The sequence below is a fragment of the Lycium ferocissimum genome, chromosome 8, assembly GCF_029784015.1.
Source record: "Lycium ferocissimum isolate CSIRO_LF1 chromosome 8, AGI_CSIRO_Lferr_CH_V1, whole genome shotgun sequence".
NCBI lineage: Eukaryota > Viridiplantae > Streptophyta > Magnoliopsida > Solanales > Solanaceae > Lycium > Lycium ferocissimum.
Genome location: NC_081349.1, coordinates 13,261,308 through 13,333,396, shown reverse-complemented (window position 1 = coordinate 13,333,396; position 72,089 = coordinate 13,261,308). Strand labels below are relative to the sequence as shown.

The 72,089-nt window shown below is 34.1% G+C and overlaps 5 protein-coding genes, 3 non-coding genes and 1 pseudogene across 11 annotated transcripts in view; 1 reads left to right on the top strand and 8 right to left on the bottom strand.

Moving 5' to 3' along the window:
• Positions 1-3,919, bottom strand: part of LOC132067283 (mitochondrial import receptor subunit TOM20-like) — a 5,639-nt gene extending 1,720 nt beyond the window's left edge. For both annotated transcript variants that reach the window (XM_059460480.1, XM_059460481.1), the window contains exons 1-4: positions 3,603-3,919; positions 2,316-2,394; positions 1,655-1,824; positions 1,490-1,537 (exon numbers count right to left, since the gene is read on the bottom strand). In XM_059460480.1, the coding sequence (XP_059316463.1) occupies positions 1,490-1,537; positions 1,655-1,824; positions 2,316-2,394; positions 3,603-3,713 (408 nt within the window). In that variant the 5' untranslated portion in view covers positions 3,714-3,919. The remainder of the gene's footprint in view (positions 1-1,489; positions 1,538-1,654; positions 1,825-2,315; positions 2,395-3,602) is intronic.
• Positions 3,920-16,868: 12,949 nt separating this feature from the next.
• LOC132067282 (uncharacterized) lies at positions 16,869-17,538 on the top strand. The gene has a single exon (XM_059460479.1). It carries the CDS (start codon positions 16,919-16,921, stop codon positions 17,336-17,338), a length of 420 nt encoding a protein of 139 aa, XP_059316462.1. The 5' UTR covers positions 16,869-16,918; the 3' UTR covers positions 17,339-17,538.
• Positions 17,539-18,340: 802 nt separating this feature from the next.
• LOC132067281 (65-kDa microtubule-associated protein 8) lies at positions 18,341-24,764 on the bottom strand. Of its 3 annotated transcripts, none has more exons than XM_059460477.1 (11): positions 24,388-24,756; positions 23,743-23,946; positions 22,512-22,769; positions 22,199-22,411; positions 21,360-21,515; positions 21,109-21,268; positions 20,870-21,021; positions 20,699-20,786; positions 20,380-20,453; positions 19,343-19,417; positions 18,341-19,117 (listed from the first exon to the last, which is right to left on the bottom strand). In XM_059460477.1, the coding sequence occupies exons 2-11, from the start codon at positions 23,944-23,946 to the stop codon at positions 18,794-18,796; spliced, it is 1,704 nt and encodes a 567-aa protein (XP_059316460.1). In that variant the 5' UTR covers positions 24,388-24,756; the 3' UTR covers positions 18,341-18,793. The 3 variants fall into 3 exon arrangements, with proteins under 3 accessions (XP_059316460.1, XP_059316459.1, XP_059316461.1); XM_059460476.1 differs by having other exon boundaries at positions 24,392-24,756; XM_059460478.1 differs by lacking the exon at positions 18,341-19,117 and having other exon boundaries at positions 19,343-19,555; positions 24,392-24,764.
• A 2,502-nt stretch (positions 24,765-27,266) lies between these two features.
• Positions 27,267-31,200, bottom strand: LOC132067280 (large ribosomal subunit protein uL22y). Its single transcript, XM_059460475.1, has 6 exons — positions 31,081-31,200; positions 30,950-30,986; positions 30,313-30,353; positions 27,718-28,051; positions 27,558-27,625; positions 27,267-27,472 (listed from the first exon to the last, which is right to left on the bottom strand). Exons 1-6 carry the CDS (start codon positions 31,081-31,083, stop codon positions 27,431-27,433), a joined length of 525 nt encoding a protein of 174 aa, XP_059316458.1. The 5' UTR covers positions 31,084-31,200; the 3' UTR covers positions 27,267-27,430.
• On the bottom strand, positions 28,584-28,730 carry LOC132069104 (small nucleolar RNA snoR135). The gene has a single exon (XR_009417671.1). It is a non-coding gene; the product is annotated as a small nucleolar RNA snoR135 (small nucleolar RNA).
• On the bottom strand, positions 29,278-29,406 carry LOC132069098 (small nucleolar RNA snoR74). Its single transcript, XR_009417665.1, has one exon. It is a non-coding gene; the product is annotated as a small nucleolar RNA snoR74 (small nucleolar RNA).
• Positions 29,711-29,839, bottom strand: LOC132069097 (small nucleolar RNA snoR74). The gene has a single exon (XR_009417664.1). It is a non-coding gene; the product is annotated as a small nucleolar RNA snoR74 (small nucleolar RNA).
• Positions 31,201-65,489: 34,289 nt separating the features above from the next.
• Positions 65,490-68,585, bottom strand: LOC132066047 (alpha-amylase 3, chloroplastic-like; annotated as a pseudogene).
• Positions 68,586-69,820: 1,235 nt separating this feature from the next.
• LOC132066625 (subtilisin-like protease SBT3.9) overlaps positions 69,821-72,089 on the bottom strand; it is a 4,591-nt gene continuing 2,322 nt past the window's right edge. The window contains exons 5-9 of the mRNA XM_059459893.1: positions 71,796-72,089; positions 71,259-71,597; positions 70,762-70,829; positions 70,383-70,640; positions 69,821-69,968 (exon numbers count right to left, since the gene is read on the bottom strand). The exon at positions 71,796-72,089 is cut by the window's right edge and continues 50 nt beyond it. Coding sequence (XP_059315876.1) covers positions 69,836-69,968; positions 70,383-70,640; positions 70,762-70,829; positions 71,259-71,597; positions 71,796-72,089 — 1,092 coding nt within the window. The 3' untranslated portion in view covers positions 69,821-69,835. The remainder of the gene's footprint in view (positions 69,969-70,382; positions 70,641-70,761; positions 70,830-71,258; positions 71,598-71,795) is intronic.

The window sequence follows — 72,089 nt, the reverse complement described above, 5'->3', positions numbered from 1 at the left end:
CAATAATTTAAAACCAATGGAATCCATCTAATCATTATCCTACATTCTCCCCTCCAGGTTAAAGAAAAGGAGTTCCGCCAATTGGTTAAGTAAAAGAAGAAAGAATTAATAATCTATAAGCTCCTTACATCATATTTTTATGGGTAAAAAATTGATCGCATCATTCATTAAAATTGATAAAAAAAAAAAATTATTTAGTAAATAGGCATCCTTCCCAATTTACATTTGCGATCCTCCAATTATGTTTACATAAAATACCTCTCTCCAACAAGTGTACAGACACCATCAAAAATTTGAAAAAAGTCAGGAAGATAAAGGCTATTCTGGATCAAACATAGAGCATTAGCCAATTCTCTCATCTAAAATTTGCTGTTGGTTTTACAGTTTCAGATGTAGAAATAAAACTGAAGCCCCAATGCTCCGGCGATGCTTAATTGTATATACCTATCAATTCCCGTTTTACATGCCAAACAGATGCATGTACACATGACGGGCATTAGCAGGTAACAGAATTTTCCAATCAAATAAATCATTATGTTTATATCTCAAGTTAGCATCCTTAACAAACATGTGCACAGTGAACCCCTAGAGAAATTAAAGGAACAGAATGAACCAATGATGGTTTTCATTTTGTTTCAATGAATGTTATCATATGAAGACAGAACTTCTCTTCTTACTTAATGTGTCCTTGCCTTGCCAATAAAAACTATGCAGTTGCATTTTCGTAATGTATTCAAGCAAGACCAAATGATCACATCCGGTAGAGCGTGCAAGTAGCACACATAGTGGATAAAACATGATGATGATTGAAGCTGTTAAAACACGATGAGGTTTACCTAATATTACGAGTAAAGTTATTAAAAAAAACTATAATCTCTCAGAATATATTTGGACTTAGCTAAGAATAGAATACAATACGAGCAAAGGAGCCGTATAGATGGTACCAACTAGTTGAAAAAGGTTGACATGTAGTTATGCTTATATTAGATCCAGCATTTGCTAAAAGTTCTTTCAGTTTAGTTAGAAACTTGTATGTTTGCGTAGGCACAAGTGTGAGATCTAGAGAACCTCTAGTTTTATAGAATCCGCAATCTACCACTTTTAAAAATAAAAAAAAAATGAAAATCCGTAATTAATGGTCAAAGACAAGCTATTTAATCTTGGAAAGACATCAGCACGAATAGAGCAGCATAATCACAGCAGATTCATAATAACCGACTCCACTAGTATAAGATTAAGGAATGACTAATTTGATTTGATAATCAGACTGAGACAAACAATGTTTAAAAGCATGAGCGCTAACACTTCGAAAAAGCACAGCATACAATTGTGCACTTGATCAAACAAAGCATCCGAATTGTTGCCTGCCTGTACAGTTAAACTGGTCTCCACAATCCATTAGTTGTATGTCAAGATAAGGAGAAGAATGACAATCTAATATGCTTTTTCTTTTCTGATAATCGAGGACAAGCTAATTGACATTATATACCTGAGTGTTGGCCTCCAAGGATTTGTGGTACATCTCATTCTCAGGATCCTGAAGATAAAATGACACCATCAAAGATTATTGTCATTTCCCTTCAAACATTTTTTGGGGTGGCAAGGGGAGAGGAATCTACCTCGGGTAATACTTTCTCAAAATAAAAAAGTTTACCTCATCTAATGCTTTTTGAAAATACAGGTCTGCCTTCTCAAAGTTACTCTGTGCCTCAATGGGGTCAGACGCCAAAAATGCTTCAGCACTGTGTGCTTTTCCAAGATGCCATAATGCTTCGTGTTTTTGTGAATCAATCTTTGCAGCCTCCTCTAGCTTTGAAATAGCCTCTTTAAGATGGAAAACAGTTAAGTTTGTTGTACTTCATAATCATTTATCAATGAATCATGTAATGAACTTCAAGCTCTCAGTGCTCATGAGAGAAAATTTGAAGGTTCTGCACGACATCCATGCTCACATGATTAACATTTAAACATCACATCTCTATCAAGACACACTAACAAAATTTTCACGATCACATCAACCTGAAAAATTAGAATCATGTATAAATTACAGCTATTGTGCTACCGCATCCATATAACAAGTTTCTTAGCTAATATGGAAAGAGAAAAGTGGCTAAAGGAAGCTGCATTGTTTTCATAGTGTTACGCATGTAAGGCTTCAGTTTCTTAGCACTCAAAGGAAGGATGAGCCATTCAATATTTACTTATATGATTTCGACATTTACTTTTGGGGTTGTGATTCTTGAACATAATTGACCAAGCAGCTTTAATCGGTACAACTTTGGGGAAATAATATCATGGAAAATGGCTAATGTTACCTTTAACCATTTTCTTTGAGTCCTGGAGGGTTCCATATTGTGATAGCTGGAGCAATGCCATACCCCATTGTGTTAAATTCTGCAAATTTCAGCAGAAATCAAGTTGGACAAGTCAGTAATATAAATTGACGAACGGATGAAATTAGAAACTAAAAAATCCCAAAAAAGGCTTCTCATTTCCTCCTTCCACATTAAAGGCACATAAACCCATAGCAGACCAACTAAGATAAAACATAAAGATTTTTAAAGCAATCTTTAGTCCTCTTAGATAGTAATTTTTAGATTGTAATGAAAGAAAGAACACTTGCAGATTATAGACAAAATATATTACCTCCACCTGGTATACGCACCAACTTTAATTACTCTTAACTACGACAACAACATACACAGTGTAATCCCACAAGTGGGGTCTGTGGAGGATGTACGCAGACCTTACCCCTACCTTTTGAGGGGTAGAGAGGCTGTTTCCAAATTACTCTTAACTCAAGAAACAATTAAGAAATTTATACTTATATGTATCGTAAAGTAATGATCCACCATTTCATTGTCGCGAATTGTGTTTTAACGTTTCCTTGGTCTTTTCTTTTATTTTTGTTTCCTCGATTCGTAAAAGGTAAATTTAAAGTTATGATTCATCATTCTGTTTTAGCAAATTATGTTTTAACATTCACTTGGTCTTTCCTTTAAATTTTTCTTTCCTCTTGTTATGAATCCTTGCTAACAATTTTAAAGATATTCATTCTATACGATTTAACCCCCTTTTTCTTTTTTACATTTTTATCGAATCTAAGGGTGTGTTTGGTATGAAGGAAAACATTTTTTGGAAAATATCTTGCAATTTTCTCATGTTTGGTTGGTCAAAATTTTTTAAAAAATAGTTTTTCTATGAAAACAAGTAACTTAAAAATGAGGAAAATGACTTAATAGAATAAACAAGTTCCATAAGTGACCCACCACGACCCTCCCACACCCACTACCCACACCCCCACCCCACCACGCTATAGCATTTGTCTTGATTATACACAAATGCTTTTAAGATAGTAATATTTTTTGCTTACGTACTAAACACAAGAAAATAAGTAAAAGAAACCCACTTATTTTTCTGAAAAACATTTTCCAAACACACCCCTAATCATGGATAACTAATAAAAAGTGTATTTATGTTGTAATTAATAAACTCAGAATAGGAGCTATAGTAATACTTGGTAACTATGTTTGTGAGCTATAACAAACTGTTATTGGACAGTCAATATAAGCTATAATTGAGAAAGACAGACGGAGACAAACCTGAGCGTCATTGGGATTAGCGGAGTAGTTTGTTTCAGCATTCAATCGAGTTTGTTCTGTTTGAAAGATAAGTTCCATGTTTATTTCCGAATTCTCCACACTCATATCCATTTCTTTGTTAGGAGTATTGAGTACTTCTCTGCCTGTCCGATAAGGGTTTATCACAAACGTTCTATGATGACCCAAATGTCTTCCTTCCAAAATGGCTTCAATTTGTCTTTATCCACTATTGGATTTCAATTTCAATGGCCCTGCCCTTAATTTTTTATTTTTTATTTTAACTACTATAGGTTTGGGCATCCCATCGTCTCAATCCAATCTTCTCGTCGAAAAATAGAAGAGTGGGTTTGGGCATGGGATCGCATCAACCCACTTTCTATAATAAGAAAAAAGAAAAATAAGATGAATTCACGTAAAAAAAATAGGAGATAATTGTAAAAAAAGAAGAATATTTAAATAATAATAATAACTTTAGAAAATGGTAAAGGTACGCTTAGAGAAAATTTGAAGAAGAGAAATTTAGAAAAAAAGAAATAATGATTTAAATTGAACATAAAAACCCCTAAAGAAGTCATAAAATCAAATACCTTTGGGTAAGGATAAAAATGCACTAATTTTAGATACATACATCTCACATAAATAATAAGGAATAATATCAAGAAGACGAAATATAAAGGTCAACAAATGTATATACATATTTTTTTTAAATGATGAAGTTAAAAATTTAAGACTACAACATCTGCTAAAACATGAAAGCGCTTTTCAGAATTGTTGAATAGAAAGAGATGATTGCATGAAACTCGATAGGAGAAGGTGTATTTCAAATCTTTCAATTGGAGAATCAAACCAGGAAAGTCATATATGAGAGAAGCAGACTAAGTAAAATAATTTATTAATATTTTCAATTAATTGAATTATAATACTTTCTAATATAAAAATTACATAATTATATTACTAAAAGGTACTCTCTCTGTCCTAATTTATGTGACATAGTTTGACTAGATACGAAGTTTAAAAAAGAAAGGAAAGATCTTTGAAACTTGTGGTCTAAAACAAGTCATAGATATTTGTGTAGATTTAAATCATTTCATTAAAGATAAAAGAGGAAGTTTCAAGTTAAATGATTTCTAAACATAAAAATATATCATTCTTTTTTAGACAAACTAAAAAGAAAAGTGCGGTACTATTTTTTGTGTTGCACGGCATCTAGTTTTAGTTAAAAGGACCTGTTTGACCATGACAATTTTTCATTTTTTAACGGTTAGATCATGAAAATTCTAAATACAACTTGAATTTAGGTTTTAGGTTTTGGAAATACCTAAAATTTTGTCATCACTTTTTTCACTTTCAGTATATTCAAACAATTAAATATTCTTTGCAAAAATTATAACCAAACATCACCCCATCTTCAACTCCAACTTCAGAACTCCAAATTAATTAGTGCTATCTATTTAATTAAAACAATATATACCATCTCATAAATATCCCGACTCGTTCAAATAACCAAAAACAACTAAAAATTATTTGTTCGTAAGTAGTTTCTTTGATGTTCAAGTATGTGACTGAAGGGATTTAAAAGCAACACTGCTTTCTTCATTTGAAGCTATAATTTTTTGTTTCAAAGCTGATGCAAACAAGCTCCAATCGATTCTTCATCGTTCAGCCCACCTTTTTCGTCCTAACAATGGAATTCTTAAAATTAACAATTCCGAGCAAATATATGTCGACTTATTCATAAGTTGAGTCTAATATCTATGTGGACAAATAAATCAGTACTATCTTATAATTTCTTTAAAGAAGGAGCATTTTTAATTGTAAAGGGTAATTGAGGTCCAATATATGAAAGGAGGAACATTTTTAATTCAAAAGTAACGTTAATGGGATTCAATAGGTGAAAGAGGGTACATTGATATCATTTCTAGTATGTTAAAGGTCATTTTTTACTCTTTTTCGAGGAAAAAAAAACTTTTTTTTTGCCTGTTTTACATTTTCACCACAACCATTCAACCACCCTTGATCCAAGCAAATTAGGATAGGCAATATAAACTGCTTATAGTGAAATTGAATTGTATCCTCCACAAAAAAAAAAAAAATAAAAAATAAATAAATTTGCATCTGCTCTTAATTATTTTATCTTCTTTCATTTTGCAATTATTAACATCAGATACATATTGTAATCATAGAAATTTTATTGAATTTAAACTCATAAAATATTTAGATTATATTTTAAATATAAAACATATTAGTCCACTAAATATTGTGAGCTAATATAATTGAATTAATTATTTTATTTCAACACAGAGATTTAAACTAAGCCTAATTTTAGTTGGGTTAGTCCATTTAGTTGGATTCCAAAAGATGAGCCTATTGCCCAGTCACATGCCACGTGTCAAATGATATGACAACACAAATCAAATAAATGAGCCAATAAAATCATGTCATGTGTCAAATGTGCGGCAATCATGTTACATCTCATATTTTCACGCTAGTATCCGTCGTAAGTAAAGTAATGAAATCCGGAAAGGTTGGGAACCCTTATATGGACATCAATGGTTTTAAAACAAGTGTTAAGTAAGTCTCTTAAGAATTCGGGGCTAAACGAATCAAGGAAATTAAGTTCGTCGAAACTCGGGGAAAGTTAGGCAGAATTCTGGACAGGATTTTGGCCCAACTATCTGGGGCTATATCTTCTAGTAAATAAGTAGTTATGGGATGCATAACCTATCTAAATTCAAGTTCATCGAATCTAATTCCCAACACAACAAACTGTTTTGTCAATCAGAGTTCCGTACAAAAGTTTATGTACGTTTTAAGAAAATGTTGTGAAGCAGCTCCCTTAGGACCCACTAAGGCGGTGGAACTTTCCACCAAGTGAATAAATTGGTGGGAGCTTCATTTTAAGTCGTTTTCACTTCCTACAGACCCTATACACTCCTAAAAACCTCTCCAACAGTTCCCACAAGATCCAAGAGCTAAATCAAAGGTTAACCACGTAAATCAAATGTCGGGAATCCCGTGGTGCTAGTAGAACTTAGCTTCCTCTTGTTGTGTTGAAGATGGAAGTTCCTTCAAGTTGAAGTAAGCTTGAGAATAGGCTTGCTCTTGCTGGTTGAGGTAATATTTCTCATCTCTCATATGTATTTGAGTAAATCAAAGGATAGATTACGTAAATCTTACATCGAAAACCCTGTGGTGCTTGTAGAACTTGAGTTCTCTTGTTGTAGTTGATTCAGGGTTTCTTCAACGTGAAGTAAAATTGGATTTGGGTTGTCCATGCTGTTTTAAGGTAAGATTTTACCTCTTCCTCCTATGTTTGAGCTTCTATAAGTCTTAGCTAAGTTGTGAAAGTTAGAACTTGTGAGATATTGATTGAAAAATCATGTTTGAGTTATGGTGACTTGCTGGACTGTTTTGAAGGTGTATTTACAGCACTTTATGGTTGAAATTGATGAGAGAACTTGAGTATGTTGTTGTTAATGTTGTGGACTTGTATAAGAAAGAAGTAAGGGTTTGAAAGTATAGCTTTATTAGTCGTAAAACCGAGCTTGCTGCTCGTTTGTTGTTGTTGTTGTTGCGCCATTGTTGAGCTGTTGTGAGCTTATTTCTAAGTTGAATTCGTGGCTGGTTTACACGAGGAAGAGCTTATTTATGTATTGTTGGTTGTGTTTCTCAGTTTGAAAGAAAAGAGAAGTTGCAAACGTGTTTTTAGTAATCTGAAAATTGAGCTTGTCGCTCATTATTTTGTTATTAAATTGTTGGCTTGTAGCAACCCCTAGGGAGGATCGATGCTACTTAATGAAATTAATCCATACTCACTAATTTAAATATTCGCCCCCAAACTATTTTGCAAAATAGACTAATAACTAAATTTAAGGATAAAATTTATTTGACAACATGTTCACGAATAGAACAAAATATTAGCATCATGACCCAAATTTCATTCAAATATATATATAATTCAAGTCACGTACCCCCAAAATTTAGAAAATGAAATGGTTAAAATGTGATCTTGATCTAAGCTTCCAAATATTCTACTTCAAATGGCCAACCTCAAGTCTCTCTCGGAACACCACCTATGATAGTAACAAACTATCGTTAAGCATAAAGTAGGATTTAAAAAAACTAACATTTCATATCAAAAAATGCTATGTAAATATCAAAATAAATTCTAGAAATGGACATATCAAAATCATCATCAAGTAATTAACGAAGGTGCAATTATTTCAAGAGAATCAACTATCGAATAATAAAATAGTTCGATATATCAATATTCAAAATCTCAAATGTCAAGAAGCTTTCCAAAGCTAATTCAAAAGGTCCACCAATTAGTTAATTTAATAGTGAACTACGTGTCAAAAATGAGTCCAAGAACTAAATTCAAGGAATAGACTTATCAAAGTAAGCTATATACGATATTCAAGAGAATCAAATATCAACCCAAGTAGTAGTTCCAAATAATAATATTCATATCTCTAAACCAAGAAAGCTTCCCAAGCTAATTCGAGAAAGTCATTCAATTAGTTAATTTTGCCCAACACATAAGTCATGCCAGCACATCAAGCATAATCAAATAACAAGAAGGACCGCCTAAATCAAGAAGGGTCGTCGCCTAATAATCAAGAGAATCATGATCCATGTTGAAAGTGGCTTTCCACTCATTATCGAAAATGGACAAAAGTCCATCGTCAAGATGAAATGTAAATCCAAAGCCAAGATGGGCAAGATCCGAACAATACCATGAGGTATGTCACTATAAGTGACAAGGTCACTATCACAAGAAGGACAATGTCTCGAGAAGAATGCAATAATGCTCAAGCAATCCGTATATGTGGGCGAATGAAGTCGTCTTACAAAAATACTTCACATAACACCAATGTAATTTTAACATATCATAACTCAATTAAAAAATTATACCAAATGATAACGTTATCATATTGAATGTCTCAAGATATTCTTTCTCAACCAAAAAGGTAAACTATTAAAGTAGCAACAAAATCAATATAACAACAAATTAAAGTCGATCGATTTATCAAATTCAAAATCTCACAATATCTCAAACAAAATAATTGAAAGAAAAGTTCAAGTTTAGGGTGCAAACCTTGGAGCTTTAATTTAAAGCTCAAACAAACATCAAAAATAAATCCCTAAAGCAACGATCAAGTAAATATGTCGACTTCCTAGCCAATTTCCTCAAAGTAAGAAAGTATATATATATTCAAGTATGGAGAGACTCCAATGGATGTTTAGAAGTTCCAGGAACAATAGAGATATTTTGGGAGAAAAGGGCTGCCATGAGTATTGTTTATGATGGAAGGACTTTCAACATATATAATAGGCCAAAGTCATAGATAGACCCTCAAACTTGTCCATATTTTTCATTTGGATCAACTATAAGCAAGAAGGACCATAATCCTTCAAGACAACGTTTACCGTGCCATATAGACACATAATCAAGATATTCATGCCAGTCATTCAAATGCTATTAATTTGGATCTCATTATGTCAACAAACTCTTTCTCTCTCTCTTCATCTTCTCCAACGGAAATATCCAATTTCTCCATTAATGGACCAAAAAAAATCAATAGTCCTTTGAAATAAACACACAAAAAAAACCCTTCATCCAAACACATACTTATTTTCAGACATCTATCTATTCTATACTCACAATTAATCAAATCACATTTCTAAATTCCTCACAATTCTCGAGACATCTATCTATTCTATACTCACAATTAATCAAATCACATTTCTAAATTCCTTTTTTTTCTAGTGTTCTTTTTCGAAATACTTCACAGAAATTGAGCAAGCTTTAATTTTTGTAGAACCTCAATAATCATTAGCTTAATTATATTATTGCATTTCATTTGTTGAATGTTCATCATGTTGAATGTCTCAAAATGTTGGATTTTGCTGAAGGGGCACATTGGTTTGGGAAGCAAGAGGCGGGATGTGTCTATTAGCTGAATTTGTGCCCGTTTCTCATAGAGAAATCAAGAAAGGTTGGTGCAAATGAAACAATGATCATGATTTCACCTACAAGGCGGGTGAACCGCAAGGTGGTGATCACATTTGACAACCAAAATAAAAAAGAAGAAACTTGTTTAGGTGTCCAAGAACAAGGTCTCGGAGCTTTAGTGCTTATTTTGTTCTTGCAAAGATTTTTCTTTTGGTTCTATGGTTGATATGAATTATTATTTTGGGGTTTTGGGAAATTTATTTAATATCTTCTTGGGAAATTTATTTAAAATCATGTTCTTGCATAGAATTTTTCTTTTGGTTCTATGGTCCATTTTACTCTTGAAGAAGATGACTATTTATTTTTTTTTTTTTTTGTAAAACCCTTTTTTTTTTTTTAAGCTAAAATCCAGTGACTCTATCTTATTTGTTATTTTTAGTGTGAATTACACGCACCATTTGTGTGTTGTTGCATATTTATTTTGTGTTTAAATGGCACGAAAACGTTGTCTTGGAGGTAAGTATTGTTTATGATGGAAGGGCTTATGAACAAGTTTATCTATCTATGACTTTGGAATCTTATCTATAAAGTGTAGAGGATAACTATAAGATTGTTAAATAATATACCAACCTCCATACAAGACATTTTGTTAGTCATTCTCAATTTTGCCCTTACCAAACTCTCTCTATCTCACTAAGGTTAGAATAATTTTTCACAAGTTACTAAACTAAGAAAATTTCCAAAGTCTAAGAACTAACTACAAATATACTTGTGAATTAAATAAGGGAACATTAATACTTTAAATAAAACATCTTTTAAATAACACAAGAACACAAATACAAAGAAAGGGTAAGAATGTTTAACAACATATACTTTACATAATTAGTCAAATAACTTATATAATATTTCATAAAAAATTTGGGGTGTTACATGGCTGGTTATAGCCATTATTATGCCTATTGTAGGCATGAGGAAAGTAGTAAAATAAGGGGAGATACTGCTCATTTTAATATAAAATAAGCTTATCGTTCGTTGTACGATCGTAGCTTAACGATAGCATCATTATCGTTGTAGATTAAGATGTGATGAGTTGAGTTCAACGTGATTATTGGACAGATTATTATAAGGTTGAAGAGCTATTCAAGTCGAGTACATTGTCATAGGCGAGCACTTGACTAGAGGTATGTAATAGCTATACCCTTGTCCTTGTTTGGCATGTTTTCATAATCGAAATACTTTCGGAAGAAGCGTTCAAAGAATTGACTATAGAGTTCCTCGCCATGATTATCATGTCTCAGTTATATTATAGTTATCCCTTGTCGGGAGTTCTCATTCAGTATATACTGCGCCATACGGCTAAAAGAGTAAGAACATAGTTATAAACAGATATGCTATTGAGTTCGACAACAGAAGGTCATATAAACAGAAGGTAACGAGTACAAAGTCTCCATCACTGTATTCTACTCTGTTATATTATATTCCTCCCTTATTGGGAACCGTTATTTATTTTATGTTTTGTTATAAGTCAGTAGAAAGAGTAGAACAGATAAGGTTACAAGTTACATAGCACCACCATTGTACATATACAGATATGCCCGGCCTATGAGTCGGAGAGATACGCCCACCATATTAGCCGGAGAGTTATGCCCGACTTATGAGTCAGAGAGATACGCCCAACATATTAGCTGGAGAGTTATGCTCAGCCTATGAGTCAGAGAGATATACCCAGCATATTAGCTGGAGAGTTATGCCCGACCTATGAGTCGGAGAGATAAAGACATACCCAGCATATTGGCTAGAGAGTTATGCCCGACCTATGAATCGAAGAGATATACCCAGCATATTAGCTGAAGAGTTATGCCCGGCCTATGAGTCGGAGAGATATGCCCGACTTATTAGTCAGAGAGATACACCGAGCCCTATGTGTGCCGGCTAGCTACATTACTATATTATGTAAAAGATGAGTCAGAGCATGTAAGTTTACCTTCAGAGGATCCTTGGTTTCAGTTTATTTCGTTTGTCAGTTTTAGTTTCAGTTCTAGTTATTCAGTTGCTTTACATACTTGGTACATTATTTCGTACTGACATCCCTTTTGCCAGTAACGATGTGTTCATACCTACAGGTCCTGACAGGTAGCCGGAGACACCACTTCAGTAGCGAGCATCAGAGTTCAGCCGATTGGTAAGCTCCCATCATTTGGAGTTACCAGGTCCAGAGTTAGAGTTCTTTTGTAGATATGCAGACAAAGATGGGTAGGCTGGGGCCCTGTCCCAACCACAGCATAATTACATTCTCTTTAGAGGCTTGAAGACATGTCCCATAGGTACAGAATGTCACTATAGAGGCCTTGTCGGCCCTTGTATACAGATAGTTTGAGTTTTGCTGCTTGCAGGTATACAAAGTGGCCTTGCCGGCCTTTGTTGCTTATTGGGTGTCATTCAGAGTTACAAGCAGTATGCTTGGTCAAGTGAGGCACCGGGTGCCAGCTACACCTCTCCAGATTTGGGGCGTGACAAATTCAAGTCAAATAAATAAGCCGATGAAATTATGCTAAGTGTGTAGATGACATGTTTTGTCCAATCAAATTGTAGCTTGTCACCGATGAATGTGATTGGTCAGGTCAAACCGATCAATTAAATCAAACATCTACACACTCCTTCCAATTATAAACAAGGGTCCTAATAACTCATAAAAAGGACCATAATTGAGAACACGAAGCAAAAAGAGAGCTCGTGCATCAAAGGCCGCAGATTTCTCTACAAGCTACAAGTTCAAGCAATCAAGTTTAGGACCAAATTACTTGTTCGTGGAATATATATTCGTTATTCATAAAAAACCATACAAATATTCATGGCGAATAATTCAAATTCAAGTTCAAGAAGAAGCCTCAAGACCAAGTTATTCAAGCCCTTAAATCTAAATTAAATTTAGGTTCAACCTCGTTTATATTATTGTTAGAAGAATCAGAGGATTATCATAGAGACTATAGTACTCATTATACCTGCAACCAAATACTACTTTTGTTTCTTAATCTTATTGTCTCGACGTGAAATTTATTGTTTCCACTTGTATAAGCTCATATAAAAAACTAATTGCATAATGAATTCTTATTAATATCACTAACTTGTGTACACTAACAGTGTTAATGGCATGTAAATTAATCTGACTGGTGCTAGCTAGCTTGACAATTTGTTTCAATGATCATGTCAAATTATGTTCAATTTCGATTTTGGGATTTTTATACGGGTGACTATTATGGGAGCTTAATTACAATTCTTATCGGTATTTGTACTTAATTACCTAACATTTCAAGATTTTTTAAAATATAGCATCTCCTTGATTTTTCATGATAAAGATATTTTTGGATTGACTTTGTTACTTTTTTTTTTCTTTTTCTTGGTAATGTTGTTGTTTATTGTTCCTTTGCACTAAAGCATTGCAAAGCTATCAGTTGTACAAGTATGCAAGAAATCTGTACAAATAAAATAGTGAATATCATATGGATTTTATTTTTGTATATGCAATGAATCATAGGACATACAATGACATATACACGACATACAAAGTTACAAACAATAACATAATTGTATATCTTTTATATGCCAATTGTAGATGTTTTATCCGATTACTGTTTTTACCAAATTGTATATATCTTGTAAATAATTGTTGTTATTTTTGTAAAACAAATTTTTCGTTAAATCGGGTATTAGGCCCCCTAATACTTTCTTTTGCTAAAAGTTTTTTTTTTTTTTTTAGTTTCCAATAAGGGATATTGACATCTATATACAACCCTAAGAATTCGTTGGCATATTTTTGGCCAAAGATTACGCTTAGCAATTGAAGCCCAAAAAATTTGGCTTTGTATAATTATCTCCAATTATAATTGAGGATTTAATAGGAAACTCAATTTTCTCTGCAAATTTCAACCTCCTTCTCCTTTTGGATTGAGCGGGTGTGAGTGGATATTGTTGGAATTGGTTGAAAAGCATATGGAAGAGGTTATATACACAATTTGAGGAAGACTAAAAGTGATATGGACTTGCTTCAAAAATCGGACCTAGAAAAAGCTCTGCCATAGGTGTATATCACATTGTATATTCTATATATCACACACAAATATTTATGGACGCAACTGTGATATGTGTATATCACATTATATATCATGTATATAAGTATATATTACACAAAATTTCATGGATGTACATATATATGGTGTGTATTCATTGATATACGTGGAGGTATACACATGATACTATACGAATATAAAAATGATGTCATTTTCAACCTCAAGTTTTTAATATGATATTCAGCTCATATTCACCTCCAATCGTCTCCAAACACATCCAACATTGATATACAAGCTCCTTAAGATGTTCACAACAAAACCCAATTCCCAGTCAAGACAAATCACAGATACGAATCGAGAAAATTCAAATCAAATTTCAATGGTTTTCAATGGTGTTTTTAGATCCTGATCGGCAAAAAATCAATGGAGAACTTGAAAATGATAGAATATTCTAATCCAACAACAAAATTGTGTGGCACTGCAATACCAACACAAACTCAATGAAGAATTCTTAGCTAAAAAAAGTGGTAGAGAGATTTGGTAGAAAATATTGTAAGATTTTTGGTGAAAGTCAGGAGATCTTAGCCGAAAAAGGGAATAGAGAGACTTGATAGAAAATATTCAAAAGACCGGTGAAAATATTAGGGAAAACAGAGGACACTCAATATGTTTTCCTATTGTTAAGGAGAAAGATTTTGGTAATTAAGTGCCAAATCTTGTACATAAATATTAAATTAGTGCTATCAAATAACATATGCTAAAGAATGGATTCTTTATCGTCAATCTATATATAATATAAAGCTAGGCATAAACAAGTTGATGTGGCACCTCTCTATGACTAAAGATTCATATTTATCTTTTTTCTCATTTTTGGCTTTTCTATATATTTTTTGTTTTGTTTTTCCTACTAAACTTTATGTATTTTTGTAACAACATTAAATGACTAAATAATTAATACTCCACTTTTCCTTCTCTTAAATTCTCACTGATGACATTTACTAGCCCACTACACTATCGGTTAAGGAAATTAATATTCAATTTTATTTTCTAATTAAACTGAAGAATTAATGCATGTTAAGGTCTATGCCGTTTTATCTTCTTTTATATTCGTTATCTGAGCTCCCCTCATTTTTCCTAATTCATGTGCTATTGTGATGCTTTAGTTTGCAATTCTCCTCTCATGCCCGAAAGTTGGAGAGTATTAGACCTTCTAATTTGGTGATTTTTCATTTGCACCCTGTATGTATATATTTTTTGTTAGGTATGCGTAGTTCTTTAAATAGACTACTAAGTTGTTTTCAATACTTATTTTATGTTACATTAGTATTGGATTATGGCTTATATAAAGGATGTGATATGTTTTGAAGCCTTGCCGTCGATTTATTCTCAGAAGGGAGGCCGAAGGAATAATCCTGGTGAGCAAGATTGGAGTTAAATTGTAGTTAGAATGCATTTAGTCATTATAAATCTACAAAATGGCATGCTATATTCTTATGTGAGACGCCAAAGGACAAGGGTTTATATATATCAAATAATTATTGATACTTCTCACTTTTCATTGATACTTCATATTTCACATACTCTATTGGTACTTGCTAAAGAAAAATGTATCTGAATTCATAGAACTTCTAACTGAGTTTGCAAGAAGAGAAAGGGATACAATGATTTATGTTTATGATGGTATCAATATTTAGTTGACTTTTCATTCTGCCGATGGTAACATCTTAATCTATTTGTTTATGAAGTTGTTTTCTCTTTGTGATGTTACATTGGTTGATATTTTATTATTCTTGTGCTAAATTTCTGATAGGCTTTTATGTAAGTGATCATCATAGGCATCTTCATAATGGTTTATAATTTAATCACTCATTTGATCTCTATAATGTTAATTTGATATATTTGTGTTTGCACTTATGTAATTACTAACGTGATAGTGATACTTTTTTCTTGAAATCAATTTGAGAGGTAGTCCAGAGAGATATAAAGGTAATGATAATAAGTAAAACTTTGTTGGAAAGAGAGATATGAAGATGGGTAGTGAAAATGTTTTATATAGTCTTTTAAAACGTTTGTAATAAGCATAGTTGTATAAGAGTTGTTGGGAAGTGAAGGATGAAGATGCTGATATGATAGTGAAAATGTTTTATATAGTCTTTTAAAAACGTTTGTAATACGCATAGAGTAGAGAAGCGGTATAAATGATGATGAAATGGGTTGATATACATCATTACATTTTAAATAGAAGAAGATAACTCTGTCAAGATCTCTTTCGTATTATTTTGTGTTTTTCTTTACCTTATCTTTAATCTTTTATATTTAACAACAATAATAATTGTTTGAATCCGTAATAAATTACAATTGATTATATGAATTCTCAATGTCCATGTCTCTCTATTTAAACTTATCTCGGTTATATAAATAAAACAACGAAAAAAATTATGAATACACTAAATTTAAAATCCCTAATGAAAGGAAAAGATATGTTAGATATCTACGTGTATGTCATATGTACCATGGAAAAATCATGTAAAATTTGCTAAACACATGCACATAAAAAAATTAGGTATTTGGAATTCATTACTTTCTTTAAATATTTATTTTTGAGTAAATTTAAACTACAAAATAAAGTTTCATTTGTGTAACAAGTGATGAAAAATAAGACTTAGTTAATAATAAAACAGGTTGAAACTAAAAAATTAATCTGCTTTGGATGTCAAAATAATTTTTAAGATATCTATTATATTCAGATATTAAAAAGGATTCTTTTGTAAACTTAATCTGCGCAAAGTGCGGACAAATACACTTGTTAGACATAATTGTCATACCGTGCCAATTACTAACATTACTTGAGCAACTAACTCTAAAAAGATTTACAAGAAAGCAATAGAGACTAATCAAAATTTAAGGGGTCATTGACACTTATACTCCAATCTTGTGTTGGTCTTTAATTTTTGCCCGTCATAACAAACAATTTTTTTACGGGGCATAAATTTATATTTTCGTATCATAACATCTCATAAATTATGCCTCGCATGAATAAATAGCCCCGAAACATAAATTTGATTGCTAAAGGGCCATTTGAAGGGTAAAAGTGCAATTTTCTCAAATTTAAGCCCCAAATGGCCCAAACGGAATTCACTCGTTTCCCCAATAACCCTCGAAATAGCAGGAAAAAAAAATAATAATAATTGGCGGCAAGTCAAAAACTCATTTCCCGCCAAATTCACAACCCTTAAAACCCAAATTTCCACTTCAATTCTCTTCATCAACAACTAGCATAATTCACCACAACAATGGCCGAAGAAAATCAACAAGAAAACCCCACCACCACCACCTTAGGGACTCACCAACTCCAAATTCCGATAAGCCGAGTCAAGAAAATCATGAAACTCGACAGAGAAATCAACAAAGTAAACTCAGAAGCCTTACATCTCATCGCTAGCTCTACCGAACTTTTCATCGAACACTTAGCTGAGAAATCTGCACAAGTCGCGTTAGAGAAGAAGAGAAAGACTGTAAAACTCGAGCATTTAAGAGTTGCTGTGAAAAGACATCAACCTACGAGTGATTTCCTTCTCGATTCGCTTCCCTTGCCTTCTTCACAACCGTCTGATCCATCTTCGAAGGTTCAGAATCGTACTCGATCATCGACGGATAAGACAGTTCCTACTGGAACACGAAGAATCGAGGCATTCTTTCAGAAATGCACTTAACAGCTTTTTTGGGTGGTTGTTACCTATTGTATTGTGTTGTTAGTTTAAATACAATGTTTGTTTTGGTTGTTACTTAAATTTTATTTACTTACTGACGAAAAGTTCCATTTTATGTAACGACTGATCGCTTCATTACCTTATTTATTTTTTCATATTTTGTGTTTACTTATTATTTAATAATCATATTTTATCTTTTATATACCACATCCTAATTTTCTTGTAGGTTTATCCTTCAAAACTCGGTGTTTTATATGCTGTTTTGAATGGTTGTGTGTAATGGTTATTCACATCCATAGTAGAACTTATTATTAATAATTTGAATAGAAATTGTTATTTTCCTAGACATATGATTTATGTATTGACAGAGGCCGATCTATGATTTTGCCGCATTAGTTGCTGATTATCACTTCATCTACTACTGCCAACTTGTAACCTTGGGTGTGACCTTTGTACGAATATAAACTACTCCATACGTTTGAATTTGTTTGTCTTAGTTTGACTCACTATATAGTTAAAGAAATAAAGAAACTTTTGAATTATGAGTTCTTAAACTAAACATGTGTGTAATGTACCACAATGCCCTTTAAATTATGTGTCTTAACTCTTAAATATGTCATGAACGATGTTGGGTGTAAGAGTTATTAAATATAGGAAGTGAAATTCTTTTTGAAACAAATTGAAACAAAGGAGTAATAAAGAAAGCCTGTAACCATCACTACATTACTTATGTAAGGCCCTTACCTAGATGTGGTGCTTGTCTCTCAAAACGAAGTTGAAGACTAAGTTGATCCTTTTATAAGGCTAAAAGAGCCAAATGTTTTTACTGCATTAGTAACTCACTGATTTGATGAATGATTGCAGTTTAATCCTGTTGCATACAATGCGGTTCGCCTGACTTAAGTCTTCCTAATGTGAGTTAAATGTTGTAAATTCACGAATGAGTAAATATCACGAATGAGTAACATAAACAACTTCACATCGCCAATGATCAATGAATAAAAATTTGTGTTATTTTGCTCTTACATGTTCAAATTAAAACCTTCCAAAGAAGGGAGGTTGTTCATTAATACTTATGCTGCTGATTATAACATACAGGCTAATGTGATCTTTCCAAAAAGATCTCATGGGCGAAGAACACATCATCTTTATGTGCTTGTTCCAAGAAATATGCATAACGGGTTAACAAAGTAGCCTTTGAGCAAAAACAAACAAAGAGTGAATGTATTGATTCTTGTAACAAGACACTCCACATAGGTTTTTATTGGCAAATACTTCACTGAAAGTTGCTCCCCCTGTCTATTTGTGTCCTTCTGAATAAGGTGACATAGTTGTAGAAATCCTAGACAATGTAAGTTATCCTTTTGCATGATTCTACCTTCTTCCTATTAAGGAATTTTCTGATTTCGTCAAATTAGTGAACTCAAATAAATTCAAGATCATTAACACACACAAACTCTAAGGTGAAAAAGGGCCTGAAAATGATGAGACTACTGAAGCTGAATCATCTGCTGGATGAAAAACAAAGCGACTACGGGAGAGGATCTTTGTATGGTGTTCTTTCTTTGCTTCCTTAAACAAAGAAATGCTCTGATGTGGTGTGCTAATGGGCATTGATCCCACTTGTTGTATACCCAAAGAAGACTTTCTATTCACAGGTGTAGCATTGTTGAAACCTCCATTTACGCTTCTATCAGAAAGACGTTTGCTGCTGGTGCCTGGCCTTAGGACAAAGAGATTTTCTTGCCCAACTGGCACCTGATTCTGCGCTTTCTTCTTTTCCTGCAAGAGCAACATTACATCTTGTAAAAGGAGGTAATGATTAAGTTGAGGTATTCACTGTTCATTTATTTTATGTGAATGTTGGATAGATTGGAAATATTTCAATTAGCTTGGGATTGAGATTTTGTTGTTGAAAATATTGGAAGTTAAAAATGTACATAGAGACAGAGAAAAGTGGAACAGTGAATAAGAAAAGAAATTCTTTATATGCGTTGCAGTGCTTACCCGTTGTCTTTGTTTCTCTTCATCTCTTTCTTTCCGTTGCAAATTATACTCTTCCAACATTGCAAGCAGCGGTACCTTAGAATATGGCCAAATGATATATTCGTTAATATATAATCGGAGGGCCAAGGGCATATTGTATATCATCTCTTTGTAGGGCTTGTTGTGGCTGGTATCTTCCTAGTAGCATTTGAGTCTTAAGTTGATGAACATGTCCTATTAATAGGCGCATATTAGTAACATTCTGGAAATATATTCGACTAAATTCTGCAATCTTTTTCATTGCATCACAAGTTTCTGACCAATTTACTTTATGCTCCCTCTGTTCGAGTTTATGTGAAGATGCTTGACTGGTCACACTTCTTAGAGTTTAAGAGTGAAATAGAGACTTTTGACACTTGTGGTCTAAAATAAGCCATAGATATTTGTGTGGTTATAAATCATCTCATTAAGGGTAAAATAGGAAGTTTAAAGTCAGTTGTCACAAAATATAGAAATGTGTGACTAAAAAGGAAAGAGTGTCACATAAATTGAGACCGAGAGAGTACTTCTTTTGAACTCAAAATGGTTAATGTGGCCTATAGTTAGTTCATTAAGATGCTAACGTTGATTCTGTTTCTATTAATTTTTCCAATGCTTCTTGTTGAGTCTTTTCACATTTAGAATATGTTGAAAGCAGGCATACTTTTTGTAGGCCATTTCTTGGTCTGTACCGAAAATATCGTCTATATTCTCACCAGATAAAGAATACCCTCCCTCTCTTTTTTCACCTACGCAAACACATATATATAATTGATGAAGTAGACTAGGGTTGGAGATGCCACTGAACTGTCATGATGTTTTATACTATCAGCATTGGCTTCTGACTTCTGTATTGTCTATAGGAATAAAAACTTAAAAAGATCTTGGATAAATCCAATTCAGCTTCTCTTAGCTTCAAATGATAGACGTTAGCCCAAACCTTTTTGTAACTGCGAGTAATTCTTTGTACTAACCAATAAAAGTATTTTATTTGGGGATATTAGTTACTAACTTCTTACCTCATCATATAGAAAAGGTTTCTTTCTTTCTTCTTCCCAGCTTTTAGTCTTGGCTATCAGCATATCCACCAAAGCTGCATATAAAATTAAAAAAAGAAGGCAACAAAATGAACAAATCCTTGATGAAGACTCTAATCAAGTTTTCAGCTTTGTTATAAAATAATGGATCTGTCTAACTTGTAGAGGCATAACTTGGTACATTGATTTATTCATCTTTCATTCAACAGGTAGTTGTTTAAGTAATTGTAAAGGCTTTATGGCTGCCCATTACTAGGCTGATTTTGGTGATGGCAAGCCATTGGCAGAAATATTTTGATACCTGGTATTTTGTTAACCATGACTCTGGCCCGTTCTGCTCTTCTTAAATTCTTGTGAGCACCTCTGCTTACAGAATACCGGTTATCGTCCTGAAAATATGGATGTTTAAGATGAGCACATGTGATGAAAAAAAGCGAATGGGCTACCGAGTCTTATAGGTGAAGGAACTGACCCTGCTATACTCTTCCAACCATCGCTCCTCATCACGAGCTAATATCCATTTTTCTACCTTCTCCATTATAGCCCTCCTGCTAGATGCCTCTTCTTGTGCTTGTGATATCTGTTTATCCATGCTTGCGAGGAGATCAGCATGGTCAATCTCCCCTTTTGGAGGTTTTGGTCAGTTTCAATTTCAAAAAACAGTATATCACCTTAATAATTAAAAAAATGGAACAGTTAAATTGAACCAACCAGAGTTCATTAGTTTCATTATATTTTCCATCTCTAGCCGTGAGGGAACTTCCATGTGGGATCGCTTGCAAATCTCCTCAAGATCTATTTGTTTTCTAATGAAAAGCTCTTTCATCTTGCTTGCTTTTAGCTGATCCAGTCTCCTGACTTCTGTCTCAGCCTTGGAATTTTAAAAGAATTTCAAATCTCTTACCTCGTGGTACCGGAGGATAAATAATTAATAGTCATAAACACATCATAAACACACTGACCTGCTGGATTATGTCCAGGGTAAGGCTTCCAGGAGTGGAAATAGCTTCTGATGACAATGATATCAAGGCAGTTACATTGGAGAATCTTACACGGTCTTTCTGGGGTGTGTCCATGAGATTCCACAAGTTTGTCAATGCTTTCCCTAGTTGGTGAAGCTACAAATAAGCACAGCCCAGTTAGGACACTAATTCTGCTGATTTTATTGATTTGTATTGATTCTTATGCCTAGGAGTGACAAACGGGGGGTTCGGATATGGAAGGGTCAAAATGGGTTAAACAAAAAAAGGGATAAAATATCTGACTCACCCATATTTAACACGGATAAAGAATGGGTTAATCGACGGCTAATATGGATATCCATATTATCCATGGTTTGAGGAATAGTCAAGTGAGGACATAAGTTGAAAGCCAAAATAAGCTTAGACTCCTAGAAAGTAAGAGCTCATGAAAAATAACAAGCAAAAAAATGGGCATTGATAATATGGATATCCATTTTTAGTGGATAATATAATATGGACAATATACATATTTGATCCATTTTTAAAAAGTCAGTTATCCAACCCATGTCTAATATGGGGCGAATTCTGTCCTTTTATTTGTTTTGAAAGTACATGCATAACTTATTTGAAACTGACCAAAACCTCCAAAAGTTATGCTTGTACTGTTAAAACAAATAAAATGACAGAATTGCCCCACTTGAATTATGCTTCTATTACAATTTTCTTACTCAATGGCTTCCTAATACTAAATCCGCAATCGTCATGATTTGTTGACTACATGTACCGAATAAGAGTGTACTTGCTTTTAGTTAAGGAATGTGCAGAGTTGATGAGATTACCTTTTCGATCCGTGTTTTCTTATCTGCTTCTAATGACTGAACTGTGCTGCCAAGTTTGTCCAATATACTGTCACTAATGTTTTTCGACAGTCCAGATAACTGATTCAGGCTTGGATGAACCTTTGTAATGATCAAAGAAGAATCTGTTCCCAGCATTGCTGCTAAGCTCCGGATCATGCTAATGTAGTTTTCAACCTTTTGAAGTCTCTCAATCTTTTTAAAAAAGGGAAAAAGAGAAGAAGATAGATGAGTAAACAAGAAATTTCAAAACCTTTCAGTTGATGGCCTCTCAGCTTAAGTATTTCATTCGTACCTTCTCATTTTGAAGTCGCTTAAGCTCGTTCTGGTACTCCTCTAGTTTCTTTTGTGATAGATCATTCCCATTTACTAAAACATTTGATGATGAATCATTGTACTCTGATTGACCTGCTATTTCAGCAGAAATCTTCTGAATTTGTCCTTGTACAGCTCTGAATTGTTTCACCTTTTCTTCTTTTCTAATTCGCATCTCTCTCAGAGCAGGTGCAATTGACTCTAGCTGTTCTTTTAGTGTTCCAGTCATCTTTTCTGGCTGCCGGACACAAATTTACTCCCCTTTAAGTTAAGTTTAATCATTGAGTATTTCTTATGCAAAAGATCCAATGACGTGTTTCAATTATTGGAAAGAAAATCCAATGATTCATCTATACCTCTCAGATCATTGATCTAACTAACATCCTGTCATACTCATGTCATGATGCTAAGAGATAGTAATACTCTCTGTGATCTGTTCTGCATTTATGTTGGTTTTTAGACTGGTGCACCTTTTATCATGAGCTTTTGTCAATATTTTCGGATACTCTAGGAACTGCTGTCCGTTGGGACACTAGAAGCAAGTTACATTGCATGGATGGATTTAGAGTTTGTTGGTCATGATCAGCTCTTATACATTTTCATTCTTCTGACTGTGCATCTGTCCTCCAGTTTCGTTTATTTGTATGATTTAAGTTTGATTAGCATTCTTGATTGTGTACCAACTTGTGGAAATGATTTGCGAAGGTAGGTTTTCCACAATTATTGAAAACTCACGTTCTCTTAATTTGACAAGACAATGTTAGTACATGTTAGCAGCAGTGGGTAACGGAAAGAATCACGAGGGTCGAAGCTGATATACTAGCTCTTTTATCTGTGAATTCCTCAAATAGTCGTAGCAAGAAATATATATAGCCCGACTTTTAAACATATTTCACTGCTTTAATTTGCTGATGACATTCATAGATAGATTCATTACCCTACTATATATTTGCATGCATGTAGAGGTCATTACAAAAAATACGAATTAGCTACGAACTTTGTCGCTAATCGGTTGCTAATAGAATTTTTTTGATAATCAGTAGCTAAATACAATTAGCGACAGATTTTTGCTGTTTAGCTACAGAATTTATTCGTCGCTAATTCCTGTTTTTTAGTATTGCTGTGATCTCACTCTCTAAGCTTCATATCTTGGTTTTGTAGCTTCCTAGTTGACAAAATTTCATGTTGGATAAGGGAGTTAAGAAAGTTACCCTTCCAGGGAGTGATCTTTCATCGAGTAACAAAAGGAGATGGGTGAACTCGGCTTCTGAATCTGCCAATTCTTGATGCAGTCGAGCTCTGGAGATGTTTGCATTGTCAACTTTCCTTCTGTAAACATCCAGGCACTCCTGTTCAATGTCCACTAAAACCTTTTCTCTCTCAAACTCATCGTCTCCAACTTCATCCCAAATCATCTATCTTACCAAACAAAAACAAAAAAAGTTCCTTTAGTCCACCAATGCACTTAGGGGTCGTTTGGTTCGAAGACATGTTATACTGGGATTTGTAATGCTGGGATCAATTATGTTGACATTTAGGTTGTATGAAAAATAACATGCATTGTAGTAACCAAAAATAAAATAAAAATACATGCATTGCATAATTTCTTAATAATACTGAATAGAGTGTGTAAATAAAAGAATAGGACTAGTATTGTTAATGCCATTGTTTGTTATGTATAAGAATAATACCGACGACAACTATGGTGTATAAGTAATACGTGTATTAGTTGTACTAGACTTAGGTTTGCTAACAAACATTGCACTAAGATTTTATACAACATTGTTCTACCCAATACACCCTACCAAACAACCCCTTAGTAACAGTATGATGCATGCACATTATAAAAAGAGAACATGCCTGTAATTCTTGCAGCAAATATCCGCATGATGTCTCGAGCAATGCTGAACTTCTTATTCCAATTGGTGTTTGAACAGATCCCATATGAGAAGATTTGCTTCCAAGTGGAGGGAGCACAAGGCTAGAGCTCCTCAGAAGGGTCTTTCTCTGGTAATCAATTGAATTTTTAATGTCCTTAGAATAGATTATATGAGAAAAAAAGACAATGATGATTGGGATCTTTGGGTATGAAATAGTTGCTTAAAAGACAAGGTTGGTCAGGTTAGGTGATGATGAAGCTTTGGGTTCAAGGGTTGGTTCTCTATGGCTTTTAATTCTGAAAGTTCTTTGTTAACTTCTTTTTGAACTTTATGGAAACAATATGCATTCATGTCTTTATCTGTTAGATGTAGTTTCTCATTCAGATGCACAGAGCTTAGATTGCACTATTGTTATTCCTCCTTGAAGCTTTATCCAAACTTCATTCCTAAGCAATCTTTATCCAAAAGTTGGAACGTACTTTATGCAGTGTTTTGCAACATGGCTAACATAATTTTGTAAGGCTTATTGAGGAGAATGCATATAATTAAAGGAGTTGACATATTTTAAGTGGTTAACTTATCTACGTAATGGATATTTGAGAACACGAGCAAAAGTTTTTTTAAAAATTTAAATTGAAAGTATCTAATAGGTGTGTTTACTTTAGGTGTTTAATTGGAACAAATCTTAGTTCGAGTGTCCAAATGTAATTTTGGTGGCAAGTTTAAGGGGTTATTGATATATTAAGTCTTAGTGCAACAAACCAAACAGTTTGATAAAAAATAATGTCAGTATAACTAGTACCAACATTACTACACCCTATTCAGTACTACCCTTAGATCATTGAATAATAATTACACTTGCAATGAGTGTTGATAAGGGCTAAACAAATTTAGACATCATTATCTCAAGATTGAAGATGTCTCATCTCTTAGCATGACTTTCCATCTTGTCCACCTTTATGCTAACCAGCTTTAGAACCATCTCAATGAATAATTTGGAGTTTGTTTTTCTAATAAACTTAATATGACGCATCTTTCAACATGTGACTTCATCATAAATAATGTTTCCGAATTTACAAATTTTCAATACAGTGAAAATAATTCTCAAATCATCATGGTCAGAAACGTCTGTTTAAAGAAACGTGTGCAGCTACTCTTATGAATAACTTTCAACATTGTGTAATGGTTGGTACTTGGTATTAAGGTACTCTTCAGATTCTCTAGATTTGGATTAGTGGGCTGAAAAATTGACTTTGTTCTTTTATGAGAATTTTACCCCATATGACGAAATAAGATCCCTAATTACTCCATTTTTAGGGATTTTCAAGTAATTACATAACAATAGTTTTAAAAATATAGCAATTTAAGGGAATATGTGTCTTTTGATTTTAGGCTCCAATTTTGGTAATCAAAATCAAGTGTAGATTACTTGCCATCAAGATGTAGGTAAAGAACCCTTCCAAAATCCCTGTAATCCGAGCTCTCAAGCTCAAAAAATAAGTCAATAATGACGCTGAATCGCAATATGAACTTTTTATGTCTGAACAACCCTCCATCGGGATTACGATACTCTTTTCGTGATGGCGGACCAGGTTCAATTTTCCCCTTTGCGGTCGTGTAGCCTCTTTTCCGATTCACGACCCATCTGCCGACACTCTGCAGTTGAATCTTGGTGCTCGCGATCGCAGCGCACCAGGTGACAACAATTCTCAGCCTTTTCAACTTGTTCCAAATGCTCCAAAATACCCTCGGGGTTCAATCCAAACATACCAACAAGTCTCAAAATATCATATAAACCTATTAAAAGTTTCAAAACATGAAACGGGGTGCAGACACTCTAAACAAAGGGTTGAATTGTTTCATTCTTCCCCAATTAAACCAACCTTCGTCTTCAGTGTTTCCGGAATCATTTCAAAATTGTTGAACAACTGTAAACACTCGTCAAACATATGCCATTAGTATTGTTGTAATTGTCCTGACAATTTATCTGTCATCAACAACTCCAAGATTCATTAGGCAATCCAGTATTTCGTTAACTTGGATTCTTCTGTATTCCAAATACACATACTCTTCAAAGATGTAAGCTTACTTGAGGTCGATTTTGCTCTCAAAGGTTTAAGTTGCTAGGTCTACATTGAGGTGGATACCTGAATTTGTTTATTTTTGTACAAATCACCCCTTCTTATTAGTCGACCCAACTTGTTTGGAACTGAGGCATCGTTGTTTTCAGTCATCCCTTCTTGTTAAAATCTAAGTTCATTGAAGTTAGCTGCACTTAGAAGATGGCGAAATTGGGTGATGCAGGACTTCTTGTAGCAGCTAGAAACATTTTCTCTGCACTTATCTTCCTTTTTCCATTTACAGTTTTGCTATTCCAACCAATCAGTGACAGTGTGCACCTCTCAAAAATGGTGTTTTAAGGGGTTATTTATTTACAGATCAACTTGATACGATATGCCTCTGTAATTATTTATATGATTTTGCTTTTCATCTATATCTTTTTTCTCCAAAAACAACACTACACAAGATTGCGAACTCAACTTCACTCCTGTATTTGGCTTGCACATTTATATTTTTAAAACGAAACACACTATGTAAGAGTCTTGTAACGACAATATGGATTGGTAAGTGAAGCATTTGCATGTTATGTACATATGTAGCAAAGCTTATTAATCGAATTATTTAGCCTTATATATAAACTTGGGCCAACTTAGCAAAGAGATGGTGTCAACATAAAGAGATATCTGAACTAACTGTTTTGTCCAAGTTGTAAACAAGTATGCTAATTTTTTGCTGCTTTAGTGGTTTGAAGTAATCCTTTTTTGAGACATAAAAAGGTAATCAGTACTCCAAAATTTACACTCATAGAAGGAAGCAATAAGAACTGATCTGCAAGCGACCAAGACCGCAAAAAAAAAAAAAAAAAAAAAAAACTTGTTATGAAAGGGAATTAGAAAATTGGAAAAAACACTTGTGAAGATTTATAAAGTGACTGCTTAAACTCTAATGACAAACTTAACTAAGCCTTCCTAGATTTGCTTGCTGCCAATTGGGTTTCAGCCTGTAAGATGAACAAACACGTGTTTAGTCTTGGTTACAATTGACTTTAAAAAGTAAAGGTATCTTCACAAGCAAAAATATAATACCTCCTTTTTCACAGATTCTTCCTTTTCGGACAATGTTAGCTCGATATGGCAGGGAGATGACATGTAAGCTAACATATCAAAATACAACATAGTTTAGTGTCAGCCAAAAAAGAAAATAGTGTCAATAATGGAATGCATAGCAGATAAAAATCAAACTTACGGTTAATCCTTCCATGAGCACGATAAGTTCGGTGTCTTTGCTTTTGTGCTAGGTTAACTTGAATATGAGAAATATAAAGTGAATCTACATCCAACCCTTTCACCTCAGCATTGCTCTCTGCGTTCTTGAGCAAATCAAGAATAAATCCGGCAGACTTGACTGGCCAACGTCCTTGACCATTTGAGTGCCTATTCTTAGCCTGAGCAGTTCGGCCAACCCCGCGACAGAAGCGTGTGAATGGTATGGCTTGCTTGTGGGCCAACACATCCTCCAAATACCTTTTCGCCTTAACCAGAGGAAGCTTCCTGACAGCGTGCGCCGTTTCCCTTGTGTTCTAATTAATTTGTAAACGTGTCAATTAATTTGTAATGTTAAAATGTTGATCAACTCAAAACATGTGCACTGTAGGGCTGGCAAAATGGCTAAAAAAACAAGTAACCATCCAATATGACCCATTAGATATGGGTTGGAATACTGACCATTGAAAAATGGATCAAATATGGATATTATCCCATATTATCCACTAAAAATTGACATCCAGACGGATAATATGGATATCCATATTATTAATACCCATTTATCTGTTTGTTATTTTTCATGAGTTGTTGCTTTCTGGGAGACTAAGCTTATTTTGACTTTTAACTTGTGTTTTCACTTGACTATTCCTGAAACAATGGGTATTATGTATATCCATATTATCCACGGGTTAACCCATTTTTTATCCGTGTTAAATATGAGCGGGTTGATATTTCATCTGTTTTTTTTAAACCCATTTCGATCAGTCCATATCCGATCCAACCCGCCCGTTTCTACTCCTAGTGCACTGTAAAGAAGCAATAGACATTGTAGGACACACATACGTTGAGATGTGTTGGGAAGATGATTGTTGAAATTTTCAACCAACAGATATGAAAAACAACTGCCCATCATGCCCATAATATCACTGTGGCAGAGAACTCTTTCGTACCAAGTGCATTATGTAGCACAAAGCCGATACACACAATCTCTGCACTAGATTTTCTTACATTATGAAACCACAAGGTACACAGCATGACAACAGAAAGAATGCTCTATCCTCCCAACAAGGGCAAAAGACTTAATGATGAGAACACTAAAATGAGTTACTCCCTCTGTTTCAATATGTTTGTCTTTCCGTTTTAGTCTGTTTCAAAAGAACGCCTCTTCCCTAATTTGTCTTTAATTCCACCATCCCACATGGCTTGTTTAAGACCGGCATTTTAGTATATTATACATATTTTTACTTTAAAACCACAAGATTCAAAAGTCTTCTTTACTTTCTTAAAACTTCGTGTTCAGTCAAACTAAGACAAACAAATTGAAAATGAGGGAATATAAAGTATCGTATGCAATAAAGAATTTCAATCTCATTAAGTAGACTATCATATACGACACCTAGATCCCAACATAAACGTTTAGTCAGTTAATAGACTATTAAAGCTCATCGCAAGACTGACAAAATTTTTCCATGTCTGCAATCTGAACTTGAAAATAGTCCAAAAACAAACATCAGCCAACATAAGTCTTTTATTGCACTAGACCACATGTATCATCATTTACCGAACCATCTATCATAAGAGTCAAGAGGTTCACCCAATAACAATGCAAATTTGTTTTCCCTGAAGTTTACAGGCAACCCATTCACTAAAGGTAATAGGTCACTGCTTTTATCATCAGGTTGTCCTCTTACTCTTACCAGATCTGCTTGGTAATTAAGTTTAAGACCCACTTATTCATTATCAACTAAGACTTAAAATTGAAAACACTAAGAAATGAGTTATGGTATGCAATAAAGCATTTTAACCTCATTAATCAGACTATCATATATGATACTTAGATCCCAACATAATATTTGAGTCAGTAGAATATTAAAGCTCGTGTTATAAAATCGCAAGACTGACACAATTTCTGCATGTCTGTAATCTGAACTTGACAAATAGTCCAAAACAAACATAAGTCTTTATAACCTTAGAGCACATGTATCATTATTTACTGAACCATCAATCATAAGAAGTCAAGAGGTTCACCCAATAACAATGGAAATTTGTTTCCCTGAAGTTTACGGGCAACCCATTCACTAAAGGCAATAGGCCACTGCTTTTATCAATCAGGCCTCTTACTCTTACCACATCTTCTGGGTATTTAAAGGTATGTTCGGTATGAAGGAAAATATTTTCTTGAAACATAAGTGAGTTTCTTACTTATTTTCTTGTGTTTGGTAAAGTATTTGTATATAATCTAGATAGATATACTGGAGGTGTTGGAGGGCGGGGAGGACACAATCAATGGGGGAAGCCACATGTGAAACTTGTTTTCCCTACTTCCACTAAGGAAGTCATTTCACACATTTTTAAAGAACTTGTTTCCTAGAGAAAACGTTCTCCAAAAATTTTGACCAACCGACCATAGAAAAATTGAAAAACGTTTTCCTCCCTACAGAACACACCTAAGTTTAAGACCCCACTTATTGAACTCCGCACAAGAACATGTACTACTAGCAGCAAATCAGCTCCAAAAGCTCAAGCATAACATGAATAAATCATTTTTTAACTAACGCGAAAGAAAAGGAAATAGTACCTTGAAGTGAACTCTGAGAGCAGCACCCCGGGCTTTGCAGGCTGCACAACAACACATGTAAGGTGAATATTAGTTTGCATTATACTAACAACTTACAATCTAAAAACAAAGATAAATTAGACTGACAACACAGAAGTGTTCAGTGATCCAGCAGCTCTTTGTTTAATACTTATAAAATTTCAAAAATATTTCTAACTGTAAGAATTATAACTTGGCTAATTTCTAAATATATACTCCCTAAATGTTGTTCCATAAAACGAACATACGTTCTTTATCAAATACTCCCTCCACCCCAATTTACGTCACACCTTTTGGATTTCAAGATTCAAATAAATCTCCATAATTTTTTCATATGTATATCTTTTAAACATTTTGAATTATCAATTATTATGACTTATAGTACTTTTTACTAGTTTCCAAATATGCAAATTCTATTTTAAAAAAAAAAAAAAAAAAACTTAAACGATTCCATACCCGAATTCACCGGCCATATAAAGTGTTTTGACTCTTGAAATTTGAACAGTGTCACATATAAATTAGGACAAATGGGGTAGTAAAAGATGGATAACAACCCTTAAATTTCCACCAAACACCAAGCACCAAAAAAAAAAAAAAAAGCAAGAATGAATATACATACATTTGGTGGGATTATCAGGCTCTTTAGAGTACTTCACCTACATTAGTATCATTGAAAATCAAATGTCCAAACATAATAAAATGAAAGAAACAGTCACAAATGACATAATAATAATCAAGAATATAATTTACCATAGTGCCTTCGGCAAGAAAATAGGTAGCAAGTTGTGGATTTTGTAGTTGAGTGAATTATGGCGGCGCTAAGTTTTATATGAGGTACAAGTTAGGGTTGTTAGGGCACTGGGCCTTTTACAAAGTTTGGAACCAAAATGCCCCCAAAAAAATCACTTTGGACCAAAATACCCCAATACAAAAAAATGTTACAAAACTACCTTTAGCGTAGTAATTTATTGCGCTAAAGCAGTTCACGGAGACAAAGCCGTTAACTACTTTAGCGCAGTATTTTACTGCGTTATAGAAGCTGTTAAAAAAAAAAAAATTCTATAACGCAGTAAAATACTGCGTTATAAAAATAGTACCAGAAAAAAAAATTGCCCAACTTTATTTTTTGCAACACTTAGTATTTTTTTCCATACTTTGACCAATAATTAATCGTGTGTCAAGATTCCGAAACATCAATATTTTATATAGAACCTGATATTTTTTTAAATACAATAATGTAGGCTCAATACATCAAGGATACGTAAACGTTCGGATCGTCATTTTAGGGGTTGAAAAGGTGCCTGAATTAAGTTTTATTTGTAAACTTTAGGTTTAAGTGTTCTATATACATAGGCGTCCATTTTTGTTTGAAGACTTGTTATCATTAGCTTAAGGTTTTTTATTTTTAGGGTTTAGATTTATTGAAAATAAAGCCGTTGCCAAAAGGTTTTTAATTGCTTTATACTGCGCTAAAGAATATTTTTTTTTGTTTGTATAGCGCAGTAAAATAGTGAGCACTAAAAAAAAAAAATTGGCATTTTTTTTTTTTTTTGCAACACTTAGTGTGTTTTTTCATACTTTGACCAACGATTAGTAGTGTGTCAAGACTCCGAAACGTCAATATTTTATATAGAATATGATATTTTTTTTTGCGTACAATAATGTAGGCTCAATACATCAAGGATACGTATACATTCGGATCGTCATTTTAGGGGTTGAAAAGGTGCCCAAGTAAGTTTTGTTTGAAAAAACTTAGTGTTTGATCGTAGGTTATTTTAGTCAACTTTATATGTCAAGAAAATTAGTCGACTTTATTTTCAAAAATTAAAACCGCAGAAGTGAAATTGACATTCACAGCTACATTACCTCAGAATTTTTACGTTGAAATCTATTACGTATCATCATCTTATAAGTAAATAAAACTGAAAATTTCAGGCCAATTTGGGGAAAAATTGAAATTGAATGGAATAAAAGGTGTTTTTTTAAAAATCGGCTCGGCCAAACCGCCTTGCGGTCGTTTGTCCGCATAGATCTCGAAAAAATACGCAAGTTGAAAAAAAAACGCGTAAAACGGACGTCCGAGCGCAAAGTTATGACCATCTAAAGTTTGACCACTTTACAACTAGTTTTTCTCCCTATATTTTTTAGAATTATATTTATATTCAAAATAAAGTTATGTCTTGATTAAAAAATAACACGCTTAAATCAAAACCTTAAAAAATAAAACACTTAAACCTTAAACAAAATTTACTTGAATACCTTTTTCAACCCCTAAAATGACGATCCGAACGTTTACGTATCCTTGATGTATTGAGCCTACATTATAGTACGCGAGAAAAATATCGGGTCTATATAAAATATTGACGTTTTAGTCTTGACACACGACTAATCGTTGGTCAAAGTATGAAAAAAACGATTAAACCGCAAAGAAAAGATTTATTAAAATACGATGTTGCGATCTTTTTATGGAAAAAAATACTAAGTTCCTTAAGTGTGTTATTTTTTAATGCGTAACTTTCTTTCGAATATGTTGCAAAAAAAAAATCGCGTAAATCGGACGTCCGAGCGCAAAAAATCGCATATATTCGAAATAAAGTTACGCTTTAAAAAATAACACACTTAAATCTAAACCCTAAAAATAAAAAAAACTTTAACCTAATGACAACAAGTCTTCAAACAAAATGGCCTTCTATGTATATAGAACACTTAAACCTAAAGTTTACAAACAAAACTTACTTCGGGCACCTTTTCAACCCCTAAAATGACGATCCGAACGTTTACGTATCCTTGATGTATTGAGCCTACATTATTGTACGCAGAAAAAAATATCAGGTTCTATATAAAATATTGACATTTTGGAGTCTTGACACACGACTAATCATTGGTCAAAGTATGAAAAAAAAACACTAAGTGTTTCAAAAAATAAAGTTGGCCATTTTTTTTTTTTTTTTTTGGTCTTGTTTCTATAACGCGATTTTACTTTGCGTTATAGATTTTTTTAACGGCTTTTTCTATAACGCATAAAATATTGCGCTAAAGCGATTAACGGCTCCGTCTCAGTAAAGCTTGCTTTAGCGCGAAATCATCGCGCTAAAGGTAGTTTTGTAACATTTTTTTTGTTGGGGTATTTTGGTTCAAAGTGATTTTTTTGGGGGAATTTTGGTTCCGGACTCGCCTTTTACACCTCTTCCATATGCCTTGAAATAGGGGCAATTCGTAGGATTGCCCTTCGTTTGGGGTGGTCTTTATTTGGTGCCCCTCAAATTGTCTTTAATTTTTGCCCTTCGCGTGTAATTCTAAGCTTTACATAAAAATCATGAGGTTACGGGAGAAAAAGCGTAATTGCCCGGTGTCATAGGTTACCTTTCTATCTTCCTCCCCCGTGACGTTCCCAAAGCGATCGCTATCCTTTTCTTGCTTTCTTCTTGTCTTGCATTTTTATAGAACGACCTTGTTAAAAAAATAACTAACATTATGTCGGTACCGGCATAAATTATAAGTTCCGCCTTATAAGTCAAAGTTTATGCCTTAAGGAAAAGTTCCGCTTTAGGGGCATATTTTTAGGTATGTCTTAACTAAAAGTCTGCCCCATAAGACATAACTAAAAGTATGCCCCATAAGGTGGAATTTTTCCTTAAGGCATAACTAAAATTTTGCCTTATAAGGAAAGACTATTTCTTAAGGAAATGTTATGCCTTATGGGGCATACTCTTAGTCATGTCTTAACTAAAAGTCTACCCTATAAGGCATAACTAAACTATGCCTTCAGGAAAAGTATGCCCCATAAGGCGGTATTTTTCCTTAAGACATAACTAAAAGTTTGCCTTATAAGGCAAAGACTATTTCTTAAGGAAATGTTATGCCTTATGGGGCATACTCTTAGTCATGTCTTAACTAAAAGTCTACCCCATAAGGCATAACTAAATTATGCCTTCTGGAAAAATTATGCCTTATGGGGCAGACTTTTAGTTAAAGGCATAACTAAAAGTCTGCCCATAAGGCATAGTTATCTTAGTTATTTTTTAACAAGGCTATGCCGGTACAGGCAGACACGCGTCCAAACCTTGCATTGCGAAAATATTTATTAATTTTATGCTTGAGCGGGGGTTTGAACCCAAAACCTCAATATTTGTCCACCTTTTCAAGCGAGGGGTAAAACTTAAAGACCACAAATATGAGGGGCAATATATAAAGACCACCCCAAAGGAAGGGCAATCCGCGCAATTTTTTGAATATTCTCTCTGTGGTCGTTATGAAATGAGCTTGTTTGGATCGACTTATTTCAGGTGCTTTTAAGTCAAAATAAGTTTTAAGCATTTTTGCAGTGTTTGTGTAAAATAAAAAAATGCTTTTAATGTTGTAAAATCATTCTAAAAAAGTTAGTTAAATATATCAAAAGATGAAGTAAGAACAATAAAGAGATAAAGGGACAAGAGAGGAGAGATTTCTTATTCATCCAAATGTGTTCAAGTGTCTAGTACATCACATATCATACTACTACTACTACTACATAAAAGAGGTTACAAGATTGTCTTGAATATGACATTAACCCCTTGAGAAGGTGGGGAAAAATATGGGGTTGTGGGAGATGAATGAGGGAGTAGTGGAGGTGTGACATAACTAGACATAATGGTGAAATAACTCCTAGAAGTTATGGAGATCCACATTTTTGTCATATTTACAACACTCCCCCTTGGATGTCCGATAATGTGTCTCGTTAAAACCTTACTAAAAAAAAAAACTGCGAGGAAAAATTTCAGTGAAGGAAAAAGAGCACACATAACTTGTAATACGCATTGTTTGCTGCCTCATTAAAAATCTTGTCGGGAAAACCCAATGGGACAAAACCTTGACCAAGGAAAAAAGAGTGCAGTGCATATTTTCTCCCCCTGATGAAAATATCACTTTATTTCTCGGAGACGACACATCCCAATCTTGTACACCAGCTTCTCAAATGTCGAGGTTGGTAATCTTTAGTAAGCACATCCATCAAATCATCAATCGAGCATATTTGTTGAACATATATTTCACCTTTCTATTGAAGATAATGTCTAGAAAAGAACTTTGACGAAATGTGTTGTATTCTATCTTCTTTGTAATATCCTTCTTTCAATTGAGCTATGCAAGCTTCGTACAATATTGTTGAAATCTTCATTTCCAAATGAACATCACACTATTGCAAAATGTGCTGAATTATTGATCTCATCCAGACACATTCTTGACTTTCTTTGTAAGTAGCTATCACCATGGCAGGACTTGGACAAGTATCAATAATTGACTGCCATATAAAGCGTCATTATGTGGTAGTATCCTTACATGCAAGTCGATAACTCGCTTGAAGAACAAACTTCATGTAATAATAAAAATAATGCCCTGCATTTTACATAACCAACAAAACCTTGATAATATTTGTTAAGATAAACAAATCTATATTAATAATTTCTTTTGCAGTATGCAATACAATATACTCATCCTTATCATGAGGTCAAAATCGTCAAATTCATGTTTATTTATATTTAGCAACATCACAATCATTGGGGTATTCCATGGAATCACTTTAACCTATATAAAGATTCGTTGAAGCTTTATTTTCGTAAACCTTAAATGCTTCAAACCAATTTAAATCCCTACATATTTTCTTTTGTTGTCTATATAGCCATATTGACAACAATTAATTATACACATTTAAAATTTTCATATATTGCAGACTGATAAGAACCCCCATTGCATCCACCACGGAAGAATACATGCATCTCCATATAATAATGTCAGGACTTTTGCGAAAAAACCTTTATGCCACAAGGCACAAGCCGTACTTTATATTTACGGTTTTTATTTATCATTTTACTTTTCGCACAAGAATTCATTTGTACCCCACTAACATTATACCTTGAGGTCCTTGGACTATAGATCAAAAATATCACTTTTCCAAGTGAAACAAAATATACTTGAATTGCGTATTTATTTGGCCAATCATTTATCTGTCCACTTTTTGACAGATTTAAATTCAAGATTCTCGTCACCGTTTATAATATTGAGCGCTACATTATATCAAAAGGTACGGTTGACGGTAATTTGATATCGGTTCCAATACGACATAACTTATCGAGATCTCTTTATTTTTCATCATTTTCAGGTACCTGAACCTATCCAAAGGTTGTATGAAATATTATATCGTGATGCTATTTTAAAGCACTTACCTTATTAGTATGACCATATTGATCATTTACTCCTCTCCTTCTTCAAGGAGTTTTATCTTTGGAACCGATCGGTCTATCGCCGTAGACTCTGTTCTTTAAGGACTTTAATTCTAACTGAAATTGGAGCATTTGCAGCTGGAATATAATATACACTTTTTGGGTCCGTAAATGCGTCTGGCAGTTAACTTGAATTATCCTTTCAACGAGAATCATACCAGTGATAATTCATTAAAAATACCTTATTTTCCAGCCGCTTATCATCTCTCCCCCTAATGTTAGGAAATCTAACATTTACCTCCCAACATTATTTGGGGACCCATCTTTATGCATTGTGGTGGAGCAATTAAATCATATACCGCACATTCAAATTTTTAGATGGGAATTATTTGGTTCCTGACCCTGAACCAATTATGATAGGGGAACTTATTAGAACTTGTTAGCTTGATGCGTACAAGTGCTGCTACATATAACATATCTCATCCCAAATTTCGGTTTGGGAGTTTTGTTCTCATAACCAGTTGTTTAGCTATAATTGGAGGCATAAAATTTCTGCTAAACCAACTTGGATATAAACCAGCGTTATCAATATCATTTTATAATTTGGGATCGTGCTCTTAATTTTGACCAAATAGCCTTGCAAAAACCAAATTGCAATTTGATACCAAATGCACATGTGACCATAACATAGATGCATCTATTAAAATCATATAATAGTGAACCGGTCCACATGGCAGGTCATTGGGTCCATAGATATATCACCTTTTATACATTCCAAAATCATGGGATACAATCCCAACCTTAGCTGGTAAATTAATCAATTTGTCATCATGAGAACAAGCAGCACAAGAGAATTCTTGAAAAATATTTTATTTCTTCAATATATTACCACATGAATTCTCAATTATTTTCGCATCACACTTGAACCGGGATGGCCAACCGGTCATGCCAACTTGCGTAGCATGTGATTCCATCATGCTTGTATTTATGTGGTAAAAATTCGCAGGAGGGCAACATTCACATTCATTTTGTTTACCCGCTATAGTTGAAGTAATATCAAGTTATTAAACCTTCCCATAATTTATAGTCTCAATATAATTCATATTTAGCCAATGCCTTTGAAAATTAAAAAGTTTTTTTTTTTTTTTAGACTTATTACAACGCCAATATAATGAAATATTTCATTCCTCCAAGCACTAACAAATTAGCTTTTCTAGAGCTTCCAATTAATTGTGTACTACCACAAATTTCATAATACCATCTGTATAGTTAACATCTCCTTTTAGGGAGTAGCTATCATTATGGTCATGTCCAAAAACCTTTATAAGCAAGACTTATTCCTTACTTTTATCCTTTGGTAATTCATAATAAGACTATATGCGACGTACCAAAAGTACGTGACCAATGACCATTTATTCCAAAATAAAATTTCTTTATTTTGTCTCAAACCTCCCATCGAGGTGAGTCGTGGTATTTATCCAACCATACATGAGCACGTCCTTATCCATCATTTTACACATTTCATAATAAAAAAATGGGTGAGCATTCATAATGCTTATCACAAGTCACATTCTCTTCAAGGAATGGACTATAGTTATATATATATACGTGCTTCATAAATTTTCTTATAAGCCCATTGTGATGCATTGACATTTTTTAAAATTATATGACCCACCTCAACATCACCTTGAATTGTATTCCTTTCTTATGATGGAGGATTTATAAAATTTTATCAAATTAGGTCTCACGACAACCCTGTGCCCAATGACCTTTTATACCAAATTGATGACAAAATTACCTTCACCTTAGAAGGACCATTTTGAGAACCCATAATGTTCTTCCTCTTATATTACCACAATGATGATTAACATTATTTTGTCCTTTGCCACGTCCACATTCATTCGTTTAACCACTTGTTTTCATTGATACTTATTATGCATCTACCACATTCCCCTCACAGAATGAAGCATATCAAGTGTGACGGGCTTCACAATTTTTCATCAAATACACATTATTTTGCCTTTGTCATCATTATATCATAAATATGGTGCAATGGGACTTAGACCCAACATCTTATCCATATATAGGCGTGTTAGGCCACAAAGCGATGGGACTTGAACCCAATATCTTATATTATCATTATAGTGCACCGGGACTCAAACCTGATGTCTTACTCTCTTGATTGATGGGACTTGAACCCACCGTCTTACCTATAACCAATGGCATAATAGGCCAATGTGTACAAGAATTCGCCATCGAGGCTTTGTAAATATTACCACTTCTAGTGATTATTTATTTCTTTTGCGAACTTTAGTTAGAATTGGTATGGAACTTTTCCGTGAACAACAATAATTCTATCATGACATGGCCGTATATAAAGTAAATAACATAATTTGTAGATATATAGATTGTTTTGATCGTAACATAAATTTAAGTCGACTAATCGCTTGTGTGGGGCTTCTAATCAATAATATGTTAGTAGCCAGAGTCGAAATCGAACAAACATTGCAATTTTTTCACCAAATAAAATTAACAAACCTGCGTGAGATCGCCTAAGATGCCAAAACCACCCTTGTTGAGACCAAGTGATGATACAAACTAAGGAAGAGCAAAAGGTTCAACTTATTTCAAGGATTTGACCATTCAACTTTCTACCGGGTGGCAAACTTTTAATTTCTCAATAAACATTAAAGTCACAGGTTCTTAAAGGCAGGAAGTCATTTGATCTCAAATAAAATATTGAAACAGTTGAAGAAACAATTGCAGATGCTTACCAAAATATGTTTCAGAGTAAATTTGTCATTGTATCTAACAAACGTGAATACTGCTAATTGTCTTTAAATAACTTAATGCACTGCACAGCACATATTGACTTAAAAAACCATAGGACTCCAGGATTAAAGAAATGTGATTTAGAGAAGTCAAGTGCAAACTAACATAAGGATACTGAGGTAGATGCCTTTTCCTCTTATCAATTTAAATCATTACACAAAAAACACCTAGCAAGTCCAAATACAGCAGAAACAGTGAAAAAATAATTTATACCTCTCTGATGTGAGCAAAAGAGAATTGCCCATTCAAACGTTCTCTCAAAATAATTTCATGGCAGTATTCTTACTTTTAATCTTTGAGCCTCGTGCTGATAACGTGTTGCAAAATCATTCTAAAAGAGTTAGTTAAATATATCAAAAGATGAAGCAAAAACAATAAAGAGATAAAGAGACAAGAGAGGAGAGATTTCTTGTTCATCCAAATGTGTTCAAGTGTCTAGTACATCACATATCATACCTCTATTCATACTACTACATAGAGGGGGTTACAAGATTGTCTTAAATATGACATTAACCCCTTGAGAAGGTGGGGAAGAATATGGGGTTGTAGGAGATGAATGAGGGAGTAGTGAAGGTGTGACATAACTAGACATAATGGTGAAATAACTCCTAGAAGTTATGGACATCCACATTATTGTCATATTTACAACATTTAAGCATTTGTTTTAAGCTAAAATGACAAAAATAAGTCAAAAGTCATAAGTTAGAATTCCTACTTTATAGATTTTCGCTTATAAGTCATAAGTCATAAGCCCATCCAAACGGCCTCTAATATAGTACTCCTTCCGTCTCAAAACCTCTTAGTTTAACTGTGCACAAAATTTAAGGAATAAAAAGAGATTTCTGAATGTTATGTTTCTAGATTAAAGGTGCATGTAATAGACTAAAATGTTGTTTGAATATTGTGGTTTAAACTTGTCATGTAAAATGTTTGAATTGTTAACTTTTTAAATATAAAAAGTGACTCTCTTTTTAAGACAAACCAAAAAGGAAAATAAGAAACTTAAATTGGGACGGAGAGAGTAATTCCGAACGAATGCAGAAAATATTGGAACATAGTTCTTTATGGTTCTTATGAATTATTTTGGTTATAATATGCCTTAATAGAAATAGTTTTTAGGGAAAAGGATAAAAAAAATCCCTGAACTATTCTAAATAAGTCAATTTTACACTCTGTTTTTAGCTCTAAATGCCCTTGTCGTTAGTTAACTAGCTCAAAATGCCCTCTAACTGGCCAAACAACTAAGTTGGATGATTGTTACATATTGTTTCATAATGTATCATATTATATTGTATTGTCTTGTATTGTAATGTATTGTTTAGATGAATACAACGTTTGGATAGATTACATCATTTCTTATAGTTACATAATGTCATACATCAACAATTTGAAGGTAAATTTACAAGAAAAGTAGGGTATAAGGTAGAACTACTATAAAAAGGTAGGATAAATTATAAAATAAGATTATTAGATAATAAGCAAAGACAAAATGAGAAGAGAAAAATAAGATAACAACACGATCATACCAAATTGGTCGTTACATAAAATGAGACTTTTCGTCATCACATAAAGATGTATTTAACGATGCAATACAATTAAATTTAACTAACAATCAAAATGAACATTGTATTCAAACTGACAATACAATACAACAGGTAACAACCATCCAAGTGTAAAATACCCTTCGTATTGACGATTGCTCCAAAACAAGAGGAAAGGGGCCAATTTTGCCCTTGTTGTTTCTTTAAAAAAAAAAAAAAATCTTTGGAGGAGGGAGTTGAACATGTAAGAAATATAATAACAACACAAGAAAATAAAATAGTATAAAGACTTCCTATTTTAACAAATAAAAAACGATGACATATAATATATTTTCTTGGTTCCTTATGCATTAGGGATGAGTTATTATTTGTGAACTTGAAATAATCTACCTTTCTTACATAACTATTTACTACAATTTTATATTTCTATATCAATAATAATGATTTTATTTTACTAACTTTGTGGATGATATGATAATAGAAATCAAATTTAATTATACCTTGGTATGTTATATTACTTATTGTAACTTTAAGTCATCTCAAGTTTCAGTTGAGGGCATAGTAATTTTGAAAGGAAATAGTAGAACAAATGTTAAATTGAAAATTTGATGTTGGTAATTAATCTTTATATTATAAAAAATTGTCATTTGAAATAATCAAAGTACGTAATCTCATAATCTCTAATATAAGTTTTTGCTCAAGACTTTAGTATTAAGAGCACTTGTCCCGAACTTTAAATGGAGGATGAAAATGCTTCATTTCGAATAATTCCAGATCAAAATTGGCTCTTTTCTACTTATTTCAGAGCAACTATTAGAAGGACGAGTATTTTTGAGTGATTTGGCTAGTTGGATGGTATTTTTGCGCTAGTTAACTAACACGATGAATTCTTGAGTAAAACAGTAACATTGGGTAAATTGACCTATTTTGAACAAATCAAAGGTACTTTTTGACCATTTTCAAGTTTTTAACACACACACACACACAAAAAAAGAAAAAGAAAAAAAGAGAGAGAGAAAAGAAAAATTGAAACTTTTGGTCTTAACCCTAAAACTAAGGGGGTTTCCTTTATATATAGAGGCATGTATCTCATATGTTAAAACACAAATATGCAAAAAAGAGAAATTCAAGATCGATGAACCCCTATTGAGATACTGCAATCATTTTCTCTATCCCTTTTTCTCTCTCTGCTTGAAGCACAATCCTTGCAATATTCAAGCACTTTGATAAGTTGCAAAATGTCGACTTATTTATGTGCTTTTTTATTGTTATTTTTTTAAGATCTTTAAGTATGGACTAACGTCAAAAAACTAATTTCAAAATCTTATGTAAGTTATCTAGCTTCATGTTTTGAAATATTGATGACGAATTAAAATTCAAAAAGGAAATTACAAAAAAGGATGCAATTTGAGTGTTCTGGACTCAAAGGAAGGAAAGTAAAACAAGAAGAAGCATTGATAAACGTTATGTGACACACATTTTATTGTTGGGATCGTTTAAGTAGGCAGAAAGGTAAATCAAAAGTGGTGAAATTTTTTTAGAAGTTTTAGGCAGTTCATATCATCCAAACATAATGTTTTGATCTAAGATTTCATTTCTTCCATGTTTCAACGGTAACATATTCTTACATGGAGCTAAGATCCAAAATGAAGAAACAAGAAGGGAATAATTGGTATCTGACATGCTTGTTACAATGGGGTTGCGTGTGATATGAGATTGGTTTCATTTAGGATGTGAGAATTTGAGTTGGGATTCGACGTGATCTGATGCGAAGTGGTTTGTGGTTCCTTTCAGGTAAAGGGTATGTTCACCGAGTCTTTGCGCTTAGAGGAATGATAAGGATATCATGGAATGGAGGTCAGTTCTATTGAGAGTTATGTCGCGGTCATGCACGGTAAGATATACTTAAGGATTCAGTGTCAAGTTGATGAAGTGGTTATGCCATAGGCCAATGGAAGCCGGTGGTTGATTAGAAGGAATGACTCTAGTGTCGTGGAAGAGTGAAATGATAGTAATCAAGAAGCTATCAGGTGTTGCATCTAGTGTTGGTTTGAGGTTGAGAGCTTGTACCTGTTAAGTTAGATTGGCTATTTCCGGCTATTGCTGGTATTGTTATTCGGTTGAGTTGTTGGGTAAATCGCTTGAAGGGTTAGAGTTGTTCTAGTTCGACAATTGGGAATGTTCGAAGTGGTAGATCAACGATGAGGCTTAAATTAATTCGAGTTGTAGGGAATGTTTTAGAGTTCGACGTAAAAGATTTGGAGCAAGGAGCCTTGGTAGGGATACGTGGGGTACAATTGTAGAACAAAGTATGAGATTCGCTGTGTTTAGAGAGTATTCAATTTTAGAATTTGATGCGTTAAGGGAACTCTAATGTGCGGAGTGTGTGGTTTCATTCTATCCCCATGATTGATTCGGCTAGCTTGCAAGAATTATGATTATGCAGTATTTGATTGAGTGGATTCGAGAATTGATTATGGCAAGAATGAGGTACATCTTTGGGACTACTTGGGTTTAATTGGGTTGTGGTATCATTGTCTGGCATAAAATAGATGAGTTTGGGATTGTTGCGACGTAATCTTGAGGAAGTAAGTCTACAGAAATGGATTAGTGATAATAGAAATTCCATGAGGTCTTGTGATCAGTGACTAGTGAGAAGTAAATTTCAAGTAACCGACATGTTAAGTTTTATAGGAGTGGCTTGTGTGGTACACCATTGGACAGTTTTGTAGCACTTTGCAGTGGATGAGCTAGTGTGGTTTTAAGAGAAGGGATTTATGGAAGTTCTTTTTGTGTGAGGGTTAACATTGTAATCTCGATACGAAGCCGTATTCCTGGTAAGTGTTATGTTAAGAGTAATTTTGTCGGTATACCTTGGAAGAGGATAATTTTGGATATTAAGGACTTGGAGGTTATTATGCTAGCTGGCGCAAGAGGTTGCGAGATTGATGCTTTCAGAAATATTATGGAATGAGGTATTCCAATGGGAAGTTCGATGATTAAAGGGTCGTTATATGAGACACTAGGTTCTTAGCGTCTAAAGGTTTAGGTTGTATCAGAGGTGTGTGTTGGGGAAGGCTGAGAAACTCAACTTGCATTCATAAGGTTTAGCTCCTTCGTACTCAGATGACAGCTTGGATATGATTCAGCTTTTGGAATCGAGAGTGATAGACAAGATTTATTTTGCGTGGTAAGACCGTGATTAGTCTTGGAATTTGGAATCAGTTCGAGTGGTTATTGATAACATTTAGGAATGGTGCATTCATTTCAGGTCAGTGCGGTTTGATTAGAACTTGACGAATTGCGTTCAGAATTCCAAAGAACTAACGAGTTCCAAGTAAGTCACTTTCATAGATTCGATGAGTTTCAGTTTAGTTTGGGGTTTGATGTGAGTAGACTTGATGATACCGGGGGCAGCTTTTCAGTTAGTATAATGGTTTGCAATGGGCATGGTGGTGACTTGAGAAGGTACTATGGTTGCGAGAAATCTTCATAGTGATCATTTGATTTTCGACTGATTTTGCTCGGTAAGGTATTCGGTGGTATGTTCCTTTATAGTGATTGAGGGTTTTCGAAGATTTAGAACTGGCCAAGTTGGCTGTGAGGAAGATCAGCTTTGATGGAATAGCTTAGAGTTTTCTAGTGGAGCAAGGATTCTCTTTTGGTGAGTAAGTCATGGTTTTGGGTCTGTCTTGTGTGTTTATAAGAGATCGTGTGTTGACAACTAGTTTTCACCTCATAAGACGCGTATTTTAATTTTTCAAATTTCCCAAGTCAAAGATGGAGTAAGGATACTTCCTTTCACCCGAGAAAATTGCAAAAATGACGTTTAATTATTATTTCCTGAAAATCGACAAAAATAAGAAATACGAGTTATTTACTTTCATCCCGCTCCACCTAGTCCCGGAAAATTGTTAATTTAAACAACATATTAATTACGGCTCATTTTGACCGCTTTTTTTTCATATTTAAAATATGCCCCGGAACTATGTCAATATTGGGTTTGTTTTTTAAATTTGTGAGTTTTGAATTTTAATTTGCTTAAATAATTATTTTACTTAATAAAGTGAGTATTTTTAATATATGGGTTAATGATAACGTCCAAATCCACTCCTCAAAGAGAAAGTGTACACGATCGTATGCAATATAATTTACCCAACTATGAGTCGGGGTGGATCCCACAGGGAACAATATACTAGGCGATTTAAACAAGTAAGGAATTATCACTTTCTACGCTAAGACAAACACTTGATAAGATTTTTGGTTTTTGACTTTGAAACCACCAAAGATAAAACTAACCTAGAAAGCGGGTAAAATGATCAATGGCCACAAGTTTGGATACAAAGGAAATTACGCTCAAGTAACGATCCAATGTATTTCACGATTTTACAACTAAGAGCGGGTTTATGTTAATAGATAATGATTTCTAAAATCTCATTAAAAGTCTTCCAACTAAATCAATGAAGTTCACTCTAAGCTTTTCCAAGCCTTAAAGTGTGATATTAGGCATAATCAATTTAACCTCAAGTAACTATCCTCTTCCAAGCTCAAGTTATTAGACGAGTTTAATGACCCAAATTCTTGTTAATTAATCTTTTCCAACCTAGATTTCCTCTTCCAAGCTCAATCAAAGTAAATGGCCGAGTCTTAGGGTTAGCTACTCCCTTAAGAATCATTCAAAACGAGATTAATTAAAGAAACAAAGACCCACTTCATTAGAAATAAAAATCATTCAATACATAAGCATAACAAGAGATTTAATCCAACACTTGATAATGAATAATATCATAAACAAGATTCAAGTGAAAGAAGAAAATACTACACACTTAGATATTCAATACAAAACAAGGAATTGAAGAAAGGTTTAAGAAATATCTCATTAAAGTGCTCCAATCTTCTCCTCCAATGGTATGGATGAAACCCTAGCTCTCCAAGCTTGTATGAAATAGCCAAAGATCCTGATATTGTCTTCCAAGTGTTCGTATTATAGTTGAAAAATCTTCCAACCCAAAATATGTCCAAAACAGCCACTGATTTTCGAAATTTGCAAAACTGGCCCGTTTTTGCAAAACTGTCCAGTTTTTGCCATTTCTTCAATTTGGCCTCTTTTTGACTTGTTTTTCACTTGGTTTCTTCCAAAGCTCTTCTCAATCGTATGGACCAACTTATCACAAAACCCTAGGAGAGTATTTATAAGAGGGAGACAAAAAGTCCAAAAGTGGCTTTTATTGGACCAAGTATGCGGGCGCAAAATGAGTTTGCGGAGCCGCATGGTCTTTGCATCTTTGCGCATTTAGCTCCACTCACTGGTCATTCTGAGTCTGAGTATGCGACCGCATACCAGAGTTTGCGGTGCCGCATATATATTCAGCTCTTTTTCGTCTTTTTACGCCATTTTGTCCTTTTTGTGCCCAAGACTCAATGTACCTGATATAATAGCAACACACACCAAGAATAGCCTCATATTATAAATTAAGAACACAAAAATCAAAGCAAAGAGTCTAAAATATGTGGTAAAATCACCACTTATTAGTTAATATGATTTAGTTTTGGGATAAGGAGGGGGGGGGGGGTCTTGTTTGTTATTTTAAAAAATAGGGGGGTTTAATGTTTTTTAAAAAAAAGGGGGTGTGAAGTTTGTTTTAACAAATTTCACACCCCACACTCTCATTTCTCTGTCACCCGACTCCCTCATCTCCTTCGTGAGGCGATTTGCGATTTTTCTAGGGTTTCCTTAACCATGGCTAATTCATGGCGATCCAAGGCTGTTTCTAGCCAATTTCTTGAGTGCTTTTACGCCCAATCATGAATATTTATGATTTTCAGGTTTATTTTCATTCGAATTTCATTTTTTCATACTTAAATTGAATCGCATTAGGATTGTTACTCGGATATTTTATGTGTTTATGGTTGCCATGGGTAGGGCCTTGAGCCCTTGGCCATCTTGTGCACCAAATGCATTAAAACAAAGAATCTAGGGGAAACTTCCTAGATGTTTCACGGTTAAGGTATAAATTTGGGGATTTTATCCTCATTGTACTATTTGGTACAATTGTACCGTTAGAGTGGTACAAAATTTGTTGTATTCGTACTATCCTAGTATTTCTGATTTTTATTGGATTCTTTGTGGATTTTAGGGTACCATTAGTTGTCATTTTGGTTTTGGTTGTCTTATCTATTGAAAATTAGAATTTTAGGGGAAGATACAAAAATCTGGGGTTTGGGGGGGGGGGGGGAGGGGTTTGGAATCTAGGGTTAGGTGTCCATTTTCCATTCCTAGGATCCCTAAATTTGGAATCTATAAATAGAAAGAAAAAAAGATAAAGAGAGGATCATTTTTTGAAATTTAAGAGCATAATCCTAAAGAATATATATAACACACACACACACACACACACACAGTCCAAGAAAATACTATAAATATTTAATCAATATACATAGATAGATATAAGAAGGAAAGTATTAGAAAGAGGATTTTGAATACAAAAAGGGATTTATTTGCTTGAAGTTAGAGTTTGAATCCCCATTTTGATCTTCAGGTTGCCCCTACAAAAGGTAATCTTCCTGTTCTAGCCATTCTAGCTATTTTTATTCAATTTTAGTTTTAATGTGCACCTATGATTCTATGCTGTTTTGACATGTGTTTGGGGTTTTGGATACTGCTTTGGTTATCCTTTTGTCTTAAAGCTTGTTGATAATGTAATCTTAGTGATGTTTAAGTTGTTATAATGTGATGTAGTTGAAATTTGAATCATGTTAAAGGTTTCTTTTCTCTGAGTTTTGAAACTTAAAAGAAATGAGATAGGATTGGCTGTGTTTGGCTATCAGTGTTGTTACATTAGTGTTTTGAGGTTTTAGCACTGTTATGGTGGTCTTTATTTGAGTTTGACACTGTTATATCTATAGAAATTTGTGTATCTAATCTTGTTCTTATTGATTTCTGCTCACTGGGTCGGTAGAATGATCCTGTCATGTTGGCGAGGGATTAAGTTTATTTGTTGGCTTTGTTTGTTAGACATGGTTCTAGGTATCAAATGTGTTTACAAAAACTTGATACGGCCTTGAAATTGTTTTTTTTTTTTTTTTTTTTTTAAAACTTGGATTTCTCAAAATCCGTTAGTCTAGATTCTTAAAAAAAAAAAAAAAAAAAAAAAAAAAAAAAAAGAAGAACCTGATTCCCTGTCATTTGCTGTTTATTTAGACTAGTCCAGTTGGTTATGGATCACCTTTAATAGTCCAATGTCTTTGAAAGGTTAGTTTGATGAGATTATGTTGGAAATCTGTTGTCTTTCTGTGTTGGTTGTGCATTTCTGGAAAAGATTTTGGCAGTCTTTGTGTATCACAGTGTCAAAATAGGTTCATAGTGTGTAGTTTGATCTATTATAATCCTTAGAACTGGATAAAAATCTAAAATGGCTCTTTTGCAAAATGGATAAGGTTCTGGTTTCTTATTTTAATTGTGTGACTGTTAACTACAAGTAGAGCTTATGTGATTCATTGTGATTGCTTGGTTTTGTCTATACACTGTCTTGACACTTTTTGTCCTTGCTAAGTGTTTGAAAAGGTTTAAAAAAATGATCTTGTCAATTGGCTCTGTGAATCTTGAAACTGCTAAGCATGGTTTGAAGTCTTCTTAAAATAAGAGTTTTTGTTGGAAAAAAAAGGAAATCAAGACTTGAAAGCTTGTGCTAATTCTGGAAAATCTGAGTCCTATTTGGTCTTTTGTGTATATTGATCATTTGTTCCGAGAGCTATAATAAGGAAATAAATCATGGAAAGCAGAAGAATTGATAGGTAAAAGGCTAGGTTAGTTGTTTCGAGTTTATAGTGTGCTGTTCATAGTTCTATTGTAACTTATTCTTTCATTCAATCTTGCTTGCTATGTGGTTGATGCTAAAGCTTACATATTCCATCCCCTGCTTATCTTCTGAACTTTATGTGTTTTGGATGGTGTAAAACTAAATCTAAAGCTTAGCCTATATCTTCTTTGACTACCATATGGGCATTTGGCCATTTCTGTGCATTATCTTTAGTTGCACACCTACTATAAACCTGTTAAAGTTGGAATTTTTCATGCCCAATATAATTTTGAAAATCAAAGCAGCCTTAAGAAGAAATAGTGTAGTATCTGTATTGGACTTTGTAACTTTGCTTAAGCCTTTTTGTGGCTTAAACACATGATGTTCACCCTTACTTGTTTGTTTGCAGTCCTGATAGGTTTGAAAATAATGTTCTAAGTCTACAGGTAGTTTCATGCTCCTCTCTTTTGTAAATTTACTGATCCTGTCTTGACTACCCTTTATGGCCACAGTTTAGTTTCCTTTGGACTCATAAGTGTTTTACGTGTGAGTTTCCTATTGTCTATGACTTACTATGACTCTATTTGACACATGTTTGCACCTAAGATAGACTTATACTCTCCCTGATTGTTGTGAACTTATTTGATTTTGTCTTAATCACTCTTTGTAACTTAGTAAGACCCCTATGTGACTACTACTCCTTCTTTTAGATCTCTGTGTACAAATTATGAATAAGTCTTAGTATAAATCTTCATTTAGGGATCCTATTAATGTTCTATGAGACTGGATATGTGCTAAGGTGATCCTAAGTGATTATTTGTGACCTTTGCAGCTTGAGAATGGACCAAAACCAGAACCTAGAAGTTTGGAAAATAGCAAAAGAAACCTGTGATATGACCTAGACCTGCTTAAGTTAAACATTGGTTTAGAAGAAACAACTTTAGACTTGCTATTTGATTCTGTGACACTCTGTTGTGACAACAAATGAAACTAAAAAATGATTTTTGCCATTAGTTAACTTAAAAATGATCTAAAGATGAATTTCTGGAAGCCATTTGACATTATCTGCTTTGATTAAGATTAGACTAGTCACTTGTTTATGTGCCTATTTGCCTTGTCATTGTCACTTCTGAACTTTGCTAAGCATATGAAGATAAAAATGATCTTTCCTAAACCTATTTGATGAAATTGAGACTGTCTAGGTGGAGAATTGGTTAAAACATGAAAACTGTAAGATTTGTAGTCCATTTTGATCCTAGAAGAGTCTGAGTGTCCTGGATTTTGTGTGCATTTGTTGGCTTCATTCCTGGGAACTGGAAAAAAGAATAAAGGATGAGAAAGTGATAAAGAACTTGGCTTTTGTCTCAAAATTGAAATAAGAGGGACTAGGGACAGTTTATAGAGTGGTCTTGTCTCTGAATTTCTGACACTTCCCGTGTTCTGCTTATATGTATTTTCCATGAAAATTGCTCTTTGTAACTTATGCTCTTATACTAATATAGGGTCATAGTGTGTTTGAGATTTTTTGCTTCACATAGGCCATTAAAACCAAGTAAAGGAAGACTAGAATAAGATCAAAACTATTTTAGAAGAACTGAGTATGATACTTATTTTGAGATGGTCACTTCCTTTACTGTTTACTTGTTGATTTGAATGCTATCCTATGTGTTATTTGTTCCTTGGTACCTGCCTTACTGTTAAAGACTCATTTGGGCACCTAACTCACCTAGACTAAGTAGGATACCCAGAAAAGGGGCTCAAAACCAACTTGAGGAGTTAAGTGTAATGTCTGCATTCTTCCTTTTGGTACCCATTATGTAACCTGAAGATGGTCCTGTCATTTACCCCTCCATATGTGCTTATTTGAATTGAAACATTGCCTAACATGCTGAATTGGACCTAGGATAGTATTATGTCCCTATCTATGTTATTTGAAACCTCTACTTGCTACCTATGTAGTTTCTGTGCAAATTCTGCAAAAAATGGACTAAGTGTGAGCTATTTTGAGGTCCTGTTAAGGCTTTAATGAACCGGTAGCTTGCCTATCTTGTAGTCTTTGGACTAGCTGGGATTAAAACTAAGCTAAAATGACTATAGACTTGTAAATTTGCTTCCATGACATCTTTGTTAATAACAAAACAGACTTCCAAAAAATGATTTTTGGCATTTGAATTGGTTCATCACTGGACAGGTCTGATTTCTTAGTTATTTAACTTCTAGTTCTACCCCTCTTTTGATTGCTGACTCTTTAAAAACTGGAAATAGAAATATGGTCATGTGTTTGGTAGTTTGTTTGTGTATCCCTCCATCCTGTTGTGCTTGATTTCATGTTCATTGCCCTGTCTCTCTTAGCTGCTGCTTTTCCCTAAAAAAGAATTAAAAACTAAGATTATAAGTGTGTTGATTATGGTCTTTGCCTTGTTTCTTTTCTTCCTCACTTTAGTTCTGTACCCCTTTGTTCCTTACCCTTCCATTGTTGCTGATACTTACCTAGCCATTTTGAAGATTGTCATGCTCTCTTGACTGTGCTATTGCTATTTTTGAGTCATTTTGACACATTTTGTGCCTTGCATTAACTATCCTTGCATTGTTTGGATTATGTTGGATCTTGATTATTGTTGTGATTAGCAGTAAGGCTCTTGATTTGAGATTAAGTAAGCTGCATTAGTTCCTCTAAGTGTTGTTGGATCACTGATTTGTTTTGTTGGTTATTTGGAGTCTTTTATGTCTTTTAAAATCAAATAGAAGTTTAAGATTAGCTAAAAAATGAGTTGTTGAGGGATTTTGGTCACAGGTTTGGTTCTTCTTGAAGTAAGGATTAATTGAGAATAAGTATATACATTAGGTATATTGAGGGTATACAAGAAACGTTGACTCACCTTTCCATTAGTTGGATAAAAGGTATGCCCTTCATGGGGTTTTGCTCTTTGTCTTGGTGGGTATATTGGTAGTATATCAGGTATACCACAATTTTGACACTTGAAAAATTTGAAGAGAAACTTAAGTGGTATATTGGTGGTATATCATGTATATCGCAGCTTTGACACTTAAGAAAAAACTTGAGTTTAAGGGGTGTAGTTTTAGGCCTATTGCTCGGGCCTTTTTTTTTTTTTTTTTTTTTTTTAACTATTGTTTTAGGCCTATCTCACATTCGGGCCATCTTGTTACCTGTTGTTGCTGGTTATAATATATGGGCTTGGCCCAATAATGTTGAAATTCATTTTTTGGCTATGTAATAATTATTGTAGGCTTTAATTTTTGTATTAGCCTGATTTGTGAAAGTATCCTAATGTCTTGCATACCCGTTTGCATTTTTGTCCACCCAAACCAGTTGGTGGGCCTCAACGAGGCCCATTAACTTTCCTAGATCGAATCGATTTCAACCATGGATGAGTCTAGCATTAGAGCAAAAAATATTAGAGCAGACATAATTTTAATCGCATTTTATTTCTGTTGAGCTTGGTAGGCCCAACTCCTCTCTTTATATTACTTATTTGATGAAATGTGTTTATTGAAACTCTTTAATAAATCATCGCATATTTAGAGTCGCAAAACCATTTTTGAAATATAAAAACTGTCTTTGGAAAATTCTTGTGTAAAATCGGCTTTTTGACTAATTATCACTTGTATAAAATTGAGATTTAATTAGTAGTTAAAATTATGATTTTTGGGACAAAAATTGATGGACTTAATCAAAACTTTATACAGAACAAAATGATTTGGACCGGCGGACTGATTGGACCGTTTTGGCCAAAATTGGACTTGGACTATTTCAGACTAATTTCGATTTAAAAACGGCTAAAATCTAAGAAAATATAAAAATAGGTTAATAATAGTATGGCAAAAAATGATTTTCTTAAAACTAAAAATCTAAAAAACTCTTTTCCTAAAACTCGGGTGGGCTTACGTAGTGTTCTACTTAGGTTAGCACCTTCGGGTTTTAACCTAGGTGTTCTAGTTCGAAACTCAAAACGCTCAACTTTGGATAAAACTTTACCACTTTTATTTCTCGAAAGTGTTGTATTTGGCATGAATGACTAACCTTTTATTGCGAAAATCTAAAACAAAAGCAGTTTTTATCAAAAAACAATTTATATTCACAAGGCATACTATTAGAACGCCTAAGTCAATCGTATTTTACGAATCCTTAATACTGGGGTGCTTAATACCTTCCTCAGGGGATCACCAGAACCTTTACCTAAACTTTGGTACATATTGGTTTCTTTTAAAACTTAACCGTTTTAAAAGGAACCCTTTCGAATTGGTTTTCCTAACTTACCTATAAGTTAGGTGGCGACTCTAAAAATACTGTCCATCTAGAGTACCATCCACGTAGAAGTATATTTTTTTTTCTTTTTTCCGGTACGATTGACAATCGTACTTCCCCGGGACACTTTCCTTTTGAAATGAGGCAAGTGCAAATTCGAATCGGAAAAAATATGACCCGCTACATCGAAGAACAACTTGAGAAGGATGAAGAAAAGGTTAGCAAGATCAGAATATTCTACTAGTTCAAAGTGGGCTATATTGTGGTTATGTCTATAGGTTTGTGCTATTTCGAGAAATGTATGTGAGACCCATTGATCGCTTCAGAGGTATGGTTATGTCAAATCAGAGAGTTCTGGTAAAATCAGTTATATTATTGAGGAATCAGTGGTGAGAGCATTTTGAGTATGGCTACATGGGAATTGGGTCCTTGGCTAAGTATAAGAGGTTTTGCCTAATAAGGTGAGCGAGTTGCGATTTTGGTATACTTAGTGTTGTGGAGGCTTCGTGTGGGTTATGATAAATGATTTCCTTGATTACCGTTGGTTTTCCTACTCTCTTTCTTCACTCAAGGATGAGCAATTGTTTAATTGGTATATGATGTAATGACCCGTTTGGTCGTTATTGCGTTATTCCCCCTTTTGGCCTCGTTGACCCGTTCTCGAGCCTCGTTAGAACTATTTTGACCCGAGGAGATAGGTGTCACAGTTTCCTAGTTGTTGTTTTGGGTTTTATTATGATTTTTAGAAAATTTGGCCTTTAGTAGAAACCATTTGACTCATAGTTTACTTTTGAACAAACAAACCTTTTTCGAAAATCTGCCGATTCCGAGAGGTCCAGATGATCATTTGCGAAATTTGGTTTTGATGTTTTGGTGTCTGGTGCCCACTATAGAGGCACCAGCATCGCTGTGGCAGTTAGTCTAGCCGCTGTTGAGGCGTAGTTCACTTCTCGCCTTGACCGCTGTAATGGTCTGATGGAACCCTGGCGCGGGACCGCTACTGCTGAAGTGGTGCTCCCTGAACCAGAGGCCCAATTAAGTGATAAAGACCCTTAAGTCTCCAAACATTTCCCCACTTCGTCTAAGAGCTTTTTGAGAGGGTTACTAGGGTTTTTAAAGAGGCAACATCTTGTGGTAAGCGAATCCAACCTTGTATTTCATTTCTTAATCATTAAACACCATAAGAATTCATGAATCATGCTAGTTCATTAATTTGAAAGAGGGTTTAAATGAGTTTCTTCCTAGATGGTTTCTTGGCTATAGAATCTTAAATTATTGCTTGGGTTAGCTTCATTAAGCATGGATTTGATGATTAGAAACTATTATTGCTTGATTCCTTCATGATTAGTGGAAAATTTGTGAGATTAAAGTTAGGGTTTATACGCAAATTTAGGGGTTTCGCCTAGAATCAAAATTTGAGTATTTCATGAGTTAATCTAGCTTCTAATTGATGGAAAATGGTCATCTAGAGTATGAATGTCACCTAATTTCTCCTTTCTACTTCATAAACCCCATTCCATGGGTTAGGATTCGGGTCTTGAATAATAGTAAGATTATAAGTATCAATTGTCTTGATTTTAATTCCTTATTCGAATGTGACTAGACTTCCATTGTTTTGAGTATTTGGAGACACTACCAAGGGCAAGGCAAAAGTGTGTGTTCGAGGCACCTGTTAGGCTACCAGGTAGGTTACGACTTCCTTTCTTTGGTAGACTCTGATTAGACTTACATATATGTATATTAGATGAAATGGAGAATACATGTATAGGACTTCGGAGATTGGGATGGAAATCTGATGTTGGTACTGTTATATGATTTATGTTTTCGGCTTGTTGCTTGTAGAGTCTCTAGACTCATATATTGGTGTTTCTTTGCATATTAGTGGTTTCTATATGGTCTAAGAGACTAGTTGCATGGAACTTGACTTATTACGTTCTGTTGATGAGGATTTCACGCATGACATGCATAATTATGTCATATGTTTATTAATATGGAATCATAATTTGGTATTGAAGATGATAAATGAGTTAATAGAACATGGAATGACTCTAGATTGGATGCTTAGTAGTTGACCTTATGAGTTAGAAAGCATATTTATCATATGTTGATGTCGTAAGGGAGTAAAGAAATGATGTGATGTTGTTGTTGTGATATTGCCCTTGTTAGGTATTGGTGACTAATGGTGTATCTTGATTACGATATTATAGCACCTTACTTGTTGGTATTGAGTTGGGGATTGTGATCCTATTGTGGCTTATTATATAGCCTTTTATTGATATTGTCGGCATGCCCATTTGTGGTACTGTTGAGATTCATTTGATTATTGATATTGCTCTCATACATTTGCACGCATTCTCATCCTTCATAATATACTATTGATAAACACTGTTATAAGCTGGGCTCAGTTGGATGACAGTGACGTGAGGACCGCTGTCCGATATTTATCCCGATATCGACGTATGAGTTTTGATAGCGATGGTCGAGGTATTTGCCGGAATCGTGAGGGCACATGGACTTCACGGGTCCCCTATGGCTTGTGCTGCCGAGATGTGATGTTCCATGATTGGAGTACATGTGTACGATGCATATCCATTGCATCCATATTTCATATATTATTGCATTATACCTTTTGGCTTCTCGTGATATTCTTATGATGCGTTTGTGATATACGAATTCGTGTTGGATGTATTGAGACTTGACTCAGTTGGGTTTAGTTGCTATAACCATAGCCCATGATCTTGAATTACTTATATTTGATACTAGTTGGTCCTATTGTATATGTTTAGCTTCCCCAATTCAGGCGAATAATGAATATTAGAATGATGAGATAACTTCTTGATACTAAGAGTGAATAGTGCAATGGTAGTTGACTTGTAATACTTGAGCTAAATTGTCTATTGTATGTTAGATGAGTTACGAGGGAGTATTATGTAAGTTAAGCAAATGGATCACTAGGGAAGAGTTGATGAGAATAAGAATCTTTATTAGTTGAGACGAGAATGTGTACTGTTGACCTAGTTTTACCTATCATGCTTATTTGTGAATTCTATTACCATTATGTTTTTCTAACCCTTGTAGGCCTATGATGCTTACCAGTACTAGTGTTGTACTGATACTACTTTTGCTACACCCTTTTCGGGGTGTAGAGTTTTTCAGGATATTGATTAATTGGAGTTTTTTGGACGATGTATGGTGCCTATCTTGAAGGCCTCCATCATTCTCATTCCTAGATAGAGATTGAGTCTTTTAGATTCATTGTTGTGTTTAGTATTCAATCTTAGTCGCTCTTGTACTTGTCTAGACCAGGTCATGGGAAAGGAGTCGAATCTATGATATTGTTGTAAAAACTTCCGCAATTTGATTTATATATATTGAGTTTCTTCTGCTTAATGTTATTGTCTTAATTTTGTATTAAGTCAATGTTGTTTATCTAAGAGAAAGAGTTTGGTTTGTTTGAGGCTTCGCTTACCGAGGTGGGAATGGAAGGTGCTCGCACGAGCCTAGAATGGGTTGTGACCCAGACCAAGTTCTCTCTATTCTATGAGAATAGCATCCAAATGACCTCATTTTGGTCTTTGCCAAAACAGGGTTGAAAACACTAGCCGTCAGAGGCGAATCGCCTCTTTCTTCGATGAAGTTGCCGGAATCGGCAAATTTGAAGGTCCAACTTGCCGTTGTAGTCTTAAGCCTCTATTTTAGGCAAGAGCATTTATTGCTCTTTTCCTCTCTCCTCTTCACCGTCGCATGTCAACCGTAGACAAAGGTAAAACCCTCATCTCACTCTCTCTTCTACTTTTTTTTTAAAGAAATCAGGGTCAAGGAGTACAAATCCCTTAATGGGAATTTGTCTCAAATATTTTTGAACTCTTGATTCTCATTGGCTCGTCCAAAGCCAACGGGATTCACCAAGAACCCTTCAAATCTAACCCTTCACATAATTTCTGTTTGAATCGTGGCCATTGAATGTAGAAAAAGAGGGAAATATTACTAGAAATTGTGGTAGTCCCACATCGAGTAAATTAGGGTTTCATTTCAATTTGGGGTTCTATATAAATAACCCCTAGATTCACATACACACAGAGAATATCATATATATTCACACAAAAAAACTCGAATCTAGGGTTTTAACAAGTGGCTGACATTAGAATTGGACTCTTAGTTGAATTTCCTTAGTCTTTGTAGAGTAATATTTTAATTTTGATTTTCTCTGATTTGTGGCTGAGTTCGTGTGGTGGAGGAGCAATAAGATCTCTAATTCCATTCTCGATAAAAAGGTTGTGCCTAGAAAAGGCAATTGCTCATCCTTTGTATTTTATGTTCTTGCTATTTATGTGCTTAGGTGTTTAGAATAGTTTAGATATTATGCTTATTTGTATGATTTGATTTAGTTTAATATCTGTTTAGTTATATGCTTAGACTGGCCTAAATACCAGCCTGTATACATGTTTATTTTATGTTTAATTTCCTGCCTAGTTATATGTTAGCTTAGATTAAGTTGTAAGCGTGTAATTATTTGTTTATTTAGGTTAAATTGGATTAGCTTAAATTATAGTATGCACCGTGTTGTCCCTCAGTTAGTATAAGTTAATAGATGTTTTAATGTGATATTGGAATCAGCTTAATTTTAGTTATTAGATAGGATTGGTTTGGTCTTTAGCCTGTTGTAATCTCTTATTATAATTAATTGATTAATATACTTACAAGTTAGCTTAAATCACTGTCTAGCCTGGTCATTATGCATATTGTATAACTTGATTTAATTCAGTTCATGGTCAAGGATGTGTTTGTCTAAATTGAACTCAAGCATGCTTAAGTTTTTGTTTAATTCTTGCTAACTAGATGTTAAACAATACTACTTGAGGTCATTAATAGGTGTAGATCTCTTCCTAATGCTTTATTTTAGGCTCAATGGCAACTGATTAGGGCAATACTGATTTTCTAGGCTTGTTTAGTATAACTGCAGTTAATATTTTATTTATTTATTTATTTTTGTTGGATAAAGGGTTATCAATCATAATGAATGCCATGTCTGTTTTGGGATTGGTTTGATCCAGTCTGATTAATACATCAGTATGTGTTTTAAAACTTGTGGATATCTGATTAGTTTAAAATATTGCACTGGTTTATCCTTGAACTATTCCTGAGTAGTTTAAGCCCAAAATAAATGGCAAGACTGAGAGTCTAAACTAGTTATGTGAATTCCTTGTATGTAACTAAACTTGAAGTAGCATTGAAAAACTTTGACATGATTATTTGAACCTGTTTCCATTTAACTTGACATAGGAACTGTTTTGAACTGATTTGCATAGAGTTAGCATGTTTTAGTCTCTTAATGAACACTTTTATCTGCCTTTATGTTTAATCTGAAGTTTTGACTAATGTAGATAAGGTCTTAATATCAAATGGCCATAATTTTGTTAAACAAGCATCTGTATGCCTATTTGAGCTCTCTTTGTGATCCATGATACATCAGTAGAGGTTCTAGGCTGTTTAGATTGTCCACATATGTTGTATGATAAAAGGGTAAGGACTATTAAGGATTAAAGGAGTAAGTTTTTACCTAACTTGGACTGAGCTGCCTATTTAAATGAGCAGTGGCCTGTTTGATAACTTAAGAGATAACATGAAGAGGGGAAACTCTAGATGAAATTGCTTTTTGTCTTCTAAAGCTTCCACATGCTAACCTACTTTTGTTGAAATTTATGAACCTAAGGAGTTATGTAAAACCTTCCCTTTTCTCTAAAGGACCTAGACTGTAATTTATCTTGACTTGACCGTGTTAATGAAAACCATGTATCAATGTAAACCACCTGCTGCTTAGCATCTCTTTGAATTGTTATAAGGTCCACTTATGTTTGAAATCTAGTTTATGCCTCTTTATACATATGCCGCCTTTTAAGAAATGATAAGTTGGAATATGTTACTGTCATGGCTGTATGCAACTCTATCCATATCCCCTTCCCCTAATTTGCTTCTTGGTTTTGTCCTATTTCCAGGCATCCCTTCCTATGAGATCTTGTGTAATGAACTAAAGATGCCCCTATCCTTCTTTATTATTACTTGTGGTTCCTTTCTTGTTAAGTATATTGAGCATAGTGATACTACACAAGTCTATGAATTGTCCTCCTATCTAATCACATTCATGTTAAGTAGAGCTAATATGTTGGTCTTTAAAGGTCTTGAGTTGTGGGGTACTTATATTGCTAAGTACTTACCATGAATAATGTAGAAACATGCTTACTGAGTTTTGGAGATATTTTAAGTTTTGCTAGGCTAAACGTATGCTAAAAGGGATTGACACTTTGTGTATAGCATAGATGATATAGGCCAAGTCTGGCAACATTATTGGCGTTTCTTCTCCGTGTCTTCTTATTTTCTAAGTGGATATTGCTTGATATACAAAGGATATACAAGATATATATATATATATGGTTCATAGACACTTAGAAGTATATAGGAATGTGTATCCCGTATCAATGGAATTTGTATAGGAATTTTAATTCAAATGTCTTAGCATGGCACTGCTTTGGGCCTGATCAATCATTTGTCACTGTATCACTAAAATGGCCTGTTTCCCTTAGCTGATTCGTGTTGTTGTTGAAATTGGATCTCGCCCTTATTCTACTTGGGCCTGTTTTCTCCCTGAATTCTCTGTTGCTTGGGCCTCTGGCCTTCTAAGTTTATTTGTTAAGTCATAATGAATATGTTTGGCATATACACCTGTATACATGATTTATATGCATTTGTATTTCTCACCTAAGCCTTTATTAATTTAGTGAATAAGTTTAGATGGCTTCTAACTCTTATTTCCCTTTTCCCCCGTCTTTGTTGCATGGGGCCTTGATGTGGGCCACTTGAGTCGTCACTTTTATCGGACCTGTTGGGCCAGAGGCCCAACTCCCTTTATTCATCGAGTCTGGGTTTAAGAAAAAATGATTGAAGGCCCAACCATGACTGAAAATAGCAACTGATGGGCTTCGATAAGCCCACCAGCCTAACTCCCTCATTTCATTTTGTATCTATGTATATGTATATGTCTATGCATATGTAAATGACTTTTATGAATATTGGAACCCAAATGCGTTAGAATTTAGGAAACTCATGCAATAGTTAACATTTTCTTAAACGGTTTTATCAAATTAGACACAATAAGATAACCATGGCATGAAGTTGATAAAAGTTGTCAAATTGGGAAATCAATAGTGCATGCAAACGACTTTGGAATAAGAAAATTGGACTTGTTTCAGGCCTTTTAAGCCTTCAAAAATCTTCAAACGAAAATGGACCATCTTGAGTCTTTGAAATGAATTGGACTTAATACTATTTTGGGCCACGTTTTATAAAGGAATTTGGGCTTGGACTAATATTGATACATGAAGCAAAACTGATTTTTGGAAACAAGCAAGTATTGCAAAGAATGAATTTTAACTTATGAACTTATGGTGTTTTCAAATCCTTTTTGGGCGAAAAGCCCAAACCTTAAGACACAAAAACAAGGGGAAGTGAACTCGGACTATAGTTTGAGAAATAATTTGGCTTTGGAATGGCATATGGTTGAAAGATTGAGCTTAAATAGATTAAAACAATTAAGTAAACCTGTCACGACCCGCTTAGAGGGCCGTGACGGGTACCCAGAGCTGGCTACCGAGCACCACACATCATGCTACTATCGTCTTAACTTGTACACATATATGCTCCATAAAGCATGTACACATATCCACATATGTAAGCCCTCGCGGCAGCAAAAGAATAATATGCAAAATATACATCAAGAATCACATAACCTCCGTTACCCACATACAAGTACCTACGAGCCTCTAACTGAAACTCTATATCATAAGATGGGACAGACCCCATCACATCTAAATACATACACAAAAGAATATATCGAGACAAGCACCTCCGCCCATGGAAGTGCTCCGGGCCGGATCGACTCCTGAAAGCCGGGTCGTCTCAAACGCCGCTGGGCATAAGACAAAGATCAAAAAGAAAGGATGTCAGTATGAACAATGTACTGAGTATGTAAGGCATGCATCATAAAGTAGTAGAAGAACACGAAAATAAAATAAAGATGAGAATGTAAGAAACATCCTCTTAAGGCGGAGCCATGCACGCATATGCGTAAAGTATCATATCATGTATTGTTGCGAACGTGTACCCGATCCATATATCAATATATTGCCGTGGAACGTACGGCCCGATCCATCACCCATATAGCCCGCGTCCGGGCATCTCGCGTCCGGATGATATCATAATATGCCACCGATCGTGGCGCGCGTAAAACCCTCCTTTCCCCCATATCCCTATATACATATACATATACATATACATATACATATCATATATACATATACATATCATATATACATATAATATACGTAGCATGCATGAGAGCCCAAATAAAAGTGCGCTCTCTCGGAGTGACATAAGGTCGTAAACCTCCGAGTACATTATGGCGTCATCATCATCATTAGATCGTGTCTGGGGTGATCCATGACGTAACCTGAGGCCATATGTTATATAGCTCACTCATACATAAGCTGAGGCCATATGCTTTATAGCCTGGGGCCATATGTTAGATAGTTCACTTAGACACGAACAAAGGGCCATATGCTTTATAGCCCACTCAGCCACGTCATGAAGCCACTTAGAATTTAAGATTTGAAAATCTTTCGGATTGGAGTCTTTGTATGATTCTTTAGGAACTTTAGACTTTTGGCATTTCTAGGAGTAGAAATATGGTGAATGTCATGTATGGAATTAAAATATAAGGATCATGCCTTTGGGAGAAGAAGGGGATAGCCTTACATACCTTTGTATCTCCTTAACGACGTCGACTAAAAGCTTCCCTTCCGACTTATGATTCTACATACAAAGGGATTCGTACGAAGGTTAGATTGTTGAAGATATGCTTAAGCCTAAACTAAGGCGTATAAGGCTAACGAAAATTGGGCAGCATTTCGTCTGTTTCGACAACTTCCCTTCATTTAACAAAACAGGTCCCAAACAATACAACGACATCCATAATATCATAATACGCAAATTTCCCTCAAGTTAAACATTATTCAATTTCCAAACTCATTTTCGGAATCCTCCATAATCATAACTATAATGCAACTTCACGTACATCGCTCACATAATACTTCCTCGACATCATTAACACCATTTATACTAAAATTATACCTGTATCATACCATGTATCACAATTCAACTACCCCTTCTAGCCAACATACTACTATTTGTATACTTAAGTTCATATCCAATGCTTGTTTCTAATTCAAGTTCTTCAACTACTCAACACTCTTAGTAACATGAAATAATTGTAATACTCACCTTTGGTTATGTAGAGATGGTCTTTGAATGAGAATACTTCACTTGAGAAAAACTCCACTTGCCTTCCAAGGAGATTTTCAACTTCTATCCATCTTTAGGAAGCATTCGCACCCTTGATTCTACCAACTTTTGGTGTTTGATTCTTTAACTTCCCTACTTGGATATGTGTTAAGGTGGTATGGAGAAAATTCTAGAGGTTTAGAGAGTGTTGGAGAAATGGGAAGTGAGAAAAAGAAGGGAAAACCGTGCCTATATAAAAATAGAATTCGGACACACACACACAATATATGGTTCCATATACGGTCCGTACAATTTATACGGTCCGTATATTGGACCGTATGTTCCTTCCAGAATCTCCAGAAAAAATCACCCTTCACTGGAAGGGTTCTATGGCCAGTCTACGGGCCGTATAAAATATACGGTCCGTATATACGGCCGTATAATCCCTAGTTTTTCCAATTTCGTTCTCGCTTCGTTTGATCTCGAATCCTTATGGAACCTTCTTGGTACTTGTGCAACACTTCCTTAACGATTCTAACGGACATTATAACTCGTCCTTAAATCCTTGCTAAACATTCGTTAGTTCGACACCCATGAAATCCTTCCCAAACATAACTTATACTTCGCTTCCATGACGAGCCTAGTTTCGCCAAGCCCGATGACTTAAGAATCTCATCGTATATACATCAAGGCTGCCAATCGCCCTCTTGTAGTCATGAAGGCCTTGTGTCTGACTTGGCCGATGTCAGTCCATTCACGACGCAACGTCACAAAATTACCGAGGTGTAACAAAACCATTTTCTTTACCTATACTTATAAACCTGTACTATTTTTATAAAGGAGATATATACTCCATTTATTTTCCTATATGGGATATGGTTGACTAATTGAGCTTAAATAGACTAAACCAAATAAGTAAACCACTTTCTTTACCTATACTTATAAACCTGTACTATTCTTATAAAGGAGATATACTCCATTTATTTTTCCTCTATATATATATATATATATATATATATATATATATATATATATATATATATATATATATATATATATATATATATATATATATATATATAAGGACAACAATCATATATAACTTATAAGGACAAAAATCATGACATTAGGACCAAGTTAGTAGGAACCCATTTATGAGAAATCTTAAGTGTGTTTTGGTCCGAAAATGAAGTGAATTAAACCCTTGTAACATTTTAAACCAACTTTTTTTCCTTAAAGAATATTTTGTCAAAAAAAAAATTGAGTTTTATGATTGGCATGAAAATTTTGCAAGAAAGAAACATTTTAGCAAATAATCACAATCAAATCACACATCGAAGCTCGAAGGTTAACCGTATTATACGGATCTTTAATACTAGGGTGCTTAAAACCTTCCCTAGGGGATCACCAAACCCTTACCTCGAACTCTGGTTTAAAAAAGGATATTTTTTTTGTTTGATAAAACCCTTTTAACTCGATTTTCCTAGTTTACCAATAAATTAGGTGGCGATTTTAAAAATACCAAAATCCAAATAGAGTCCACAACTTCTTAATAGCTTTATGCACCCGTATAAAAGTGAACCTTAACAATAAGAAAACTATTTCCCATCAGTAGTTCTGGCAAATATAACAATTTGTTCATTATGTCTACTTGCATTATTTGTACTTATAATTTTAGCATTATTTGTACTTATAATTTTAGCTCAGTACCTTACTTATACTTGCAGTGGTATACTGAAGTGTTGCATGTACTACCATCGTTTTCTAAATACTTGCCCCAGGGGTAGTTTAGGAGAGCGAGTTAATTATCTTGTTGAATCTTTTAGACTCACAGTTAAAGCGTGCGCACAAATGCAGTAGGTAGAGATCCTGTTGTTGATTAGTGAATCCAACTAGAAGTCATTTTGGTCCAGTTGAGGTGAGCCACCGCTAGACCGTGGAGGCAGCTTCAACTCCTATCATTTACTTTAAGACTATCTCCTTTTTATCTAGTTGCATCTCAAATGAGTTAATACTCATATTCTAATGCTGTGTGACTTAGTTTCTTTTTGGGGTTTATGGATTGACTGTTGTTGCTTTGTATTTTGTTTTCACACTTATTTTTATTATAAGACAGATTTAGTAGTATTTTTCTCTTATCTTTTCTACATTATCTATTATGTTCTACCTTAGAGGGTTTGATTAATGTGTAGTGGTCGTTGGGTTCCCTGTCACAACCTAAGTTCTAAATATAGATCGTGAGAGGGCATTTTTTTGCACCCTTGCACCTTTTATTTAAATATAGAAATTTTCTTTAAAAAATAATAAAGACATTTACAAGAACAACAACCCAGTGAAATGCCACAACGTGGGGTCTGGGGAGGGTAGAGTGTACACCGACCTTACTCCTACCAAGGTAGTACGGCTGTTTCCCAAAGACCCTCGGCTCAATAAAAAGCATAAAAAGAGGTCAGATATGGCTAAGAAATCCAAAGCGATATGGAAATGAAAATAACGAAAGCGACACAGATAAAATAGTTTAAAGTGGAATTTGATCCCACTTGCACCGCTGCACTAGAACACGCGCTTAATGAAAGAGATAGTAATGTAACGTAAATGACAAATTTGAGAATAAAAAATGGGAACAATGCTAATCTACTACAGCCATATGTGTTTATATAAAAACACACACACACAATATACTTAGTGCTCCATTCAGTTTTCAAGATTTAAATGTGTTTTAAATGATATATCGAGCACATGGTTCTAGTTTTTCAGTTATCAGCATATGAGAAGGCTAAAGAACCGTATGTTAGTTTGAACAAGAATCTCAGTTACTCCTACCATGAAGTTCCAACTGATACAGCAAAATCACTAGTGCCACATTACGATGAGCAATACACACAAACATTTAGACCTTTCACCTTTTCCAGCTACAACAGTCCTTTGAAAACCCTTGTTTTCACATATCAAAAATATTTTAATGTAAACTTTTTCATATCACTGCAATTGATTTCAAATAACAAATTGAAAACCCTTGTTTTCACATATCAAAAATATTTTAATGTAAACTTTTTCATATCACTGCAATTGATTTCAAATAACAAAATATGGAGGGAGTATACTCTTCACCCAGTGGTGGACCAGCACATTCTCAAATATTCCAGTTTGCTACTTCGTCCTCTCTGAATTTGTGATTATTTCTACTTTTCCAGTGAAGGACAAGCATCACAGCAAAAGTTTCCTTTGCTAGTACAACAGCACAGAAAAATCTAAAGAGAAATACATACCTGGAAATGTGGATCATCAGCAACAACTGCACGCTCATCCCAATTTAACCGACCCCCAAAGATATTCCATATACCATTTTGATTCCGTTCACTTGCACATCTATGATTGAAGACAACATCACCAAGAATCTTGATGCCCACTTCATGGAATTTCTTTACTGTAACTTTCAATTCATCAAAACTACCATATCTGGAATTTAAGTTATATAAATCCCTAGGCATGTATCCCTCTGGTGACACTGAGTCAGTTGGTGGAGGTAACCAGATGACAGTAAATCCAAGTGAAGATAACTCTGCAGCTTTTTAATGCATCTCCTTGTACCATCTCCCAGATTTATGAGATTCCCAATTAAAACCCTGGCACAAAATCTCAAATCCTGTACCAGTTCCTGAAGATACTTTCACGTTCAGCTTGTGAAACCTCAGCTTCAGAAACCACAATTTTTGACATTGTTGGGCTTGAACTTCTGAATATACTATAAGCTTCCGCGGCAAGCTTCTCAATTTCTTGAAGAATGGTTTCTTGTATTTCCTTGCTTTTTGTCTTCCGGCTCTTTTCAGAGGAAATGTCACTCACCAAATTCCTTATCTCCTTTATTATATCATCAGTATACACAGAGACTGTTTGATTCTCCTCAGGTGAACTGTTGACTATCTGGGAAGAATTTGACTCCTCGTTTTGTTTTCTCTCCTCCAAATGTATGGTGCTAGACTGATGCTTGCTACTTGACAGAGGTATATAAAAGTCGTTTCCCTTACAATTTAACCACGTATCTTCATCTAGCTTCACCACAAAAACAAATCCGGAAAGTCCTCCATCCAAAGTGAACTATCCCGAAGAACGATTGCCTCCCTCTTTTCTCTGGAACAAAGTCCGCAGTGCCTTATTCTTGAACACTACTGTTTCCGCTGGATATGGCATTGCAGGAAGTATCCATCTTTTAGCATCATCTTTGCAGACTCCTCAGTGAAGAATTACATCTCCAGGTAAGTCGGTATCTATATACAAAATATTCTTGGCAGTCTCTGGACACTGCTTAATAGAGCCACTCAATGTGTTATCAACAATAGTCTCTTTTCCTATGACATGCTCCTCATAGAATCCTTCAAGGCGCCTGTTTTTCACACTAGGCCCATCATTGCTGCTTGATTCCTCCTTAGGAGGAGCAGCTTCTGGCTTAAGGAGGATGTTCGACAGCTGCCCTAGCGGTCCTCCAAAATTATATTTCTTAAGCCTCGTGTTTTGGATTCTTTCTCAAAGCCCTTCACTACTTTTATTATTGGGACTCTGTTGCACCTATGATTGTGGCCCCGAAGAAATCTTAAATCTCCAGGGCCAAAATCCATGTCAATGTCTAGTGATGACCCAAGATAGTTTGCTTTTCAGGAATTTACGTATTTCGATATTGTTATCATCGTATGTATATATGGCTATCATAAAAATAGAAGGTATTGGGTGTTGGGATATCTTCAAAGATAGCATAGAGATACTTTTCCAGGCTATCAACTTTGATGAGAGTGTGATTTAGGCTCTTATTCTTTCCTATAATCAGCTATTGCATCAATAGTTTGACATTACAAAATTGAGGAAATATTCAATGTCTTTAAGTCATTTTATGTAAAACATTATTTTAGATTAAATAAACTTAGAACTGCATAGAAATGTGGAATATTACAAAGTTTTATATCCATATGAAATGGTGTCCAAAGTGTTCAACCAACTTGAAGGCGACACGAACAACAGAAAATCATAAACTCAAAAAATAAAACACTACTTCGATAATTAATAACTATTGAAGTAGTTCTTAATTCTTCGCAACATTATTTAATTACATCATAAAGAAAAATAAAAACATGAAGAAAAAAGAACTAATGGGAAGGGGGCTGAACAACAAGCTCACCATGCATATTTTGATTTCTTTGACATTCACTTGCTTTCTCTTTTCTACCAAAAGATAGGGTCTACGTAGCAAAAAAGTTCTCTATTCTTTTAATAAAATGCATGTCATCACTCCATGCAGGGGCGGATCTACAGTAGTGGGTGTGGATTCTCGGGAACCCACACCCGTCACCGTAGATCCTGTAATTATATTGGAAAATATAGGAAGAGTATAAGAATTTTCAGATGAGAACCCACAACTTAATGCGTGGCTGGTTCGATGGCAAGGAAGGGACCCTTGCATTGGACTTTATCCAAAGGATATGGGATCGAATCATTTTGAATCTTCTTTTAAAATTCAATTCGCTTTTCAATTCTAAAAAGCAAAATGCAGAAAACTACTATTGTACTTCTCTTTTTTTTTTTTTTTTTTTTTTTTAAAAAAAAAAAATTAACAAAGTCAACTAAAAAAGAAATCAGCTAATAAAATATCACTTTTTACCCAAATTCCAATATTTCAAATCAAATTTGAAACAAAATAAGTGAGAAACAAGAAAAACTTAGGGTTAAAAAAATTATTGGGAACCCACAAGCTTATGATTCTAGATCCGCCTCTGACTCCATGCCACACTTTCAAAGCTAAATTTGCTACCTTTTTCTTTAGACATCTATTTGTTTCCTTACACCAATAGGAATTCTAACAAAATGCTTGCCATCAATCCACGCCAAACTTCCAAAGGTGAATTTGCTCGTTCTTTGGTGAGTAGATGTGATTGTGACTTCAAACGAAATCTTCTTTGTCTTGGAATCGAACTTCAAGACATGTGGACTTACTTTAATTGCAGTATTTCTCGGAGGTTTAACCACTAGTTTGTATACAGAGTTGACATTTCCAACATTAGTAACGCTTCTTCCGACAAATACCGAATTCTTAAGATTTGGAATAAATATTGAAGGGAGATTCAAATCCAACCTAGAAGGTACTTCATTGGGACATATAATGCTCTGGTACAAGAGAATTCTTCGTATTGGAAAAATGTGTAGTTGCATTGTGAACCTTCTCATTACTATAACCCAAACTGCAAAGATAATTCAAATAATCATTTTTATCCATATCATAGACTAAGCCAGGATCCATTGCTCCATTTGGATTGCAAATGCCACCTCCAAAATCAAATGGATCAGCAATTTTGCCTCCTGCTCCTTCCGAAAAGATCTCAGATCTATATGTACGTGTCCTCGTTCCATGCTACATAATTAAGATTCTTGTTAGATTCTTTTTGTGAATCTTAATGTCAATGGAACATAATTAAATTTTTTATTAGATTCTTTTTGTGAATTTTAATGTCATTAAACGAGAAAGAAGCTATTTCAGCTATCCATTTTATTGTTCTTATTATTTGTTTATACGTAGAGTTCAAAACTAGAATTACTTTTTTCAAAAAGTGTTATATCCATAAGTCAAAATAAATACGTATATTAGAAAATATGTTGAAAATGAGGAAAGACTATATAAATAAGTTGATTCTAGGATAATTTGTTGCAGAACAGTACGTATATTCGATAATATGTTGAAAATGAGGAAAGGCTATACATCTCAATGGTTGAACTTTTGCATATTATATAGTGTTAGAACCTTTAGCAACTTCGATTTTAATGATATGGTAACTTATATTTACACCAGAGTCGAACTATAACGGGTTAGAAAAAATTTCATAGAGAATATTTTATATACTCTAAATATATATATATTCGCTTCCAAATTAAACATTATTTGAAAAATAAGAAAAAAAATGAGATTTTTAAATTTTGTAATTTAAAAATAAAATGATTAATGTAGCAAAATATTCTTCGAAGTTACAATTGCGGATTTGATTCAATACATTACTAGATGAGACCAATTAGATGTGAAATTTTTTTATTAGGAAATAAAAGTAGCAAAAAGACAATTCAATAGCTACACCTAGAGATATGAGGAGTTGCCATAGATGTTCCATATTTGGAGATTGGACTTGGAATCCATTGAAATTTTTTGGTGATTTTCAACATATATATTTATAAAATGGTTCTAGTGTCCTGCATCTAGTAATGTATTGCATACTATTGGACAGTAAAGTATCGGTGTAATTTATTATTAGAATAAGAGAGTTGCCAAATATAAAAAGTCATTCATCTGTAAAAGATTAGAAAGGAAAGTAACATAATAAATTGAAATGGAGAATGTAATGTTTATTGAATGTTTTTTTTTTTTTTGGGGTGATTTTCAAATATATATTTATATTCTGCTACTAATCGGTTGATTAAAATCTATGCTACATTCGCCACTGATTAAGGGACCCTTGTCGATGTGTAATATTTGAGCGAAATTTCATGTCAAACAACATATAATTATATATTTACCTTCAAAATTTCGGGGGCAAAGGAATTCGGACCTCTGGATGAGAACCTAGGCACCTGTAAGACTATCTTGTTGCCCTCACGAACTTCAGGTCGACCCAATTTAATTGTAGGATCTTGGTTACTGTTGCAAACAACAAATCAATATGCACTAATATAATAACAACCAAAAAAATTAAAGGTGATTTGATATGATGGAATTGAGTTTCCAACTTTTTAGTCGGAAAACAACTCATTTAGTAAAGAATAATTTTATCAAAATTATTATACCCACATTTAATTGGAGATTGAAAAGTATTTTTATAAAAAATGATCATAATATTAGCATTTGATGATGTTTTGATGAAATAGTGTAATTATTAGTATAAAATTAGTATTTAGTCTTCCCTTATATAATTTTCGGAAACCAAACACTAGAAAATAACTTATTCGTCATATCAAACACACTTTGAAAATCTTAGAAAGATTTAAAAAAAAAAAAAAAAAAAAAAAGAAGAAGAATTGAAATACAAGAAAGGGCAAGAGAAATAGAGCTTACTTTGATTCACATTGTGCAAAATAATCAAATATTTGGTTTCCTTGCTCCAAATCGACGGAAATAAATGGTATAGGGACACGAAAAACAGTTTGATTGTAGTCAGTGATTTGAGCAAGAGGGCGAGTAACAACAATAAACGCCAAAACTCCAGTAGCCCTTAGTTTCGACAAAGAAATAACCATATCCTCTTCTTTTTGAAAGAAAAGCATTAGAACTTTTCCTTTCACTTCATTGGCGATAAATTGAATTTGATCATGACTGCAAATTAAAAAAAAAAAAGTATTAACAAACTTAAATTATACAGTAAAAATTAAAATAATTTGACCATATTAAGTAGTAATCTATGTTGGATGATGTAATATATATACATTTCACTTACCTTGTTATATTTGCAAAAGTGATCAAAGGAGCAAAGGCTTGCTCATTCCCTTTAAAAAGTCCTTGACCCTACAATTAGTCAAAAAAATTTAAAAGAAAAACAAGCAATTATCAATTTAGAGATTAAAATCTTAACAGACGACACCAATAAAATTTACTAGGTACGCTTTTAATTCACCCAATAAAGATAGAGTCAGTTATATGAATCTTTATTATCTATGATGCTCTAGTTAAAGTCGTTTGCAAATAATATTATATGAAAAAATTAATTTCGCTAGTAGTATATAAATCCCTAACAAGATTTAAAGATTTCTAGCAATTCTTTGAGATGAAGTAAATGTTCCAGTATGATTAAAACTTAGTCTAAACTTATTATTGATATCACTAGGCATTTTGAGGTTGCTTCCTTATATTTAATTTTTACTTTTTGCATCTCTCTTTCCGTTTTAACGCTTTTAACTTACAATCATATAGCTTGCAACAAAACAAAACGCTTACTAGTATTGTCTTGTTGTTTCCAAGTATTAAAGGAGTAACAATTTCTCTATCAGAATTGCTAGCAGCAACATTTATCACCCATGGAGAAGTATTGCCAATTGTATTTGAGTCAGGTCCACTATTTCCTCCAGCAGCAACAACAGGTATGCCATGAGATACTGCATGAAAAGATCCTATCCCCAAAAGACTTTCCACATTAACTTCAGCAAAGTTAGGACCACCACCACCACCAAGAGATACTGACAATATGTCAACCCCATCTTTTATAGCATCATCAATACCAGCAAGAATATCAGCACCACCACAGTGTGATTCAGTTACATTATCTTTCCAACATACCTGTACAAAAGTTAGAAAATATAACTAAATAAATAAAAGTATGTGCGTTCTCTAAACTTCTAGATGAGATGATCATGTATTTTTCTAAAAACTTCCATATGTTTGACCCGTACAAAAGAATCACAACAATATTTTAGTGTGCTCGATCTCTTAAAAAGTTGAAATTGTTAATGAGATAGATCACAGCTTCAGCAATACCTTATAAATAGCTAACCGTGCAAGTGGCGCTCCTCCTCGTACTGTCCCCATGTTAAGACCATAATATTCCACATTGTTAACATAAGAACCAGCAGCTGTATAGGCAACATGTGTACCATGTCCAGTGTCATCTAATGGTGATAAATTATAAATTTTTTCGACCATTGTCTGATTTAGTCTCTTTTCTTCCATCAACCCTTTTATGTACCAACGAGTACCAATGATTTTTCTGTTACAATGTTTTGTGGCATTGAAATTTCCTTCAGACTTGCAACTAGCTTTCCATCTAGATGG

Coding starts and splice junctions, on each gene's coding strand:
- LOC132067282 (XM_059460479.1), top strand. CDS start 16,919: ATGGCCGAAGAAAATCAACAAGAAAACCCCACCACCACCACCTTAGGG.
- LOC132067281 (XM_059460476.1), bottom strand. CDS start 24,475: ATGGGATCTGTTCAAACACCAATTGGAATAAGAAGTTCAGCATTGCTC. Junction 20,454..20,698: donor CATGGTTAACAAAATACCAG/GTATCAAAATAT, acceptor TTTTATATGCAG/CTTTGGTGGATATGCTGATA. Junction 19,118..19,342: donor AAGAGAAACAAAGACAACGG/GTAAGCACTGCA, acceptor TTGCTCTTGCAG/GAAAAGAAGAAAGCGCAGAA.
- LOC132067280 (XM_059460475.1), bottom strand. Junction 30,354..30,949: donor GCCTGATAATCCCACCAAAT/GTATGTATATTC, acceptor GTTGTTGTGCAG/CCTGCAAAGCCCGGGGTGCT. Junction 27,473..27,557: donor AAGAATCTGTGAAAAAGGAG/GTATTATATTTT, acceptor TTCATCTTACAG/GCTGAAACCCAATTGGCAGC.